This window comes from Triticum urartu, chromosome 6A (genome assembly GCF_056163025.1).
Source record: "Triticum urartu cultivar PI428250 chromosome 6A, HENAU_Tu73, whole genome shotgun sequence".
In the NCBI taxonomy this organism is placed as follows: domain Eukaryota; kingdom Viridiplantae; phylum Streptophyta; class Magnoliopsida; order Poales; family Poaceae; genus Triticum; species Triticum urartu.
Window position 1 is genome coordinate 9696162 of NC_141878.1, and position 71886 is coordinate 9768047.

Sequence of the window (71886 nt, forward strand, 5' to 3'; positions counted from 1 at the left end):
TGCGGTAACGATGCGGCGTCAATATTACTAAATACTCGGAGCGCGATAAAATCATGATTTTTTTTGCACGACGTGGGCACATGTGCTATAGGAACGATGGTATTTTTTCATAATATTTGGTGATGGAGAAGTATCCGAAAAATTCCCTCTACGCGGATTGCCCTTCGCGCGTCTACGGCTGTGGCCGGCGGCCTCCGGGGGCTAGCATGCCGCCAAATCTTGCGCCGGCGGCCTCTCACAAGTCTGGAAGTGTTGTCGCGGTTGCAAACGCCCGGCACGCGTGTCCGGGGTGTGCCCCCCTCACGGACGGCGCTGCCGCCGGCACCTGGAGGGGGGAAACGGACGCGTGGGGTCTACACAGAGGGGATCTTGCTGTGGGTCTGCCCCGGATGTTGCTCCAAAGTGTTCCTATGGGCTGACCTAACACAACCGGGTGGGGAGGTCCACTGGTCAAAGCCCGTCCGTGCAAAGTCAAAGGGGTAGATCCCGTGGTCAAACGCTACAGGGTTAGGCGGGACGGGGGCACTGGGGGTAGCAATGCCACCGGAGCGTCGCACCGGGCCCTGATACATGCGGGGTGGTGTGGTGGCATGTCCGAAGAGGCGGGACGCGTCTCCGGGGCATGGCCCCCCTCACGGACGGCGATGACACGGTAGTAGACGTTCTGCGGTAACGATGCGGCGTCAATATTACTAAATACTCGGAGCGCGATAAAATCATGATTTTTTTTGCATGACGCGGGCACATGTGCTATAGGAACGATGGAATTTTGTCATAATTTTTGGTGATGGAGAAGTATCCGAAAAATTCCCAATACGCGGATTGCCCTTCGCGCGTCTACGGCTGTGGCCGGCAGCCTCCGGGGGCTAGCATGCCGCCAAATCTTGCGCCGGCGGCCTCTCTCAAGTCTGGAAGTGTTGTCGCGGCTGCAAACGCCCGCCACCCGTGTCCGGGGTGTGCCCCCCTCACGGACGGCGCTGCCGCCGGCACCTGGAGGGGGGAAACGGACGCGTGGGGTCTACACGGAGGGGATCTTGCTGTGGGTCTGCCCCGGATGTTGCTCCAAAGTGTTCCTATGGGCTGACTTAACACAACCGGGTGGGGAGGTCCACTGGTCAAAGCCCGTCCGTGCAAAGTCAAAGGGGTAGATCCCGTGGTCAAACGCTACAGGGTTAGGCGGGACGGGGGCACTGGGGGGTAGCAATGCCACCGGAGCGTCGCACCGGTCCCTCATACATGCGGGGTGGTGTGGTGGCATGTCCAAAGAGGCGGGACGCGTGTCCGGGGCGTGGCCCCCCTCACGGATGGCGATGACACGGTAGTAGACGTTCTACGGTAACGATGCGGCGTCAATATTACTAAATACTCGGAGCGCGATAAAATCATGATTTTTTTTGCACGACGTGGGCACATGTGCTATAGGAACGATGGTATTTTTTCATAATATTTGGTGATGGAGAAGTATCCGAAAAATTCCCTCTACGCGGATTGCCCTTCACGCGTCTACGGCTGTGGTCGGCGGCCTCCGGGGGCTAGCATGCCGCCAAATCTTGCGCCGGCGGCCTCTCACAAGTCTGGAAGTGTTGTCGCGGTTGCAAACGCCCGACACGCGTGTCCGGGGTGTGCCCCCCTCACGGACGGCGCTGCCGCCGGCACCTGGAGGGGGGAAACGGACGCGTGGGGTCTACACGGAGGGGATCTTGCTGTGGGTCTGCCCCGGATGTTGCTCCAAAGTGTTCCTATGGGCTGACCTAACACAACCGGGTGGGGAGGTCCACTGGTCAAAGCCCGTCCGTGCAAAGTCAAAGGGGTAGATCCCGTGGTCAAACGCTACAGGGTTAGGCGGGACGGGGGCACTGGGGGTAGCAATGCCACCGGAGCGTCGCACCGGGCCCTGATACATGCGGGGTGGTGTGGTGGCATGTCCGAAGAGGCGGGACGCGTCTCCGGGGCATGGCCCCCCTCACGGATGGCGATGACACGGTAGTAGACGTTCTGCGGTAACGATGCGGCGTCAATATTACTAAATACTCGGAGCGCGATAAAATCATGATTTTTTTTGCATGACGCGGGCACATGTGCTATAGGAACGATGGAATTTTGTCATAATTTTTGGTGATGGAGAAGTATCCGAAAAATTCCCAATACGCGGATTGCCCTTCGCGCGTCTACGGCTGTGGCCGGCAGCCTCCGGGGGCTAGCATGCCGCCAAATCTTGCGCCGGCGGCCTCTCTCAAGTCTGGAAGTGTTGTCGCGGCTGCAAACGCCCGCCACCCGTGTCCGGGGTGTGCCCCCCTCACGGACGGCGCTGCCGCCGGCACCTGGAGGGGGGAAACGGACGCGTGGGGTCTACACGGAGGGGATCTTGCTGTGGGTCTGCCCCGGATGTTGCTCCAAAGTGTTCCTATGGGCTGACTTAACACAACCGGGTGGGGAGGTCCACTGGTCAAAGCCCGTCCGTGCAAAGTCAAAGGGGTAGATCCCGTGGTCAAACGCTACAGGGTTAGGCGGGACGGGGGCACTGGGGGGTAGCAATGCCACCGGAGCGTCGCACCGGTCCCTCATACATGCGGGGTGGTGTGGTGGCATGTCCAAAGAGGCGGGACGCGTGTCCGGGGCGTGGCCCCCCTCACGGATGGCGATGACACGGTAGTAGACGTTCTACGGTAACGATGCGGCGTCAATATTACTAAATACTCGGAGCGCGATAAAATCATGATTTTTTTTGCACGACGTGGGCACATGTGCTATAGGAACGATGGTATTTTTTCATAATATTTGGTGATGGAGAAGTATCCGAAAAATTCCCTCTACGCGGATTGCCCTTCACGCGTCTACGGCTGTGGTCGGCGGCCTCCGGGGGCTAGCATGCCGCCAAATCTTGCGCCGGCGGCCTCTCACAAGTCTGGAAGTGTTGTCGCGGTTGCAAACGCCCGACACGCGTGTCCGGGGTGTGCCCCCCTCACGGACGGCGCTGCCGCCGGCACCTGGAGGGGGGAAACGGACGCGTGGGGTCTACACGGAGGGGATCTTGCTGTGGGTCTGCCCCGGATGTTGCTCCAAAGTGTTCCTATGGGCTGACCTAACACAACCGGGTGGGGAGGTCCACTGGTCAAAGCCCGTCCGTGCAAAGTCAAAGGGGTAGATCCCGTGGTCAAACGCTACAGGGTTAGGCGGGACGGGGGCACTGGGGGTAGCAATGCCACCGGAGCGTCGCACCGGGCCCTGATACATGCGGGGTGGTGTGGTGGCATGTCCGAAGAGGCGGGACGCGTCTCCGGGGCATGGCCCCCCTCACGGATGGCGATGACACGGTAGTAGACGTTCTGCGGTAACGATGCGGCGTCAATATTACTAAATACTCGGAGCGCGATAAAATCATGATTTTTTTTGCATGACGCGGGCACATGTGCTATAGGAACGATGGAATTTTGTCATAATTTTTGGTGATGGAGAAGTATCCGAAAAATTCCCAATACGCGGATTGCCCTTCGCGCGTCTACGGCTGTGGCCGGCAGCCTCCGGGGGCTAGCATGCCGCCAAATCTTGCGCCGGCGGCCTCTCACAAGTCTGGAAGTGTTGTCGCGGCTGCAAACGCCCGCCACCCGTGTCCGGGGTGTGCCCCCCTCACGGACGGCGCTGCCGCCGGCACCTGGAGGGGGGAAACGGACACGTGGGGTCTACACGGAGGGGATCTTGCTGTGGGTCTGCCCCGGATGTTGCTCCAAAGTGTTCCTATGGGCTGACTTAACACAACCGGGTGGGGAGGTCCACTGGTCAAAGCCCGTCCGTGCAAAGTCAAAGGGGTAGATCCCGTGGTCAAACGCTACAGGGTTAGGCGGGACGGGGGCACTGGGGGGTAGCAATGCCACCGGAGCGTCGCACCGGTCCCTCATACATGCGGGGTGGTGTGGTGGCATGTCCAAAGAGGCGGGACGCGTGTCCGGGGCGTGGCCCCCCTCACGGATGGCGATGACACGGTAGTAGACGTTCTACGGTAACGATGCGGCGTCAATATTACTAAATACTCGGAGCGCGATAAAATCATGATTTTTTTTGCACGACGTGGGCACATGTGCTATAGGAACGATGGTATTTTTTCATAATATTTGGTGATGGAGAAGTATCCGAAAAATTCCCTCTACGCGGATTGCCCTTCACGCGTCTACGGCTGTGGTCGGCGGCCTCCGGGGGCTAGCATGCCGCCAAATCTTGCGCCGGCGGCCTCTCACAAGTCTGGAAGTGTTGTCGCGGTTGCAAACGCCCGGCACGCGTGTCCGGGGTGTGCCCCCCTCACGGACGGCGCTGCCGCCGGCACCTGGAGGGGGGAAACGGACGCGTGGGGTCTACACGGAGGGGATCTTGCTGTGGGTCTGCCCCGGATGTTGCTCCAAAGTGTTCCTATGGGCTGACCTAACACAACCGGGTGGGGAGGTCCACTGGTCAAAGCCCGTCCGTGCAAAGTCAAAGGGGTAGATCCCGTGGTCAAACGCTACAGGGTTAGGCGGGACGGGGGCACTGGGGGTAGCAATGCCACCGGAGCGTCGCACCGGGCCCTGATACATGCGGGGTGGTGTGGTGGCATGTCCGAAGAGGCGGGACGCGTCTCCGGGGCGTGGCCCCCCTCACGGACGGCGATGACACGGTAGTAGACGTTCTGCGGTAACGATGCGGCGTCAATATTACTAAATACTCGGAGCGCGATAAAATCATGATTTTTTTTGCACGACGCGGGCACATGTGCTATAGGAACGATGGAATTTTGTCATAATTTTTGGTGATGGAGAAGTATCCGAAAAATTCCCACTACGCGGATTGCCCTTCACGCGTCTACGGCTGTGGCCGGCAGCCTCCGGGGGCTAGCATGCCGCCAAATCTTGTGCCGGCGGCCTCTCACAAGTCTGGAAGTGTTGTCGCGGCTGCAAACGCCCGCCACCCGTGTCCGGGGTGTGCCCCCCTCACGGACGGCGTTGCCGCCGGCACCTGGAGGGGGGAAACGGACGCGTGGGGTCTACACGGAGGGGATCTTGCTGTGGGTCTGCCCCGGATGTTGCTCCAAAGTGTTCCTATGGGCTAACCTAACACAACCGGGTGGGGAGGTCCACTGGTCAAAGCCCGTCCGTGCAAAGTCAAAGGTGTAGATCCCGTGGTCAAACGCTACAGGGTTAGGCGGGACGGGGGCACTGGGGGGTAGCAATGCCACCGGAGCGTCGCACCGGTCCCTCATACATGCGGGGTGGTGTGGTGGCATGTCCGAAGAGGCGGGACGCGTGTCCGGGGCGTGGCCCCCCTCACGGATGGCGATGACACGGTAGTAGACGTTCTGCGGTAACGATGCGGCGTCAATATTACTAAATACTCGGAGCGCGATAAAATCATGATTTTTTTTGCACGACGTGGGCACATGTGCTATAGGAAAGATGGTATTTTTTCATAATTTTTGGTGATGGAGAAGTATCCGAAAAATTCCCTCTACGCAGAGTGCCCTTCGCGCGTCTACGGCTGTGGCCGGCGGCCTCCGGGGGCTAGCATGCCGCCAAATCATGCGCCGGCGGCCTCTCACAAGTCTGGAAGTGTTGTCGTGGTTGCAAACACCCGGCACGCGTGTCCGGGGTGTGCCCCCCTCACGGACGGCGCTGCCGCCGGCACCTGGAGGGGGGAAACGGACGCGTGGGGTCTACACGGAGGGGATCTTGCTGTGGGTCTGCCCCGGATGTTGCTCCAAAGTGTTCCTATGGGCTGACCTAACACAACCGGGTGGGGAGGTCCACTGGTCAAAGCCCGTCCGTGCAAAGTCAAAGGGGTAGATCCCGTGGTCAAACGCTACAGGGTTAGGCGGGACGGGGGCACTAGGGGTAGCAATGCCACCGGAGCGTCGCACCGGGCCCTCATACATGCGGGTTGGTGTGGTGTCATGTTCGAAGGGGCGGGACGCGTCTCCGGGGCATGGCCCCCCTCACGGACGGCGATGACACGGTAGTAGACGTTCTGCGGTAACGATGCGGCATCAATATTACTAAATACTCGGAGCGCGATAAAATCGTGATTTTTTTTGCACGACGTGGCACATGTGCTATAGGAACGATGGTATTTTTTCATAATTTTTGGTGATGGAGAAGTATCCGAAAAATTCCCTCTACGCGGATTGCCCTTCACGCGTCTACGGCTGTGGCCGGCGGCCTCCGGGGGCTAGCATGCCGCCAAATCTTGCGCCGGCGGCCTCTCACAAGTCTGGAAGTGTTGTCGCGGTTGCAAACGCCCGGCACGCGTGTCCGGGGTGTGCCCCCCTCACGGACGGCGCTGCCGCCGGCACCTGGAGGGGGGAAACAGACGCGTGGGGTCTACACGGAGGGGATCTTGCTGTGGGTCTGCTCCGGATGTTGCTCCAAAGTGTTCCTATGGGCTGACCTAACACAACCGGGTGGGGAGGTCCACTGGTCAAAGCCCGTCCGTGCAAAGTCAAAGGGGTAGATCCCGTGGTCAAACGCTACAGGGTTAGGCGGGACGGCGGCACTGGGGGGGTAGCAATGCCACCGGAGCGTCGCACCGGGCCCTCATACATGCGGGGTGGTGTGGTGGCATGTCCGATGAGGCGGGACGCGTCTCCGGGGCGTGGCCCCCCTCACGGACGGCGATGACACGGTAGTAGCCGTTCTGCGGTAACGATGCGGCGTAAATATTACTAAATACTCGGAGCGCGATAAAATCATGATTTTTTTTGCACGACGCGGGCACATGTGCTATAGGAACGATGGAATTTTTTCATAATTTTTGGTGATGGAGAAGTATCCGAAAAATTCCCACTATGCGGATTGCCCTTCACGCGTCTACGGCTGTGGCCGGCGGCCTCCGGGGGCTAGCATGCTGCCAAATCTTGCGCCGGTGGCCTCTCACAAGTTTGGAAGTGTTGTCACGGTTGCAAACGCCCGGCACGCGTTTCCGGGGTGTGCCCCCCTCACGGACGGCGCTGCCGCCGGCACCTGGAGGCGGGAAACGGACGCGTGGGGTCTACACGGAGGGGATCTTGCTGTCGGTCTGCCCCGGATGTTGCTCCAAAGTGTTCCTATGGGCTGACCTAACACAACCGGGTGGGGAGGTCCACTGGTCAAAGCCCGTCCGTGCAAAGTCAAAGGGGTAGATCCCGTGGTCAAACGCTACAGGGTTAGGCGGGACGGGGGCCTAGGGGGTACCAATGCCACTGGAGCGTCGCACCGGGCCCTCATACATGCGGGGTGGTGTGGTGGCATGTCTGAAGAGGCGGGACGCGTGTCCGAGGCGTGGACCCCCTCACGGACGGCGATGACACGGTAGTAGACGTTCTGCGGTAACGATGCGGCGTCAATATTACTAAATACTCAGAGTGCGATAAAATCATGATTTTTTTTGCACGACGTGGGCACATGTGCTATAGGAACAATGTTATTTTTTCATAATATTTGGTGATGGAGAAGTATCCGAAAAATTCCCTCTACGCGGATTGCCCTTCGCGCGTCTACGGCTGTGGCCGGCGGCCTCCGGGGGCTAGCATGCCGCCAAATCTTGCGCCGGCGGCCTCTCACAAGTCTGGAAGTGTTGTCGCGGGTGCAAACGCCCGGCACGCGTGTCCGGGGTGTGCCCCCCTCACGGACGGCGCTGCCGCCGGCACCTGGAGGGGGGAAACGGACGCGTGGGGTCTACATGGAGGGGATCTTGCTGTGGGTCTGCCCCGGATGTTGCTCCAAAGTGTTCCTATGGGCTGACCTAACACAACCGGGTGGGGAGGTCCACTGGTCAAAGCCCGTCCGTGCAAAGTCAAAGGGGTAGATCCCGTGGTCAAACACTACAGGGTTAGGCGGGACGGGGGCACTCGGGGGTAGCAATGCCACCGGTGCGTCGCACCGGGCCCTCATACATGCGGGCTGGTGTGGTGGCATGTCCGAAGAGGCGGGACGCGTCTCCGGGGCGTGGCCCCCCTCACGGACGGCGATGACACGGTAGTAGACGTTCTGCGATAACGATGCGGCGTCAATATTACTAAATACTCGGAGCGCGATAAAATCATAATTTTTTTTGCACGACGCGGGCACATGTGCTATAGGAACGATGGAATTTTGTCATAATTTTTGGTGATGGAGAAGTATCCGAAAAATTCCCAATACGCGGATTGCCCTTCGCGCGTCTACGGCTGTGGCCGGCAGCCTCCGGGGGCTAGCATGCCGCCAAATCTTGCGCCGGCGGCCTCTCACAAGTCTGGAAGTGTTGTCGCGGCTGCAAACGCCCGCCACCCGTGTCCGGGGTGTGCCCCCCTCACGGACGGCGCTGCCGCCGGCACCTGGAGGGGGGAAACGGACGCGTGGGGTCTACACGGAGGGGATCTTGCTGTGGGTCTGCCCCGGATGTTGCTCCAAAGTGTTCCTATGGGCTGACCTAACACAACCGGGTGGGGAGGTCCACTGGTCAAAGCCCGTCCGTGCAAAGTCAAAGGGGTAGATCCCGTGGTCAAACGCTACAGGGTTAGGCGGGACGAGGGCACTGGGGGGTAGCAATGCCACCGGAGCGTCGCACCGGGCCCTCATACATGCAGGGTGGTGTGGTGGCATGTCCGAAGAGGCGGGACGCGTCTCCGGGGCGTGGCCCCCCTCACGGACAGCGATGACACGGTAGTAGACGTTCTGCGGTAACGATGCGGCGTAAATATTACTAAATACTCAGAGCGCGATAAAATCATGATTTTTTTTGCACGACGCGAGCACATGTGCTATAGGAACGATGGAATTTTTTCATAATTTTTGGTGATGGAGAAGTATCCGAAAAATTCCCACTATGCGGATTGCCCTTCACGCGTCTACGGCTGTGGCCGGCGGCCTCCGGGGGCTAGCATGCCGCCAAATCTTGCGCCGGTGGCCTCTCACAAGTTTGGAAGTGTTGTCACGGTTGCAAACGCCCGGCACGCGTTTCCGGGGTGTGCCCCCCTCACGGACGGTGCTGCCGCCGGCACCTGGAGGGGGGAAACGGACGCGTGGGGTCTACACGGAGGGGATCTTGCTGTCGGTCTGCCCCGGATGTTGCTCCAAAGTGTTCCTATGGGCTGACCTAACACAACCGGGTGGGGAGGTCCACTGGTCAAAGCCCGTCGGTGCAAAGTCAAAGGGGTAGATCCCGTGGTCAAACGCTACAGGGTTAGGCGGGACGGGGGCCTAGGGGGTACCAATGCCACCGGAGCGTCGCACCGGGCCCTCATACATGCGGGGTGGTGTGGTGGCATGTCCGAAGAGGCGGGACGCGTGTCCGGGGCGTGGACCCCCTCACGGACGGCGATGACACGGTAGTAGACGTTCTGCGGTAACGATGCGGCGTCAATATTACTAAATACTCGGAGCGCGATAAAATCATGATTTTTTTTGCACGACGTGGGCACATGTGCTATAGGAACGATGGTATTTTTTCATAATATTTGGTGATGGAGAAGTATCCGAAAAATTCCCTCTACGCGGATTGCCCTTCGCGCGTCTACGGCTGTGGCCGGCGGGCTCCGGGGGCTAGCATGCCGCCAAATCTTGCGCCGGCGGCCTCTCACAAGTCTGGAAGTGTTGTCGCGGTTGCAAACGCCCGGCACGCGTGTCCGGGGTGTGCCCCCCTCACGGACGGCGCTGCCGCCGGCACCTGGAGGGGGGAAACGGACGCGTGGGGTCTACACGGAGGGGATCTTGCTGTGGGTCTGCCCCGGATGTTGCTCCAAAGTGTTCCTATGGGCTGACCTAACACAACCGGGTGGGGAGGTCCACTGGTCAAAGACCGTCCGTGCAAAGTCAAAGGGGTAGATCCTGTGGTCAAACGCTACAGGGTTAGGCGGGACGGGGGCACTGGGGGTAGCAATGCCACCGGAGCGTCGCACCGGGCCCTGATACATGCGGGGTGGTGTGGTGGCATGTCCGAAGAGGCGGGACGCGTCTCCGGGGCGTGGCCCCCCTCACGGACGGCGATGACACGGTAGTAGACGTTCTGCGGTAACGATGCGGCGTCAATATTACTAAATACTCGGAGCGCGATAAAATCATGATTTTTTTTTGCATGACGCGGGCACATGTGCTATAGGAACGATGGAATTTTTTCATAATTTTTGGTGATGGAGAAGTATCCGAAAAATTCCCAATACGCGGATTGCCCTTCGCGCGTCTACGGCTGTGGCCGGCAGCCTCCGGGGGCTAGCATGCCGCCAAATCTTGCGCCGGCGGCCTCTCACAAGTCTGGAAGTGTTGTCGCGGCTGCAAACGCCCGCCACCCGTGTCCGGGGTGTGCCCCCCTCACGGACGGCGCTGCCGCCGGCACCTGGAGGGGGGAAACGGACGCGTGGGGTCTACACGAAGGGGATCTTGCTGTGGGTCTGCCCCGGATGTTGCTCCAAAGTGTTCCTATGGGCTGACTTAACACAACCGGGTGGGGAGGTCCACTGGTCAAAGCCCGTCCGTGCAAAGTCAAAGGGGTAGATCCCGTGGTCAAACGCTACAGGGTTAGGCGGGACGGGGGCACTGGGGGGTAGCAATGCCACCGGAGCGTCGCACCGGTCCCTCATACATGCGGGGTGGTGTGGTGGCATGTCCAAAGAGGCGGGACGCGTGTCCGGGGCGTGGCCCCCCTCACGGATGGCGATGACACGGTAGTAGACGTTCTGCGGTAACGATGCGTCGTCAATATTACTAAATACTCGGAGCGCGATAAAATCATGATTTTTTTTGCACGACGTGGGCACATGTGCTATAGGAACGATGGTATTTTTTCATAATATTTGGTGATGGAGAAGTATCCGAAAAATTCCCTCTACGCGGATTGCCCTTCGCGCGTCTACGGCTGTGGCCGGCGGCCTCCGGGGGCTAGCATGCCGCCAAATCTTGCGCCGGCGGCCTCTCACAAGTCTGGAAGTGTTGTCGCGGTTGCAAACGCCCGGCACGCGTGTCCGGGGTGTGCCCCCCTCACGGACGGCGCTGCCGCCGGCACCTGGAGGGGGGAAACGGACGCGTGGGGTCTACACGGAGGGGATCTTGCTGTGGGTCTGCCCCGGATGTTGCTCCAAAGTGTTCCTATGGGCTGACCTAACACAACCGGGTGGGGAGGTCCACTGGTCAAAGCCCGTCCGTGCAAAGTCAAAGGGGTAGATCCCGTGGTCAAACGCTACAGGGTTAGGCGGGATGTCGGCACTGGGGTAGCAATGCCACCGGAGCGTCGCACCGGGCCCTGATACATGCGGGGTGGTGTGGTGGCATGTCCGAAGAGGCGGGACGCGTCTCCGGGGCGTGGCCCCCCTCACGGACGGCGATGACACGGTAGTAGACGTTCTGCGGTAACGATGCGGCGTCAATATTACTAAATACTCGGAGCGCGATAAAATCATGATTTTTTTTGCACGACGCGGGCACATGTGCTATAGGAACGATGGAATTTTGTCATAATTTTTGGTGATGGAGAAGTATCCGAAAAATTCCCACTACGCGGATTGCCCTTCGCGCGTCTACGGCTGTGGCCGGCAGCCTCCGGGGGCTAGCATGCCGCCAAATCTTGCGCCGGCGGCCTCTCACAAGTCTGGAAGTGTTGTCGCGGCTGCAAACGCCCGCTACCCGTGTCTGGGGTGTGCCCCCCTCACGGACGGCGCTGCCGCCGGCACCTGGAGGGGGGAAACGGACGCGTGGGGTCTACACGGAGGGGATCTTGCTGTGGGTCTGCCCCGGATGTTGCTCCAAAGTGTTCCTATGGGCTAACCTAACACAACCGGGTGGGGAGGTCCACTGGTCAAAGCCCGTCCGTGCAAAGTCAAAGGGGTAGATCCCGTGGTCAAACGCTACAGGGTTAGCCGGGACGGGGGCACTGGGGGGTAGCAATGCCACCGGAGCGTCGCACCGGGCCCTGATACATGCGGGGTGGTGTGGTGGCATGTCCGAAGAGGCGGGACGCGTCTCCGGGGCGTGGCCCCCCTCACGGACGGCGATGACACGGTAGTAGACGTTCTGCGGTAACGATGCGGCGTCAATATTACTAAATACTCGGAGCGCGATAAAATCATGATTTTTTTTGCATGACGCGGGCACATGTGCTATAGGAACGATGGAATTTTTTCATAATTTTTGGTGATGGAGAAGTATCCGAAAAATTCCCAATACGCGGATTGCCCTTCGCGCGTCTACGGCTGTGGCCGGCAGCCTCCGGGGGCTAGCATGCCGCCAAATCTTGCGCCGGCGGCCTCTCACAAGTCTGGAAGTGTTGTCGCGGCTGCAAACGCCCGCCACCCGTGTCCGGGGTGTGCCCCCCTCACGGACGGCGCTGCCGCCGGCACCTGGAGGGGGGAAACGGACGCGTGGGGTCTACACGAAGGGGATCTTGCTGTGGGTCTGCCCCGGATGTTGCTCCAAAGTGTTCCTATGGGCTGACTTAACACAACCGGGTGGGGAGGTCCACTGGTCAAAGCCCGTCCGTGCAAAGTCAAAGGGGTAGATCCCGTGGTCAAACGCTACAGGGTTAGGCGGGACGGGGGCACTGGGGGGTAGCAATGCCACCGGAGCGTCGCACCGGTCCCTCATACATGCGGGGTGGTGTGGTGGCATGTCCAAAGAGGCGGGACGCGTGTCCGGGGCGTGGCCCCCCTCACGGATGGCGATGACACGGTAGTAGACGTTCTGCGGTAACGATGCATCGTCAATATTACTAAATACTCGGAGCGCGATAAAATCATGATTTTTTTTGCACGACGTGGGCACATGTGCTATAGGAACGATGGTATTTTTTCATAATATTTGGTGATGGAGAAGTATCCGAAAAATTCCCTCTACGCGGATTGCCCTTCGCGCGTCTACGGCTGTGGCCGGCGGCCTCCGGGGGCTAGCATGCCGCCAAATCTTGCGCCGGCGGCCTCTCACAAGTCTGGAAGTGTTGTCGCGGTTGCAAACGCCCGGCACGCGTGTCCGGGGTGTGCCCCCCTCACGGACGGCGCTGCCGCCGGCACCTGGAGGGGGGAAACGGACGCGTGGGGTCTACACGGAGGGGATCTTGCTGTGGGTCTGCCCCGGATGTTGCTCCAAAGTGTTCCTATGGGCTGACCTAACACAACCGGGTGGGGAGGTCCACTGGTCAAAGCCCGTCCGTGCAAAGTCAAAGGGGTAGATCCCGTGGTCAAACGCTACAGGGTTAGGCGGGATGTCGGCACTGGGGTAGCAATGCCACCGGAGCGTCGCACCGGGCCCTGATACATGCGGGGTGGTGTGGTGGCATGTCCGAAGAGGCGGGACGCGTCTCCGGGGCGTGGCCCCCCTCACGGACGGCGATGACACGGTAGTAGACGTTCTGCGGTAACGATGCGGCGTCAATATTACTAAATACTCGGAGCGCGATAAAATCATGATTTTTTTTGCACGACGCGGGCACATGTGCTATAGGAACGATGGAATTTTGTCATAATTTTTGGTGATGGAGAAGTATCCGAAAAATTCCCACTACGCGGATTGCCCTTCGCGCGTCTACGGCTGTGGCCGGCAGCCTCCGGGGGCTAGCATGCCGCCAAATCTTGCGCCGGCGGCCTCTCACAAGTCTGGAAGTGTTGTCGCGGCTGCAAACGCCCGCTACCCGTGTCTGGGGTGTGCCCCCCTCACGGACGGCGCTGCCGCCGGCACCTGGAGGGGGGAAACGGACGCGTGGGGTCTACACGGAGGGGATCTTGCTGTGGGTCTGCCCCGGATGTTGCTCCAAAGTGTTCCTATGGGCTAACCTAACACAACCGGGTGGGGAGGTCCACTGGTCAAAGCCCGTCCGTGCAAAGTCAAAGGGGTAGATCCCGTGGTCAAACGCTACAGGGTTAGCCGGGACGGGGGCACTGGGGGGTAGCAATGCCACCGGAGCGTCGCACCGGTCCCTCATACATGCGGGGTGGTGTGGTGGCATGTCCGAAGAGGCGGGACGCGTGTCAGGGGCGTGGCCCCCCTCACGGATGGCGATGACACGGTAGTAGACGTTCTGCGGTAACGATGCTGCGTCAATATTACTAAATACTCGGAGCGCGATAAAATCATGATTTTTTTTGCACGACGTGGGCACATGTGCTATAGGAAAGATGGTATTTTTTCATAATTTTTTGTGATGGAGAAGTATCCGAAAAATTCCCTCTACGCGGATTGCCCTTCGCGCGTCTACGGCTGTGGCCGGCGGCCTCCGGGGGCTAGCATGCCGCCAAATCATGCGCCGGCGGCCTCTCACAAGTCTGGAAGTGTTGTCGTGGTTGCAAACGCCCGCCACCCGTGTCCGGGGTGTGCCCCCCTCACGGACGGCGCTGCCGCCGGCACCTGGAGGGGGGAAACGGACGCGTGGGGTCTACACGGAGGGGATCTTGCTGTGGGTCTGCCCCGGATGTTTCTCCAAAGTGTTCCTATGGGCTGACCTAACACAACCGGGTGGGGAGGTACACTGGTCAAAGCCCGTCCGTGCAAAGTCAAAGGGGTAGATCCCGTGGTCAAACGCTACAGGGTTAGGCGGGACGGGGGAACTAGGGGTAGCAATGCCACCGGAGCGTCGCAGCGGGCCCTCATACATGCGGGGTGGTGTGGTGTCATGTTCGAAGGGGCGGGACGCGTCTCCGGGGCATGGCCCCCCTCACGGACGGCGATGACACGGTAGTAGACGTTCTGCGGTAACGATGCGGCATCAATATTACTAAATACTCGGAGCGCGATAAAATCGTGATTTTTTTTGCACGACGCGGGCACATGTGCTATAGGAACGATGGAATTTTGTCATAATTTTTGGTGATGGAGAAGTATCCGAAAAATTCCCAATACGCGGATTGCCCTTCGCGCGTCTACGGCTGTGGCCGGCAGCCTCCAGGGGCTAGCATGCCGCCAAATCTTGCGCCGGCGGCCTCTCACAAGTCTGGAAGTGTTGTCGCGGCTGCAAACGCCCGCCACCCGTGTCCGGGGTGTGCCCCCCTCACGGACGGCGCTGCCGCCGGCACCTGGAGGGGGGAAACGGACGCGTGGGGTCTACACGGAGGGGATCTTGCTGTGGGTCTGCCCCGGATGTTGCTCCAAAGTGTTCCTATGGGCTGACCTAACACAACCGGGTGGGGAGGTCCACTGGTCAAAGCCCGTCCGTGCAAAGTCAAAGGGGTAGATCCCGTGGTCAAACGCTACAGGGTTAGGCGGGACGGGGGCACTGGGGGTAGCAATGCCACCGGAGCGTCGCACCGGGCCCTCATACATGCAGGGTGGTGTGGTGGCATGTCCGAAGAGGCGGGACGCGTCTCCGGGGCGTGGCCCCCCTCACGGACGGCGATGACACGGTAGTAGACGTTCTGCGGTAACGATGCGGCGTAAATATTACTAAATACTCGGAGCGCGATAAAATCATGATTTTTTTTGCACGACGCGGGCACATGTGCTATAGGAACGATGGAATTTTTTCATAATTTTTGGTGATGGAGAAGTATCCGAAAAATTCCCACTATGCGGATTGCCCTTCACGCGTCTACGGCTGTGGCCGGCGGCCTCCGGGGGCTAGCATGCCGCCAAATCTTGCGCCGGTGGCCTCTCACAAGTTTGGAAGTGTTGTCACGGTTGCAAACGCCCGGCACGCGTTTCCGGGGTGTGCCCCCCTCACGGACGGTGCTGCCGCCGGCACCTGGAGGGGGGAAACGGACGCGTGGGGTCTACACGGAGGGGATCTTGCTGTCGGTCTGCCCCGGATGTTGCTCCAAAGTGTTCCTATGGGCTGACCTAACACAACCGGGTGGGGAGGTCCACTGGTCAAAGCCCGTCTGTGCAAAGTCAAAGGGGTAGATCCCGTGGTCAAACGCTACAGGGTTAGGCGGGACGGGGGCCTAGGGGGTACCAATGCCACCGGAGCGTCGCACCGGGCCCTCATACATGCGGGGTGGTGTGGTGGCATGTCCGAAGAGGCGGGACGCGTGTCCGGGGCGTGGACCCCCTCACGGACGGCGATGACACGGTAGTAGACGTTCTGCGGTAACGATGCGGCGTCAATATTACTAAATACTCGGAGCGCGATAAAATCATGATTTTTTTTGCACGACGTGGGCACATGTGCTATAGGAACGATGGTATTTTTTCATAATATTTGGTGATGGAGAAGTATCCGAAAAATTCCCTCTACGCGGATTGCCCTTCGCGCGTCTACGGCTGTGGCCGGCGGCCTCCAGGGGCTAGCATGCCGCCAAATCTTGCGCCGGCGGCCTCTCACAAGTCTGGAAGTGTTGTCGCGGTTGCAAACGCCCGGCACGCGTGTCCGGGGTGTGCCCCCCTCACGGACGGCGCTGCCGCCGGCACCTGGAGGGGGGAAACGGACGCGTGGGGTCTACACGGAGGGGATCTTGCTGTGGGTCTGCCCCGGATGTTGCTCCAAAGTGTTCCTATGGGCTGACCTAACACAACCGGGTGGGGAGGTCCACTGGTCAAAGCCCGTCCGTGCAAAGTCAAAGGGGTAGATCCTGTGGTCAAACGCTACAGGGTTAGGCGGGACGGGGGCACTGGGGGTAGCAATGCCACCGGAGCGTCGCACCGGGCCCTGATACATGCGGGGTGGTGTGGTGGCATGTCCGAAGAGGCGGGACGCGTCTCCGGGGCGTGGCCCCCCTCACGGACGGCGATGACACGGTAGTAGACGTTCTGCGGTAACGATGCGGCGTCAATATTACTAAATACTCGGAGCGCGATAAAATCATGATTTTTTTTGCATGACGCGGGCACATGTGCTATAGGAACGATGGAATTTTGTCATAATTTTTGGTGATGGAGAAGTATCCGAAAAATTCCCAATACGCGGATTGCCCTTCGCGCGTCTACGGCTGTGGCCGGCAGCCTCCGGGGGCTAGCATGCCGCCAAATCTTGCGCCGGCGGCCTCTCACAAGTCTGGAATTGTTGTCGCGGCTGCAAACGCCCGCCACCCGTGTCCGGGGTGTGCCCCCCTCACGGACGGCGCTGCCGCCGGCACCTGGAGGGGGGAAACGGACGCGTGGGGTCTACACGGAGGGGATCTTGCTGTGGGTCTGCCCCGGATGTTGCTCCAAAGTGTTCCTATGGGCTGACTTAACACAACCGGGTGGGGAGGTCCACTGGTCAAAGCCCGTCCGTGCAAAGTCAAAGGGGTAGATCCCGTGGTCAAACGCTACAGGGTTAGGCGGGACGGGGGCACTGGGGGGTAGCAATGCCACCGGAGCGTCGCACCGGTCCCTCATACATGCGGGGTGGTGTGGTGGCATGTCCAAAGAGGCGGGACGCGTGTCCGGGGCGTGGCCCCCCTCACGGATGGCGATGACACGGTAGTAGACGTTCTACGGTAACGATGCGGCGTCAATATTACTAAATACTCGGAGCGCGATAAAATCATGATTTTTTTTGCACGACGTGGGCACATGTGCTATAGGAACGATGGTATTTTTTCATAATATTTGGTGATGGAGAAGTATCCGAAAAATTCCCTCTACGCGGATTGCCCTTCGCGCGTCTACGGTTGTGGCCGGCGGCCTCCGGGGGCTAGCATGCCGCCAAATCTTGCGCCGGCGGCCTCTCACAAGTCTGGAAGTGTTGTCGCGGTTGCAAACGCCCGGCACGCGTGTCCGGGGTGTGCCCCCCTCACGGACGGCGCTGCCACCGGCACCTGGAGGGGGGAAACGGACGCGTGGGGTCTACACGGAGGGGATCTTGCTGTGGGTTTGCCCCGGATGTTGCTCCAAAGTGTTCCTATGGGCTGACCTAACACAACCGGGTGGGGAGGTCCACTGGTCAAAGCCCGTCCGTGCAAAGTCAAAGGGGTAGATCCCGTGGTCAAACGCTACAGGGTTAGGCGGGACGGGGGCACTGGGGGTAGCAATGCCACCGGAGCGTCGCACCAGGCCCTGATACATGCGGGGTGGTGTGGTGGCATGTCCGAAGAGGCGGGACGCGTCTCCGGGGCGTGGCCCCCCTCACGGACGGCGATGACACGGTAGTAGACGTTCTGCGGTAACGATGCGGCGTCAATATTACTAAATACTCGGAGCGCGATAAAATCATGATTTTTTTTGCACGACGCGGGCACATGTGCTATAGGAACGATGGAATTTTGTCATAATTTTTGGTGATGGAGAAGTATCGGAAAAATTCCCACTACGCGGATTGCCCTTCGCGCGTCTACGGCTGTGGCCGGCAGCCTCCGGGGGCTAGCATGCCGCCAAATCTTGCGCTGGCGGCCTCTCACAAGTCTGGAAGTGTTGTCGCGGCTGCAAACGCCCGCTACCCGTGTCCGGGGTGTGCCCCCCTCACGGACGGCGCTGCCGCCGGCACCTGGAGGGGGGAAACGGACGCGTGGGGTCTACACGGAGGGGATCTTGCTGTGGGTCTGCCCCGGATGTTGCTCCAAAGTGTTCCTATGGGCTAACCTAACACAACCGGGTGGGGAGGTCCACTGGTCAAAGCCCGTCCGTGCAAAGTCAAAGGGGTAGATCCCGTGGTCAAACGCTACAGGGTTAGGCGGGACGGGGGCACTGGGGGGTAGCAATGCCACCGGAGCGTCGCACCGGTCCCTCATACATGCGGGGTGGTGTGGTGGCATGTCCGAAGAGGCGGGACGCGTGTCAGGGGCGTGGCCCCCCTCACGGATGGCGATGACACGGTAGTAGACGTTCTGCGGTAACGATGCGGCGTCAATATTACTAAATACTCGGAGCGCGATAAAATCATGATTTTTTTTGCACGACGTGGGCACATGTGCTATAGGAAAGATGGTATTTTTTCATAATTTTTGGTGATGGAGAAGTATCCGAAAAATTCCCTCTACGCGGATTGCCCTTCGCGCGTCTACGGCTGTGGCCGGCGGCCTCCGGGGGCTAGCATGCCGCCAAATCATGCGCCGGCGGCCTCTCACAAGTCTGGAAGTGTTGTCGTGGTTGTAAACGCCCGGCACGCGTGTCCGGGGTGTGCCCCCCTCACGGACGGCGCTGCCGCCGGCACCTGGAGGGGGGAAACGGACGCGTGGGGTCTACACGGAGGGGATCTTGCTGTGGGTCTGCCCCGGATGTTGCTCCAAAGTGTTCCTATGGGCTGACTTAACACAACCGGGTGGGGAGGTCCACTGGTCAAAGCCCGTCCGTGCAAAGTCAAAGGGGTAGATCCTGTGGTCAAACGCTACAGGGTTAGGCGGGACGGGGGCACTGGGGGTAGCAATGCCACCGGAGCGTCGCACCGGGCCCTGATACATGCGGGGTGGTGTGGTGGCATGTCCGAAGAGGCGGGACGCGTCTCCGGGGCGTGGCCCCCCTCACGGACGGCGATGACACGGTAGTAGACGTTCTGCGGTAACGATGCGGCGTCAATATTACTAAATACTCGGAGCGCGATAAAATCATGATTTTTTTTGCATGACGCGGGCACATGTGCTATAGGAACGATGGAATTTTGTCATAATTTTTGGTGATGGAGAAGTATCCGAAAAATTCCCAATACGCGGATTGCCCTTCGCGCGTCTACGGCTGTGGCCGGCAGCCTCCGGGGGCTAGCATGCCGCCAAATCTTGCGCCGGCGGCCTCTCACAAGTCTGGAATTGTTGTCGCGGCTGCAAACGCCCGCCACCCGTGTCCGGGGTGTGCCCCCCTCACGGACGGCGCTGCCGCCGGCACCTGGAGGGGGGAAACGGACGCGTGGGGTCTACACGGAGGGGATCTTGCTGTGGGTCTGCCCCGGATGTTGCTCCAAAGTGTTCCTATGGGCTAACCTAACACAACCGGGTGGGGAGGTCCACTGGTCAAAGCCCGTCCGTGCAAAGTCAAAGGGGTAGATCCCGTGGTCAAACGCTACAGGGTTAGGCGGGACGGGGGCACTGGGGGGTAGCAACGCCACCGGAGCGTCGCACCGGTCCCTCATACATGCGGGGTGGTGTGGTGGCATGTCCAAAGAGGCGGGACGCGTGTCCGGGGCGTGGCCCCCCTCACGGATGGCGATGACACGGTAGTAGACGTTCTGCGGTAACGATGCGGCGTCAATATTACTAAATACTCGGAGCGCGATAAAATCATGATTTTTTTTGCACGACGTGGGCACATGTGCTATAGGAACGATGGTATTTTTTCATAATATTTGGTGATGGAGAAGTATCCGAAAAATTCCCTCTACGCGGATTGCCCTTCGCGCGTCTACGGCTGTGGCCGGCGGCCTCCGGGGGCTAGCATGCCGCCAAATCTTGCGCCGGCGGCCTCTCACAAGTCTGGAAGTGTTGTCGCGGCTGCAAACGCCCGCTACCCGTGTCCGGGGTGTGCCCCCCTCACGGACGGCGCTGCCGCCGGCACCTGGAGGGGGGAAACGGACGCGTGGGGTCTACACGGAGGGGATCTTGCTGTGGGTTTGCCCCGGATGTTGCTCCAAAGTGTTCCTATGGGCTGACCTAACACAACCGGGTGGGGAGGTCCACTGGTCAAAGCCCGTCCGTGCAAAGTCAAAGGGGTAGATCCCGTGGTCAAACGCTACAGGGTTAGGCGGGACGGGGGCACTGGGGGTAGCAATGCCACCGGAGCGTCGCACCGGGCCCTGATACATGCGGGGTGGTGTGGTGGCATGTCCGAAGAGGCGGGACGCGTCTCCGGGGCGTGGCCCCCCTCACGGACGGCGATGACACGGTAGTAGACGTTCTGCGGTAACGATGCGGCGTCAATATTACTAAATACTCGGAGCGCGATAAAATCATGATTTTTTTTGCACGACGCGGGCACATGTGCTATAGGAACGATGGAATTTTGTCATAATTTTTGGTGATGGAGAAGTATCCGAAAAATTCCCAATACGCGGATTGCCCTTCGCACGTCTACGGCTGTGGCCGGCAGCCTCCAGGGGCTAGCATGCCGCCAAATCTTGCGCCGGCGGCCTCTCACAAGTCTGGAAGTGTTGTCGCGGCTGCAAACGCCCGCCACCCGTGTCCGGGGTGTGCCCCCCTCACGGACGGCGCTGCCGCCGGCACCTGGAGGGGGGAAACGGACGCGTGGGGTCTACACGGAGGGGATCTTGCTGTGGGTCTGCCCCGGATGTTGCTCCAAAGTGTTCCTATGGGCTGACCTAACACAACTGGGTGGGGAGGTCCACTGGTCAAAGCCCGTCCGTGCAAAGTCAAAGGGGTAGATCCCGTGGTCAAACGCTACAGGGTTAGGCGGGACGGGGGCACTGGGGGGTAGCAATGCCACCGGAGCGTCGCACCGGGCCCTCATACATGCAGGGTGGTGTGGTGGCATGTCCGAAGAGGCGGGACGCGTCTCCGGGGCGTGGCCCCCCTCACGGACGGCGATGACACGGTAGTAGACGTTCTGCGGTAACGATGCGGCGTAAATATTACTAAATACTCGGAGCGCGATAAAATCATGATTTTTTTTGCACGACGCGGGCACATGTGCTATAGGAACGATGGAATTTTTTCATAATTTTTGGTGATGGAGAAGTATCCGAAAAATTCCCACTATGCGGATTGCCCTTCACGCGTCTACGGCTGTGGCCGGCGGCCTCCGGGGGCTAGCATGCCGCCAAATCTTGCGCCGGTGGCCTCTCACAAGTTTGGAAGTGTTGTCACGGTTGCAAACGCCCGGCACGCGTTTCCGGGGTGTGCCCCCCTCACGGACGGTGCTGCCGCCGGCACCTGGAGGGGGGAAACGGACGCGTGGGGTCTACACGGAGGGGATCTTGCTGTCGGTCTGCCCCGGATGTTGCTCCAAAGTGTTCCTATGGGCTGACCTAACACAACCGGGTGGGGAGGTCCACTGGTCAAAGCCCGTCTGTGCAAAGTCAAAGGGGTAGATCCCGTAGTCAAACGCTACAGGGTTAGGCGGGACGGGGGCCTAGGGGGTACCAATGCCACCGGAGCGTCGCACCGGGCCCTCATACATGCGGGGTGGTGTGGTGGCATGTCCGAAGAGGCGGGACGCGTGTCCGGGGCGTGGACCCCCTCACGGACGGCGATGACACGGTAGTAGACGTTCTGCGGTAACGATGCGGCGTCAATATTACTAAATACTCGGAGCGCGATAAAATCATGATTTTTTTTGCACGACGTGGGCACATGTGCTATAGGAACGATGGTATTTTTTCATAATATTTGGTGATGGAGAAGTATCCGAAAAATTCCCTCTACGCGGATTGCCCTTCGCGCGTCTACGGCTGTGGCCGGCGGCCTCCGGGGGCTAGCATGCCGCCAAATCTTGCGCCGGCGGCCTCTCACAAGTCTGGAAGTGTTGTCGCGGTTGCAAACGCCCGGCACGCGTGTCCGGGGTGTGCCCCCCTCACGGACGGCGCTGCCGCCGGCACCTGGAGGGGGGAAACGGACGCGTGGGGTCTACACGGAGGGGATCTTGCTGTGGGTCTGCCCCGGATGTTGCTCCAAAGTGTTCCTATGGGCTGACCTAACACAACCGGGTGGGGAGGTCCACTGGTCAAAGCCCGTCCGTGCAAAGTCAAAGGGGTAGATCCTGTGGTCAAACGCTACAGGGTTAGGCGGGACGGGGGCACTGGGGGTAGCAATGCCACCGGAGCGTCGCACCGGGCCCTGATACATGCGGGGTGGTGTGGTGGCATGTCCGAAGAGGCGGGACGCGTCTCCGGGGCGTGGCCCCCCTCACGGACGGCGATGACACGGTAGTAGACGTTCTGCGGTAACGATGCGGCGTCAATATTACTAAATACTCGGAGCGCGATAAAATCATGATTTTTTTTGCATGACGCGGGCACATGTGCTATAGGAACGATGGAATTTTGTCATAATTTTTGGTGATGGAGAAGTATCCGAAAAATTCCCAATACGCGGATTGCCCTTCGCGCGTCTACGGCTGTGGCCGGCAGCCTCCGGGGGCTAGCATGCCGCCAAATCTTGCGCCGGCGGCCTCTCACAAGTCTGGAAGTGTTGTCGCGGCTGCAAACGCCCGCCACCCGTGTCCGGGGTGTGCCCCCCTCACGGACGGCGCTGCCGCCGGCACCTGGAGGGGGGAAACGGACGCGTGGGGTCTACACGGAGGGGATCTTGCTGTGGGTCTGCCCCGGATGTTGCTCCAAAGTGTTCCTATGGGCTGACTTAACACAGCCGGGTGGGGAGGTCCACTGGTCAAAGCCCGTCCGTGCAAAGTCAAAGGGGTAGATCCCGTGGTCAAACGCTACAGGGTTAGGCGGGACGGGGGCACTGGGGGGTAGCAATGCCACCGGAGCGTCGCACCGGTCCCTCATACATGCGGGGTGGTGTGGTGGCATGTCCAAAGAGGCGGGACGCGTGTCCGGGGCGTGGCCCCCCTCACGGATGGCGATGACACGGTAGTAGACGTTCTGCGGTAACGATGCGGCGTCAATATTACTAAATACTCGGAGCGCGATAAAATCATGATTTTTTTTGCACGACGTGGGCACATGTGCTATAGGAACAATGGTATTTTTTCATAATATTTGGTGATGGAGAAGTATCCGAAAAATTCCCTCTACGCGGATTGCCCTTCGCGCGTCTACGGCTGTGGCCGGCGGCCTCCGGGGGCTAGCATGCCGCCAAATCTTGCGCCGGCGGCCTCTCACAAGTCTGGAAGTGTTGTCGCGGCTGCAAACGCCCGCCACCCGTGTCCGGGGTGTGCCCCCCTCACGGACGGCGCTGCCGCCGGCACCTGGAGGGGGGAAACGGACGCGTGGGGTCTACACGGAGGGGATCTTGCTATGGGTCTGCCCCGGATGTTGCTCCAAAGTGTTCCTATGGGCTGACCTAACACAACCGGGTGGGGAGGTCCACTGGTCAAAGCCCGTCCGTGCAAAGTCAAAGGGGTAGATCCCGTGGTCAAACGCTACAGGGTTAGGCGGGACGGGGGCACTGGGGGGTAGCAATGCAACCGGAGCGTCGCACCGGTCCCTCATACATGCGGGGTGGTGTGGTGGCATGTCCGAAGAGGCGGGACGCGTGTCCGGGGCGTGGCCCCCCTCACGGATGGCGATGACACGGTAGTAGACGTTCTGCGGTAACGATGCGGCGTCAATATTACTAAATACTCGGAGCGCGATAAAATCATGATTTTTTTGCACGACGTGGGCACATGTGCTATAGGAAAGATGGTATTTTTTCATAATTTTTGGTGATGGAGAAGTATCCGAAAAATTCCCTCTACGCGGATTGCCCTTCGCGCGTCTACGGCTGTGGCCGGCGGCCTCCGGGGGCTAGCATGCCGCCAAATCATGCGCCGGCGGCCTCTCACAAGTCTGGAAGTGTTGTCGTGGTTGCAAACGCCCGGCACGCGTGTCCGGGGTGTGCCCCCCTCACGGACGGCGCTGCCGCCGGCACCTGGAGGGGGGAAACGGACGCGTGGGGTCTACACGGAGGGGATCTTGCTGTGGGTCTGCCCCGGATGTTGCTCCAAAGTGTTCCTATGGGCTGACCTAACACAACTGGGTGGGGAGGTCCACTGGTCAAAGCCCGTCCGTGCAAAGTCAAAGGGGTAGGTCCCGTGGTCAAACGCTACAGGGTTAGGCGGGACGGGGGCACTAGGGGTAGCAATGCCACCGGAGCGTCGCACCGGGCCCTCATACATGCGGGGTGGTGTGGTGGCATGTTCGAAGGGGCGGGACGCGTCTCCGGGGCGTGGCCCCCCTCACGGACGGCGATGACACGGTAGTAGACGTTCTGCGGTAACGATGCGGCGTCAATATTACTAAATACTCGGAGCGCGATAAAATCATGATTTTTTTTGCACGACGCGGGCACATGTGCTATAGGAACGATGGAATTTTGTCATAATTTTTGGTGATGGAGAAGTATCCGAAAAATTCCCACTACGCGGATTGCCCTTCGCGCGTCTACGCCTGTGGCCGGCAGCCTCCGGGGGCGAGCATGCCGCCAAATCTTGCGCCGGCGGCCTCTCACAAGTCTGGAAGTGTTGTCGCGGCTGCAAACGCCCGCCACCCGTGTCCGGGGTGTGCCCCCCTCACGGACGACGCTGCCGCCGGCACCTGGAGGGGGGAAACGGACGCGTGGGGTCTAAACGGAGGGGATCTTGCTGTGGGTCTGCCCCGGATGTTGCTCCAAAGTGTTCCTATGGGCTGACCTAACACAACCGGGTGGGGAGGTCCACTGGTCAAAGCCCGTCCGTGCAAAGTCAAAGGGGTAGATCCCGTGGTCAAACGCTACAGGGTTAGGCGGGACGGGGGCACTGGGGGGTAGCAATGCCACCGGAGCGTCGCACCGGGCCCTCATACATGCGGGGTGGTGTGGTGGCATGTCCGAAGAGGCCGGACGCGTCTCCGGGGCGTGGCCCCCCTCACGGACGGCGATGACACGGTAGTAGATGTTCTGCGGTAACGATGCGGCGTCAATATTACTAAATACTCGGAGCGCGATAAAATCATGATTTTTTTTGCACGACGCGGGCACATGTGCTATAGGAATGATGGAATTTTTTCAAATTTTTTGGTGATGGAGAAGTATCCGAAAAATTCCCAATACACGGATTGCCCTTCGCGCGTCTACGGCTGTGGCCGGCGGCCTCCGGGGGCTAGCATGCCGCCAAATCTTGCGCCGGCGGCCTCCGACAAGTCTGGAAGTGTTGTCGCGGCTGCAAACGCCCGCCACCCGTGTCCGGGGTGTGCCCCCCTCACGGACGGCGCTCCCGCCGGCACCTGGAGGGGGGAAACGGACGCATGGGGTCTACACGGAGGGGATCTTGCTGTGTGTCTTCCCCGGATGTTGCTCCAAAGTGTTCCTATGGGCTGACCTAACACAACCGGGTGGGGAGGTCCACTGGTCAAAGCCCGTCCATGCAAAGTCAAAGGGGTAGATCCCGTGGTCAAACGCTACAGGGTTAGGCGGGACGGGGGCACTGGGGGGTAGCAATGCCACCGGAGCGTCGCACCGGGCCATCATACATGCGGGGTGGTGTGGTGGCATGTCCGAAGAGGCCGGACGCGTCTCCGGGGCGTGGCCCCCCTCACGGACGGCGATGACACGGTAGTAGACGTTCTGCGGTAACGATGCGGCGTCAATATTACTAAATACTCGGAGCGCGATAAAATCATGATTTTTTTTGCACGATGCGGGCACATGTGCTGTAGGAACGATGGAATTTTGTCATAATTTTTGGTGATGGAGAAGTATCTGAAAAATTCCCACTACGCGGATTGCCCTTCGCGCGTCTACGGCTGTGGCCGGCGGCCTCCGGGGGCTAGCATGCCGCCAAATCTTGCGCCGGCGGCCTCTCACAAGTCTGGAAGTGTTGTCGCGGCTGCAAACGCCCGCCACCCGTGTCCGGGGTGTGCCCCCCTCACGGACGGCGCTGCCGCCGGCACCTGGAGGGGGGAAACGGACGCGTGGGGTCTACACGGAGGGGATCTTGCTGTGGGTCTGCCCCGGATGTTGCTCCAAAGTGTTCCTATGGGCTGACCTAACCAAACCGGGTGGGGAGGTCCACTGGTCAAAGCCCGTCCGTGCAAAGTCAAAGGGGTAGATCCCGTGGTCAAACGCTACAGGGTTTGGCGGGACGGGGGCACTGGGGTAGCAATGCCACTGGAGCGTCGCACTGGGCCCTGATACATGCGGGGTGGTGTGGTGGCATGTCCGAAGAGGCGGGACGCGTCTCCGGGGCATGGCCCCCATCACGGACGGCGATGACACGGTAGTAGACGTTCTGCGGTAACGATGCGGCGTCAATATTACTAAATACTCGGAGCGCGATAAAATCATGATTTTTTTTGCACGACGCGGGCACATGTGCTATAGGAACGATGGAATTTTGTCATAATTTTTGGTGATGGAGAAGTATCTGAAAAATTCCCACTACGCGGATTGCCCTTCGCGCGTCTACGGCTGTGGCCGGCGGCCTCCGGGGGCTAGCATGCCGCCAAATCTTGCGCCGGCGGCCTCTCACAAGTCTGGAAGTGTTGTCGCGGCTGCAAACGCCCGCCACCCGTGTCCGGGGTGTGCCCCCCTCACGGACGGCGCTGCCGCCGGCACCTGGAGGGGGGAAACGGACGCGTGGGGTCTACACGGAGGGGATCTTGCTGTGTGTCTGCCCCGGATGTTGCTCCAAAGTGTTCCTATGGGCTGACCTAACACAACCGGGTGGGGAGGTCCACTGGTCAAAGCCCGTCCATGCAAAGTCAAAGGGGTAGATCCCGTGGTCAAACGCTACAGGGTTAGGCGGGACGGGGGCACTGGGGGGTAGCAATGCCACCGGAGCGTCGCACCGGGCCCTCATACATGCGGGGTGGTGTGGTGGCATGTCCGAAGAGGCGGGACGCGTCTCCTGGGCGTGGCCCCCCTCACGGACGGCGATGACACGGTAGTAGACGTTCTGCGGTAACGATGCGGCGTCAATATTACTAAATACTCAGAGTGCGATAAAATCATGATTTTTTTTGCACGACGTGGGCACATGTGCTATAGGAACAATGGTATTTTTTCATAATATTTGGTGATGGAGAAGTATCCGAAAAATTCACTCTACGCGGATTGCCCTTCGCGCGTCTACGGCTGTGGCCGGCGGCCTCCGGGGGCTAGCATGCCGCCAAATCTTGCGCCGGCGGCCTCCGACAAGTCTGGAAGTGTTGTCGCGGTTGCAAACGCCCGGCACGCGTGTCCGGGGTGTGCCCCCCTCACGGACGGCGCTCCCGCCGGCACCTGGAGGGGGGAAACGGACGCATGGGGTCTACACGGAGGGGATCTTGCTGTGTGTCTTCCCCGGATGTTGCTCCAAAGTGTTCCTATGGGCTGACCTAACACAACCGGGTGGGGAGGTCCACTGGTCAAAGCCCGTCCATGCAAAGTCAAAGGGGTAGATCCCGTGGTCAAACGCTACAGGGTTAGGCGGGACGGGGGCACTGGGGGGTAGCAATGCCACCGGAGCGTCGCACCGGGCCCTCATACATGCGGGTTGGTGTGGTGGCATGTCCGAAGAGGCGGGACGCGTCTCCTGGGCGTGGCCCCCCTCACGGACGGCGATGACACGGTAGTAGACGTTCTGCGGTAACGATGCGGCGTCAATATTACTAAATACTCGGAGCGCGATAAAATCATGATTTTTTTTGCACGACGCGGGCACATGTGCTGTAGGAACGATGGAATTTTGTCATAATTTTTGGTGATGGAGAAGTATCCGAAAAATTCCCACTACGCGGATTGCCCTTCGCGCGTCTACGGCTGTGGCCGGCAGCCTCCGGGGGCTAGCATGCCGCCAAATCTTGCGCCGGCGGCCTCTCACAAGTCTGGAAGTGTTGTCGCGGCTGCAAACGCCCGCCACCCGTGTCTTGGGTGTGCCCCCCTCACGGACGGCGCTGCCGCCGGCACCTGGAGGGGGGAAACGGACGCGTGGGGTCTACACGGAGGGGATCTTGCTGTGGGTCTGCCCCGGATGTTGCTCCAAAGTGTTCCTATGGGCTGACCTAACCAAACCGGGTGGGGAGGTCCACTGGTCAAAGCCCGTCCGTGCAAAGTCAAAGGGGTAGATCCCGTGGTCAAACGCTACAGGGTTTGGCGGGACGGGGGCACTGGGGGTAGCAATGCCACCGGAGCGTCGCACCGGGCCCTGATACATGCGGGGTGGTGTGGTGGCATGTGCGAAGAGGCGGGACGCGTCTCCGGGGCATGGCCCCCCTCACGGACGGCGATGACACGGTAGTAGACGTTCTGCGGTAACGATGCGGCGTCAATATTACTAAATACTCGGAGCGCGATAAAATCATGATTTTTTTTGCACGACGCGGGCACATGTGCTATAGGAACAATGGAATTTTGTCATAATTTTTGGTGATGGAGAAGTATCCGAAAAATTCCCACTACGCGGATTGCCCTTCGCGCGTCTACGGCTGTGGCCGGCAGCCTCCGGGGGCTAGCATGCCGACAAATCTTGCGCCGGCGGCCTCTCACAAGTCTGGAAGTGTTGTCGCGGCTACAAACGCCCGCCACCCGTGTCCGGGGTGTGCCCCCCTCACGGACGACGCTGCCGCCGGCACCTGGAGGGGGGAAACGGACGCATGGGGTCTACACGGAGGGGATCTTGCAGTGGGTCTGCCCCGGATGTTGCTCCAAAGTCTTCCTCTGGGCTGACCTAACACAACCGGGTGGGGAGGTCCACTGGTCAAAGCCCGTCCGTGCAAAGTCAAAGGGGTAGATCCCGTGGTCAAACGCTACAGGGTTAGGCGGGACGGGGGCACTGGGGGGTAGCAATGCAACCGGAGCGTCGCACCGGTCCCTCATACATGCGGGGTGGTGTGGTGGCATGTCCGAAGAGGCGGGACGCGTGTCCGGGGCGTGGCCCCCCTCACGGATGGCGATGACACGGTAGTAGACGTTCTGCGGTAACGATGCGGCGTCAATATTACTAAATACTCGGAGCGCGATAAAATCATGATTTTTTTGCACGACGTGGGCACATGTGCTATAGGAACAATGGTATTTTTTCATAATTTTTGGTGATGGAGAAGTATCCGAAAAATTCCCTCTACGCGGATTGCCCTTCGCGCGTCTACGGCTGTGGCCGGCGGCCTCCGGGGGCTAGCATGCCGCCAAATCATGCGCCGGCGGCCTCTCACAAGTCTGGAAGTGTTGTCGCGGCTGCAAACGCCCGGCACGCGTGTCCGGGGTGTGCCCCCCTCACGGACGGCGCTGCCGCCGGCACCTGGAGGGGGGAAACGGACGCGTGGGGTCTACACGGAGGGGATCTTGCTGTGGGTCTGCCCCGGATGTTGCTCCAAAGTGTTCCTATGGGCTGACCTAACACAACCGGGTGGGGAGGTCCACTGGTCAAAGCCCGTCCGTGCAAAGTCAAAGGGGTAGGTCCCGTGGTCAAACGCTACAGGGTTAGGCGGGACGGGGGCACTAGGGGTAGCAATGCCACCGGAGCGTCGCACCGGGCCCTCATACATGCGGGGTGGTGTGGTGGCATGTCCGAAGAGGCGGGACGCGTGTCCGGGGCGTGGCCCCCCTCACGGATGGCGATGACACGGTAGTAGACGTTCTGCGGTAACGATGCGGCGTCAATATTACTAAATACTCGGAGCGCGATAAAATCATGATTTTTTTGCACGACGTGGGCACATGTGCTATAGGAAAGATGGTATTTTTTCATAATATTTGGTGATGGAGAAGTATCCGAAAAATTCCCTCTACGCGGATTGCCCTTCGCGCGTCTACGGCTGTGGCCGGCGGCCTCCGGGGGCTAGCATGCCGCCAAATCTTGCGCCGGCGGCCTCTCACAAGTCTGGAAGTGTTGTCGTGGTTGCAAACGCCCGCCACCCGTGTCCGGGGTGTGCCCCCCTCACGGACGGCGCTGCCGCCGGCACCTGGAGGGGGGAAACGGACGCGTGGGGTCTACACGGAGGGGATCTTGCTGTGGGTCTGCCCCGGATGTTGCTCCAAAGTGTTCCTATGGGCTGACCTAACACAACTGGGTGGGGAGGTCCACTGGTCAAAGCCCGTCCGTGCAAAGTCAAAGGGGTAGGTCCCGTGGTCAAACGCTACAGGGTTAGGCGGGACGGGGGCACTAGGGGTAGCAATGCCACCGGAGCGTCGCACCGGGCCCTCATACATGCGGGGTGGTGTGGTGGCATGTTCGAAGGGGCGGGACGCGTCTCCGGGGCGTGGCCCCCCTCACGGACGGCGATGACACGGTAGTAGACGTTCTGCGGTAACGATGCGGCGTCAATATTACTAAATACTCGGAGCGCGATAAAATCATGATTTTTTTTGCACGACGCGGGCACATGTGCTATAGGAACGATGGAATTTTGTCATAATTTTTGGTGATGGAGAAGTATCCGAAAAATTCCCACTACGCGGATTGCCCTTCGCGCGTCTACGCCTGTGGCCGGCAGCCTCCGGGGGCGAGCATGCCGCCAAATCTTGCGCCGGCGGCCTCTCACAAGTCTGGAAGTGTTGTCGCGGCTGCAAACGCCCGCCACCCGTGTCCGGGGTGTGCCCCCCTCACGGACGACGCTGCCGCCGGCACCTGGAGGGGGGAAACGGACGCGTGGGGTCTAAACGGAGGGGATCTTGCTGTGGGTCTGCCCCGGATGTTGCTCCAAAGTGTTCCTATGGGCTGACCTAACACAACCGGGTGGGGAGGTCCACTGGTCAAAGCCCGTCCGTGCAAAGTCAAAGGGGTAGATCCCGTGGTCAAACGCTACAGGGTTAGGCGGGACGGGGGCACTGGGGGGTAGCAATGCCACCGGAGCGTCGCACCGGGCCCTCATACATGCGGGGTGGTGTGGTGGCATGTCCGAAGAGGCCGGACGCGTCTCCGGGGCGTGGCCCCCCTCACGGACGGCGATGACACGGTAGTAGATGTTCTGCGGTAACGATGCGGCGTCAATATTACTAAATACTCGGAGCGCGATAAAATCATGATTTTTTTTGCACGACGCGGGCACATGTGCTATAGGAATGATGGAATTTTTTCAAATTTTTTGGTGATGGAGAAGTATCCGAAAAATTCCCAATACACGGATTGCCCTTCGCGCGTCTACGGCTGTGGCCGGCGGCCTCCGGGGGCTAGCATGCCGCCAAATCTTGCGCCGGCGGCCTCCGACAAGTCTGGAAGTGTTGTCGCGGCTGCAAACGCCCGCCACCCGTGTCCGGGGTGTGCCCCCCTCACGGACGGCGCTCCCGCCGGCACCTGGAGGGGGGAAACGGACGCATGGGGTCTACACGGAGGGGATCTTGCTGTGTGTCTTCCCCGGATGTTGCTCCAAAGTGTTCCTATGGGCTGACCTAACACAACCGGGTGGGGAGGTCCACTGGTCAAAGCCCGTCCATGCAAAGTCAAAGGGGTAGATCCCGTGGTCAAACGCTACAGGGTTAGGCGGGACGGGGGCACTGGGGGGTAGCAATGCCACCGGAGCGTCGCACCGGGCCATCATACATGCGGGGTGGTGTGGTGGCATGTCCGAAGAGGCCGGACGCGTCTCCGGGGCGTGGCCCCCCTCACGGACGGCGATGACACGGTAGTAGACGTTCTGCGGTAACGATGCGGCGTCAATATTACTAAATACTCGGAGCGCGATAAAATCATGATTTTTTTTGCACGATGCGGGCACATGTGCTGTAGGAACGATGGAATTTTGTCATAATTTTTGGTGATGGAGAAGTATCTGAAAAATTCCCACTACGCGGATTGCCCTTCGCGCGTCTACGGCTGTGGCCGGCGGCCTCCGGGGGCTAGCATGCCGCCAAATCTTGCGCCGGCGGCCTCTCACAAGTCTGGAAGTGTTGTCGCGGCTGCAAACGCCCGCCACCCGTGTCCGGGGTGTGCCCCCCTCACGGACGGCGCTGCCGCCGGCACCTGGAGGGGGGAAACGGACGCGTGGGGTCTACACGGAGGGGATCTTGCTGTGGGTCTGCCCCGGATGTTGCTCCAAAGTGTTCCTATGGGCTGACCTAACCAAACCGGGTGGGGAGGTCCACTGGTCAAAGCCCGTCCGTGCAAAGTCAAAGGGGTAGATCCCGTGGTCAAACGCTACAGGGTTTGGCGGGACGGGGGCACTGGGGTAGCAATGCCACTGGAGCGTCGCACTGGGCCCTGATACATGCGGGGTGGTGTGGTGGCATGTCCGAAGAGGCGGGACGCGTCTCCGGGGCATGGCCCCCATCACGGACGGCGATGACACGGTAGTAGACGTTCTGCGGTAACGATGCGGCGTCAATATTACTAAATACTCGGAGCGCGATAAAATCATGATTTTTTTTGCACGACGCGGGCACATGTGCTATAGGAACGATGGAATTTTGTCATAATTTTTGGTGATGGAGAAGTATCCGAAAAATTCCCACTACGCGGATTGCCCTTCGCGCGTCTACGGCTGTGGCCGGCAGCCTCCGGGGGCTAGCATGCCGACAAATCTTGCGCCGGCGGCCTCTCACAAGTCTGGAAGTGTTGTCGCGGCTGCAAATGCCCGCCACCCGTGTCCGGGGTGTGCCCCCCTCACGGACGACGCTGCCGCCGGCACCTGGAGGGGGGAAACGGACGCATGGGGTCTACACGGAGGGGATCTTGCTGTGGGTCTGCCCCGGATGTTGCTCCAAAGTGTTCCTATGGGCTGACCTAACACAACCGGGTGGGGAGGTCCACTGGTCAAAGCCCGTCCGTGCAAAGTCAAAGGGGTAGATCCCGTGGTCAAACGCTACAGGGTTAGGCGGGACGGGGGCACTGGGGGGTAGCAATGCAACCGGAGCGTCGCACCGGTCCCTCATACATGCGGGGTGGTGTGGTGGCATGTCCGAAGAGGCGGGACGCGTGTCCGGGGCGTGGCCCCCCTCACGGATGGCGATGACACGGTAGTAGACGTTCTGCGGTAACGATGCGGCGTCAATATTACTAAATACTCGGAGCGCGATAAAATCATGATTTTTTTGCACGACGTGGGCACATGTGCTATAGGAAAGATGGTATTTTTTCATAATTTTTGGTGATGGAGAAGTATCCGAAAAATTCCCTCTACGCGGATTGCCCTTCGCGCGTCTACGGCTGTGGCCGGCGGCCTCCGGGGGCTAGCATGCCGCCAAATCATGCGCCGGCGGCCTCTCACAAGTCTGGAAGTGTTGTCGCGGCTGCAAACGCCCGCCACCCGTGTCCGGGGTGTGCCCCCCTCACGGACGACGCTGCCGCCGGCACCTGGAGGGGGGAAACGGACGCGTGGGGTCTACACGGAGGGGATCTTGCTGTGGGTCTGCCCCGGATGTTGCTCCAAAGTGTTCCTATGGGCTGACCTAACACAACCGGGTGGGGAGGTCCACTGGTCAAAGCCCGTCCGTGCAAAGTCAAAGGGGTAGATCCCGTGGTCAAACGCTACAGGGTTAGGCGGGACGGGGGCACTGGGGGGTAGCAATGCCACCGGAGCGTCGCACCGGGCCCTCATACATGCGGGGTGGTGTGGTGGCATGTCCGAAGAGGCCGGACGCGTCTCCGGGGCGTGGCCCCCCTCACGGACGGCGATGACACGGTAGTAGATGTTCTGCGGTAACGATGCGGCGTCAATATTACTAAATACTCGGAGCGCGATAAAATCATGATTTTTTTTGCACGATGCGGGCACATGTGCTATAGGAACGATGGAATTTTTTCATAATTTTTGGTGATGGAGAAGTATCCGAAAAATTCCCACTACGCGGATTGCCCTTCGCGCGTCTACGGCTGTGGCCGGCGGCCTCCGGGGGCTAGCATGCCGCCAAATCTTGCGCCGGCGGCCTCCGACAAGTCTGGAAGTGTTGTCACGGTTGCAAACGCCCGGCACGCGTTTCCGGGGTGTGCCCCCCTCACGGACGGCGCTCCCGCCGGCACCTGGAGGGGGGAAACGGACGCATGGGGTCTACACGGAGGGGATCTTGCTGTGTGTCTGCCCCGGATGTTGCTCCAAAGTGTTCCTATGGGCTGACCTAACACAACCGGGTGGGGAGGTCCACTGGTCAAAGCCCGTCCATGCAAAGTCAAAGGGGTAGATCCCGTGGTCAAACGCTACAGGGTTAGGCGGGACGGGGGCACTGGGGGGTAGCAATGCCACCGGAGCGTCGCACCGGGCCCTCATACATGCGGGGTGGTGTGGTGGCATGTCCGAAGAGGCGGGACGCGTCTCCTGGGCGTGGCCCCCCTCACGGACGGCGATGACACGGTAGTAGACGTTCTGCGGTAACGATGCGGCGTCAATATTACTAAATACTCAGAGTGCGATAAAATCATGATTTTTTTTGCACGACGTGGGCACATGTGCTATAGGAACAATGGTATTTTTTCATAATATTTGGTGATGGAGAAGTATCCGAAAAATTCACTCTACGCGGATTGCCCTTCGCGCGTCTACGGCTGTGGCCGGCGGCCTCCGGGGGCTAGCATGCCGCCAAATCTTGCGCCGGCGGCCTCCGACAAGTCTGGAAGTGTTGTCGCGGTTGCAAACGCCCGGCACGCGTGTCCGGGGTGTGCCCCCCTCACGGACGGCGCTCCCGCCGGCACCTGGAGGGGGGAAACGGACGCATGGGGTCTACACGGAGGGGATCTTGCTGTGTGTCTTCCCCGGATGTTGCTCCAAAGTGTTCCTATGGGCTGACCTAACACAACCGGGTGGGGAGGTCCACTGGTCAAAGCCCGTCCATGCAAAGTCAAAGGGGTAGATCCCGTGGTCAAACGCTACAGGGTTAGGCGGGACGGGGGCACTGGGGGGTAGCAATGCCACCGGAGCGTCGCACCGGGCCCTCATACATGCGGGTTGGTGTGGTGGCATGTCCGAAGAGGCGGGACGCGTCTCCTGGGCGTGGCCCCCCTCACGGACGGCGATGACACGGTAGTAGACGTTCTGCGGTAACGATGCGGCGTCAATATTACTAAATACTCGGAGCGCGATAAAATCATGATTTTTTTTGCACGACGCGGGCACATGTGCTGTAGGAACGATGGAATTTTGTCATAATTTTTGGTGATGGAGAAGTATCCGAAAAATTCCCACTACGCGGATTGCCCTTCGCGCGTCTACGGCTGTGGCCGGCAGCCTCCGGGGGCTAGCATGCCGCCAAATCTTGCGCCGGCGGCCTCTCACAAGTCTGGAAGTGTTGTCGCGGCTGCAAACGCCCGCCACCCGTGTCTTGGGTGTGCCCCCCTCACGGACGGCGCTGCCGCCGGCACCTGGAGGGGGGAAACGGACGCGTGGGGTCTACACGGAGGGGATCTTGCTGTGGGTCTGCCCCGGATGTTGCTCCAAAGTGTTCCTATGGGCTGACCTAACCAAACCGGGTGGGGAGGTCCACTGGTCAAAGCCCGTCCGTGCAAAGTCAAAGGGGTAGATCCCGTGGTCAAACGCTACAGGGTTTGGCGGGACGGGGGCACTGGGGGTAGCAATGCCACCGGAGCGTCGCACCGGGCCCTGATACATGCGGGGTGGTGTGGTGGCATGTGCGAAGAGGCGGGACGCGTCTCCGGGGCATGGCCCCCCTCACGGACGGCGATGACACGGTAGTAGACGTTCTGCGGTAACGATGCGGCGTCAATATTACTAAATACTCGGAGCGCGATAAAATCATGATTTTTTTTGCACGACGCGGGCACATGTGCTATAGGAACAATGGAATTTTGTCATAATTTTTGGTGATGGAGAAGTATCCGAAAAATTCCCACTACGCGGATTGCCCTTCGCGCGTCTACGGCTGTGGCCGGCAGCCTCCGGGGGCTAGCATGCCGACAAATCTTGCGCCGGCGGCCTCTCACAAGTCTGGAAGTGTTGTCGCGGCTACAAACGCCCGCCACCCGTGTCCGGGGTGTGCCCCCCTCACGGACGACGCTGCCGCCGGCACCTGGAGGGGGGAAACGGACGCATGGGGTCTACACGGAGGGGATCTTGCAGTGGGTCTGCCCCGGATGTTGCTCCAAAGTCTTCCTCTGGGCTGACCTAACACAACCGGGTGGGGAGGTCCACTGGTCAAAGCCCGTCCGTGCAAAGTCAAAGGGGTAGATCCCGTGGTCAAACGCTACAGGGTTAGGCGGGACGGGGGCACTGGGGGGTAGCAATGCAACCGGAGCGTCGCACCGGTCCCTCATACATGCGGGGTGGTGTGGTGGCATGTCCGAAGAGGCGGGACGCGTGTCCGGGGCGTGGCCCCCCTCACGGATGGCGATGACACGGTAGTAGACGTTCTGCGGTAACGATGCGGCGTCAATATTACTAAATACTCGGAGCGCGATAAAATCATGATTTTTTTGCACGACGTGGGCACATGTGCTCTAGGAAAGATGGTATTTTTTCATAATTTTTGGTGATGGAGAAGTATCCGAAAAATTCCCTCTACGCGGATTGCCCTTCGCGCGTCTACGGCTGTGGCCGGCGGCCTCCGGGGGCTAGCATGCCGCCAAATCATGCGCCGGCGGCCTCTCACAAGTCTGGAAGTGTTGTCGTGGTTGCAAACGCCCGGCACGCGTGTCCGGGGTGTGCCCCCCTCACGGACGGCGCTGCCGCCGGCACCTGGAGGGGGGAAACGGACGCGTGGGGTCTACACGGAGGGGATCTTGCTGTGGGTCTGCCCCGGATGTTGCTCCAAAGTGTTCCTATGGGCTGACCTAACACAACCGGGTGGGGAGGTCCACTGGTCAAAGCCCGTCCGTGCAAAGTCAAAGGGGTAGGTCCCGTGGTCAAACGCTACAGGGTTAGGCGGGACGGGGGCACTAGGGGTAGCAATGCCACCGGAGCGTCGCACCGGGCCCTCATACATGCGGGGTGGTGTGGTGGCATGTTCGAAGGGGCGGGACGCGTCTCCGGGGCGTGGCCCCCCTCACGGACGGCGATGACACGGTAGTAGACGTTCTGCGGTAACGATGCGGCGTCAATATTACTAAATACTCGGAGCGCGATAAAATCATGATTTTTTTTGCACGACGCGGGCACATGTGCTATAGGAACGATGGAATTTTGTCATAATTTTTGGTGATGGAGAAGTATCCGAAAAATTCCCACTACGCGGATTGCCCTTCGCGCGTCTACGACTGTGGCCGGCAGCCTCCGGGGGCGAGCATGCCGCCAAATCTTGCGCCGGCGGCCTCTCACAAGTCTGGAAGTGTTGTCGCGGCTGCAAACGCCCGCCACCGGCGTCCGGGGTGTGCCCCCCTCACAGACGACGCTGCCGCTGGCACCTGGAGGGGGGAAACGGACGCGTGGGGTCTACACGGAGGGGATCTTGCTGTGGGTCTGCCCCGGATGTTGCTCCAAAGTGTTCCTATGGGCTGACCTAACACAACCGGGTGGGGAGGTCCACTGGTCAAAGCCCGTCCGTGCAAAGTCAAAGGGGTAGATCCCGTGGTCAAACGCTACAGGGTTAGGCGGGACGGGGGCACTGGGGGGGAGCAATGCCACCGGAGCGTCGCACCGGGCCCTCATACATGCGGGGTGGTGTGGTGGCATGTCCGAAGAGGCCGGACGCGTCTCCGGGGCGTGGCCCCCCTCACGGACGGCGATGACACGGTAGTAGATGTTCTGCGGTAACGATGCGGCGTCAATATTACTAAATACTCGGAGCGCGATAAAATCATGATTTTTTTTGCACGACGCGGGCACATGTGCTATAGGAACGATGGAATTTTTTCAAAATTTTTGGTGATGGAGAAGTATCCGAAAAATTCCCACTACGCGGATTGCCCTTCGCGCGTCTACGGCTGTGGCCGGCGGCCTCCGGGGGCTAGCATGCCGCCAAATCTTGCGCCGGCGGCCTCCGACAAGTCTGGAAGTGTTGTCGCGGTTGCAAACGCCCGGCACGCGTGTCCGGGGTGTGCCCCCCTCACGGACGGCGCTTCCGCCGGCACCTGGAGGGGGGAAACGGACGCATGGGGTCTACACGGAGGGGATCTTGCTGTGTGTCTTCCCCGGATGTTGCTCCAAAGTGTTCCTATGGGCTGACCTAACACAACCGGGTGGGGAGGTCCACTGGTCAAAGCCCGTCCATGCAAAGTCAAAGGGGTAGATCCCGTGGTCAAACGCTACAGGGTTAGGCGGGACGGGGGCACTGGGGGGTAGCAATGCCACCGGAGCGTCGCACCGGGCCCTCATACATGCGGGGTGGTGTGGTGGCATGTCCGAAGAGGCGGGACGCGTCTCCTGGGCGTGGCCCCCCTCACGGACGGCGATGACACGGTAGTAGACGTTCTGCGGTAACGATGCGGCGTCAATATTACTAAATACTCGGAGCGCGATAAAATCATGATTTTTTTTGCACGACGCGGGCACATGTGCTATAGGAACGATGGAATTTTGTCATAATTTTTGGTGATGGAGAAGTATCCGACAAATTCCCACTACGCGGATTGCCCTTCGCGCGTCTACGGCTGTGGCCGGCAGCCTCCGGGGGCTAGCATGCCGAATCTTGCGCCGGCGGCCTCTCACAAGTCTGGAAGTGTTGTCGCGGCTGCAAACGCCCGCCACCCGTGTCCGGGGTGTGCCCCCCTCACGGACGGCGCTGCCGCCGGCACCTAGAGGGGGGAAACGGACGCGTGGGGTCTACACGGAGGGGATCTTGCTGTGGGTCTGCCCCGGATGTTGCTCCAAAGTGTTCCTATGGGCTGACCTAACCAAACCGGGTGGGGAGGTCCACTGGTCAAAGCCCGTCCGTGCAAAGTCAAAGGGGTAGATCCCGTGGTCAAACGCTACAGGGTTTGGCGGGACGGGGGCACTGGGGTAGCAATGCCACCGGAGCGTCGCACCGGGCCCTGATACATGCGGGGTGGTGTGGTGGCATGTCCGAAGAGGCGGGACGCGTCTCCGGGGCATGGCCCCCCTCACGGACGGCGATGACACGGTAGTAGACGTTCTGCGGTAACGATGCGGCGTCAATATTACTAAATACTCGGAGCGCGATAAAATCATGATTTTTTTTGCACGACGCGGGCACATGTGCTATAGGAACGATGGAATTTTGTCATAATTTTTGGTGATGGAGAAGTATCCGAAAAATTCCCACTACGCGGATTGCCCTTCGCGCGTCTACGGCTGTGGCCGGCAGCCTCCGGGGGCTAGCATGCCGACAAATCTTGCGCCGGCGGCCTCTCACAAGTCTGGAAGTGTTGTCGCGGCTGCAAACGCCCGCCACCCGTGTCCGGGGTGTGCCCCCCTCACGGACGACGCTGCCGCCGGCACCTGGAGGGGGGAAACGGACGCATGGGGTCTACACGGAGGGGATCTTGCTGTGGGTCTGCCCCGGATGTTGCTCCAAAGTGTTCCTATGGGCTGACCTAACACAACCGGGTGGGGAGGTCCACTGGTCAAAGCCCGTCCGTGCAAAGTCAAAGGGGTAGATCCCGTGGTCAAACGCTACAGGGTTAGGCGGGACGGGGGCACTGGGGGGTAGCAATGCAACCGGAGCGTCGCACCGGTCCCTCATACATGCGGGGTGGTGTGGTGGCATGTCCGAAGAGGCGGGACGCGTGTCCGGGGCGTGGCCCCCCTCACGGATGGCGATGACACGGTAGTAGACGTTCTGCGGTAACGATGCGGCGTCAATATTACTAAATACTCGGAGCGCGATAAAATCATGATTTTTTTTGCACGACGTGGGCACATGTGCTATAGGAAAGATGGTATTTTTTCATAATTTTTGGTGATGGAGAAGTATCCGAAAAATTCCCTCTACGCGGATTGCCCTTCGCGCGTCTACGGCTGTGGCCGGCGGCCTCCGGGGGCTAGCATGCCGCCAAATCATGCGCCGGCGGCCTCTCACAAGTCTGGAAGTGTTGTCGTGGTTGCAAACGCCCGGCACGCGTGTCCGGGGTGTGCCCCCCTCACGGACGGCGCTGCCGCCGGCACCTGGAGGGGGGAAACGGACGCGTGGGGTCTACACGGAGGGGATCTTGCTGTGGGTCTGCCCCGGATGTTGCTCCAAAGTGTTCCTATGGGCTGACCTAACACAACCGGGTGGGGAGGTCCACTGGTCAAATCCCGTCCGTGCAAAGTCAAAGGGGTAGGTCCCGTGGTCAAACGCTACAGGGTTAGGCGGGACGGGGGCACTAGGGGTAGCAATGCCACCGGAGCGTCGCACCGGGCCCTCATACATGCGGGGTGGTGTGGTGGCATGTTCGAAGGGGCGGGACGCGTCTCCGGGGCGTGGCCCCCCTCACGGACGGCGATGACACGGTAGTAGACGTTCTGCGGTAACGATGCGGCGTCAATATTACTAAATACTCGGAGCGCGATAAAATCATGATTTTTTTGCACGACGCGGGCACATGTGCTATAGGAACGATGGAATTTTGTCATAATTTTTGGTGATGGAGAAGTATCCGAAAAATTCCCACTACGCGGATTGCCCTTCGCGCGTCTACGACTGTGGCCGGCAGCCTCCGGGGGCGAGCATGCCGCCAAATCTTGCGCCGGCGGCCTCTCACAAGTCTGGAAGTGTTGTCGTGGCTGCAAACGCCCGCCACCCGTGTCCGGGGTGTGCCCCCCTCACGGACGACGCTGCCGCCGGCACCTGGAGGGGGGAAACGGACGCGTGGGGTCTACACGGAGGGGATATTGCTGTGGGTCTGCCCCGGATGTTGCTCCAAAGTGTTCCTATGGGCTGACCTAACACAACCGGGTGGAGAGGTCCACTGGTCAAAGCCCGTCCGTGCAAAGTCAAAGGGGTAGATCCCGTGGTCAAACGCTATAGGGTTAAGCGGGACGGGGGCACTGGGGGGTAGCAATGCCACCGGAGCGTCGCACCGGGCCCTCATACATGCGGGGTGGTGTGGTGGCATGTCCGAAGAGGCCGGACGCGTCTCCGGGGCGTGGCCCCCCTCACGGACGGCGATGACACGGTAGTAGATGTTCTGCGCTAACGATGCGGCGTCAATATTACTAAATACTCGGAGCGCGATAAAATCATGATTTTTTTTGCACGACGCGGGCACATGTGCTATAGGAACGATGGAATTTTTTCAAAATTTTTGGTGATGGAGAAGTATCCGAAAAATTCCCACTACGCGGATTGCCCTTCGCGCGTCTACGGCTGTGGCCGGCGGCCTCCGGGGGCTAGCATGCCGCCAAATCTTGCGCCGGCGGCCTCCGACAAGTCTGGAAGTGTTGTCGCGGTTGCAAACGCCCGGCACGCGTGTCCGGGGTGTGCCCCCCTCACGGACGGCGCTCCCGCCGGCACCTGGAGGGGGGAAACGGACGCATGGGGTCTACACGGAGGGGATCTTGCTGTGTGTCTTCCCCGGATGTTGCTCCAAAGTGTTCCTATGGGCTGACCTAACACAACCGGGTGGGGAGGTCCACTGGTCAAAGCCCGTCCATGCAAAGTCAAAGGGGTAGATCCCGTGGTCAAACGCTACAGGGTTAGGCGGGACGGGGGCACTGGGGGGTAGCAATGCCACCGGAGCGTCGCACCGGGCCCTCATACATGCGGGGTGGTGTGGTGGCATGTCCGAAGAGGCGGGACGCGTCTCCTGGGCGTGGCCCCCCTCACGGACGGCGATGACACGGTAGTAGACGTTCTGCGGTAACGATGCGGCGTCAATATTACTAAATACTCGGAGCGCGATAAAATCATGATTTTTTTTGCACGACGCGGGCACATGTGCTATAGGAACGATGGAATTTTGTCATAATTTTTGGTGATGGAGAAGTATCCGAAAAATTCCCACTACGCGGATTGCCCTTCGCGCGTCTACGGCTGTGGCCGGCAGCCTCCGGGGGCTAGCATGCCGAATCTTGCGCCGGCGGCCTCTCACAAGTCTGGAAGTGTTGTCGCGGCTGCAAACGCCCGCCACCCGTGTCCGGGGTGTGCCCCCCTCACGGACGGCGCTGCCGCCGGCACCTAGAGGGGGGAAACGGACGCGTGGGGTCTACACGGAGGGGATCTTGCTGTGGGTCTGCCCCGGATGTTGCTCCAAAGTGTTCCTATGGGCTGACCTAACCAAACCGGGTGGGGAGGTCCACTGGTCAAAGCCCGTCCGTGCAAAGTCAAAGGGGTAGATCCCGTGGTCAAACGCTACAGGGTTTGGCGGGACGGGGGCACTGGGGTAGCAATGCCACCGGAGCGTCGCACCGGGCCCTGATACATGCGGGGTGGTGTGGTGGCATGTCCGAAGAGGCGGGACGCGTCTCCGGGGCATGGCCCCCCTCACGGACGGCGATGACACGGTAGTAGACGTTCTGCGGTAACGATGCGGCGTCAATATTACTAAATACTCGGAGCGCGATAAAATCATGATTTTTTTTGCACGACGCGGGCACATGTGCTATAGGAACGATGGAATTTTGTCATAATTTTTGGTGATGGAGAAGTATCCGAAAAATTCCCACTACGCGGATTGCCCTTCGCGCGTCTACGGCTGTGGCCGGCAGCCTCCGGGGGCTAGCATGCCGACAAATCTTGCGCCGGCGGCCTCTCACAAGTCTGGAAGTGTTGTCGCGGCTGCAAACGCCCGCCACCCGTGTCCGGGGTGTGCCCCCCTCACGGACGACGCTGCCGCCGGCACCTGGAGGGGGGAAACGGACGCATGGGGTCTACACGGAGGGGATCTTGCTGTGGGTCTGCCCCGGATGTTGCTCCAAAGTGTTCCTATGGGCTGACCTAACACAACCGGGTGGGGAGGTCCACTGGTCAAAGCCCGTCCGTGCAAAGTCAAAGGGGTAGATCCCGTGGTCAAACGCTACAGGGTTAGGCGGGACGGGGGCACTGGGGGGTAGCAATGCAACCGGAGCGTCGCACCGGTCCCTCATACATGCGGGGTGGTGTGGTGGCATGTCCGAAGAGGCGGGACGCGTGTCCGGGGCGTGGCCCCCCTCACGGATGGCGATGACACGGTAGTAGACGTTCTGCGGTAACGATGCGGCGTCAATATTACTAAATACTCGGAGCGCGATAAAATCATGATTTTTTTTGCACGACGTGGGCACATGTGCTATAGGAAAGATGGTATTTTTTCATAATTTTTGGTGATGGAGAAGTATCCGAAAAATTCCCTCTACGCGGATTGCCCTTCGCGCGTCTACGGCTGTGGCCGGCGGCCTCCGGGGGCTAGCATGCCGCCAAATCATGCGCCGGCGGCCTCTCACAAGTCTGGAAGTGTTGTCGTGGTTGCAAACGCCCGGCACGCGTGTCCGGGGTGTGCCCCCCTCACGGACGGCGCTGCCGCCGGCACCTGGAGGGGGGAAACGGACGCGTGGGGTCTACACGGAGGGGATCTTGCTGTGGGTCTGCCCCGGATGTTGCTCCAAAGTGTTCCTATGGGCTGACCTAACACAACCGGGTGGGGAGGTCCACTGGTCAAATCCCGTCCGTGCAAAGTCAAAGGGGTAGGTCCCGTGGTCAAACGCTACAGGGTTAGGCGGGACGGGGGCACTAGGGGTAGCAATGCCACCGGAGCGTCGCACCGGGCCCTCATACATGCGGGGTGGTGTGGTGGCATGTTCGAAGGGGCGGGACGCGTCTCCGGGGCGTGGCCCCCCTCACGGACGGCGATGACACGGTAGTAGACGTTCTGCGGTAACGATGCGGCGTCAATATTACTAAATACTCGGAGCGCGATAAAATCATGATTTTTTTGCACGACGCGGGCACATGTGCTATAGGAACGATGGAATTTTGTCATAATTTTTGGTGATGGAGAAGTATCCGAAAAATTCCCACTACGCGGATTGCCCTTCGCGCGTCTACGACTGTGGCCGGCAGCCTCCGGGGGCGAGCATGCCGCCAAATCTTGCGCCGGCGGCCTCTCACAAGTCTGGAAGTGTTGTCGTGGCTGCAAACGCCCGCCACCCGTGTCCGGGGTGTGCCCCCCTCACGGACGACGCTGCCGCCGGCACCTGGAGGGGGGAAACGGACGCGTGGGGTCTACACGGAGGGGATATTGCTGTGGGTCTGCCCCGGATGTTGCTCCAAAGTGTTCCTATGGGCTGACCTAACACAACCGGGTGGAGAGGTCCACTGGTCAAAGCCCGTCCGTGCAAAGTCAAAGGGGTAGATCCCGTGGTCAAACGCTATAGTGTTAAGCGGGACGGGGGCACTGGGGGGTAGCAATGCCACCGGAGCGTCGCACCGGGCCCTCATACATGCGGGGTGGTGTGGTGGCATGTCCGAAGAGGCCGGACGCGTCTCCGGGGCGTGGCCCCCCTCACGGACGGCGATGACACGGTAGTAGATGTTCTGCGCTAACGATGCGGCGTCAATATTACTAAATACTCGGAGCGCGATAAAATCATGATTTTTTTTGCACGACGCGGGCACATGTGCTATAGGAACGATGGAATTTTTTCAAAATTTTTGGTGATGGAGAAGTATCCGAAAAATTCCCACTACGCGGATTGCCCTTCGCGCGTCTACGGCTGTGGCCGGCGGCCTCCGGGGGCTAGCATGCCGCCAAATCTTGCGCCGGCGGCCTCCGACAAGTCTGGAAGTGTTGTCGCGGTTGCAAACGCCCGGCACGCGTGTCCGGGGTGTGCCCCCCTCACGGACGGCGCTCCCGCCGGCACCTGGAGGGGGGAAACGGACGCATGGGGTCTACACGGAGGGGATCTTGCTGTGTGTCTTCCCCGGATGTTGCTCCAAAGTGTTCCTATGGGCTGACCTAACACAACCGGGTGGGGAGGTCCACTGGTCAAAGCCCGTCCATGCAAAGTCAAAGGGGTAGATCCCGTGGTCAAACGCTACAGGGTTAGGCGGGACGGGGGCACTGGGGGGTAGCAATGCCACCGAAGCGTCGCACCGGGCCCTCATACATGCGGGGTGGTGTGGTGGCATGTCCGAAGAGGCGGGACGCGTCTCCGGGGCGTGGCCCCCCTCACGGACGGCGATGACACGGTAGTAGACGTTCTGCGGTAACGATGCGGCGTCTATATTACTAAATACTCGGAGCGCGATAAAATCATGATTTTTTTTGCACGACGCGGGCACATGTGCTATAGGAACGATGGAAATTTTTCATAATTTTTGGTGATGGAGAAGTATCCGAAAAATTCCCACTACGCGGATTGCCCTTCGCGCGTCTATGGCTGTGGCCGGCGGCCTCCGGGGGCTAGCATGGCGCCAAGTCTTGCGCCGGCGGCCTCTCACAAGTCTGGAAGTGTTGTCGCGGTTGCAAACGCCCGGCACGCGTGTCCGGGGTGTGCCCCCCTCACGGACGGCGCTCCCGCCGGCACCTGGAGGGGGGAAACGGACGCGTGGGGTCTACACGGAGGGGATCTTGCTGTGTGTCTGCCCCGGATGTTGCTCCAAAGTGTTCCTATGGGCTGACCTAACACAACCGGGTGGGGTGGTCCACTGGTCAAAGCCTGTCCGTGCAAAGTCAAAGGGGTAGATCCCGTGGTCAAACGCTACAGGGTTAGGCGGGACGGGGGCACTAGGGGTAGCAATGCCACCGGAGTGTCACACCGGGCCCTCATACATGCGGGGTGGTGTGGTGGCATGTTCGAAGGGGCGGGACGCGTCTCCGGGGCGTGGCCCCCCTCACGGACGGCGATAACACGGTAGTAGACGTTCTGCGGTAACGATGCGGCGTCAATATTACTAAATACTCGGAGCGCGATAAAATCGTGATTTTTTTTGCACGACGTGGCACATGTGCTATAGGAACAATGGTATTTTTTCATAATTTTTGGTGATGGAGAAGTATCCGAAAAATTCCCACTACGCGGATTGCCCTTCACGCGTCTACGGCTGTGGCCGGCGGCCTCCGGGGGCTAGCATGCCGCTAAATCTTGCGCCGGCGGCCTCTCACAAGTCTGGAAGTGTTGTCGCGGCTGCAAACGCCCGCCACCCGTGTCCGGGGTGTGCCCCCCTCACGGACGACGCTGCCGCCGGCACCTGGAGGGGGGAAACGGACGCGTGGGGTCTACACGGAGGGGATCTTGCTGTGGGTCTGCCCCGGATGTTGCTCCAAAGTGTTCCTATGGGCTGACCTAACACAACCGGGTGGGGAGGTCCACTGGTCAAAGCCCGTCCGTGCAAAGTCAAAGGGGTAGATCCCGTGGTCAAACGCTACAAGGTTAGGCGGGACGGGGGCACTGGGGGGTAGCAATGCCACCGGAGCGTCGCACCGGTCCCTCATACATGCGGGGTGGTGTGGTGGCATGTCCGAAGAGGCGGGACGCGTGTCCGGGGCGTGGCCCCCCTCACGGATGGCGATGACACGGTAGTAGACGTTCTGCGGTAACGATGCGGCGTCAATATTACTAAATACTCGGAGCGCGATAAAATCATGATTTTTTTTGCACGACGTGGGCACATGTGCTATAGGAAAGATGGTATTTTTTCATAATTTTTGGTGATGGAGAAGTATCCGAAAAATTCCCTCTACGCGGATTGCCCTTCGCGCGTCTACGGCTGTGGCCGGCGGCCTCCGGGGGCTAGCATGCCGCCAAATCATGCGCCGGAGGCCTCTCACAAGTCTGGAAGTGTTGTCGTGGTTGCAAACGCCCGGCACGCGTGTCCGGGGTGTGCCCCCCTCACGGACGGCGCTGCCGCCGGCACCTGGAGGGGGGAAACGGACGCGTGGGGTCTACACGGAGGGGATCTTGCTGTGGGTCTGCCCCGGATGTTGCTCCAAAGTGTTCCTATGGGCTGACCTAACACAACCGGGTGGGGAGGTCCACTGGTCAAAGCCCGTCCATGCAAAGTCAAAGGGGTAGATCCCGTGGTCAAACGCTACAGGGTTAGGCGGGACGGGGGCACTGGGGGGGTAGCAATGCCACCGGAGCGTCGCACCGGGCCCTCATACATGCGGGGTGGTGTGGTGGCATGTCCGAAGAGGCGGGACGCATCTCCGGGGCGTGGCCCCCCTCACGGACGGCGATGACACGGTAGTAGACGTTCTGCGGTAACGATGCGGCGTCTATATTACTAAATACTCGGAGAGCGATAAAATCATGATTTTTTTTGCACGACGCGGGCACATGTGCTATAGGAACGATGGAATTTTTTCATAATTTTTGGTGATGGAGAAGTATCCGAAAAATTCCCACTACGCGGATTGCCCTTCGCGCGTCTATGGCTGTGGCCGGCGGCCTCCGGGGGCTAGCATGCCGCCAAGTCTTGCGCCGGCGGCCTCTCACAAGTCTGGAAGTGTTGTCGCGGTTGCAAACGCCCGGCACGCGTGTCCGGGTTGTGCCCCCCTCACGGACGGCGCTCCCGCCGGCACCTGGAGGGGGGAAACGGACGCGTGGGGTCTACACGGAGGGGATCTTGCTGTGTGTCTGCCCCGGATGTTGCTCCAAAGTGTTCCTATGGGCTGACCTAACACAACCGGGTGGGGTGGTCCACTGGTCAAAGCCTGTCCGTGCAAAGTCAAAGGGGTAGATCCCGTGGTCAAACGCTACAGGGTTAGGCGGGACGGGGGCACTAGGGGTAGCAATGCCACCGGAGTGTCACACCGGGCCCTCATACATGCGGGGTGGTGTGGTGGCATGTTCGAAGGGGCGGGACGCGTCTCCGGGGCGTGGCCCCCCTCACGGACGGCGATAACACGGTAGTAGACGTTCTGCGGTAACGATGCGGCGTCAATATTACTAAATACTCGGAGCGCGATAAAATCGTGATTTTTTTTGCACGACGTGGCACATGTGCTATAGGAACAATGGTATTTTTTCATAATTTTTGGTGATGGAGAAGTATCCGAAAAATTCCCACTACGCGGATTGCCCTTCACGCGTCTACGGCTGTGGCCGGCGGCCTCCGGGGGCTAGCATGCCGCTAAATCTTGCGCCGGCGGCCTCTCACAAGTCTGGAAGTGTTGTCGCGGCTGCAAACGCCCGCCACCCGTGTCCGGGGTGTGCCCCCCTCACGGACGACGCTGCCGCCGGCACCTGGAGGGGGGAAACGGACGCGTGGGGTCTACACGGAGGGGATCTTGCTGTGGGTCTGCCCCGGATGTTGCTCCAAAGTGTTCCTATGGGCTGACCTAACACAACCGGGTGGGGAGGTCCACTGGTCAAAGCCCGTCCGTGCAAAGTCAAAGGGGTAGATCCCGTGGTCAAACGCTACAAGGTTAGGCGGGACGGGGGCACTGGGGGGTAGCAATGCCACCGGAGCGTCGCACCGGTCCCTCATACATGCGGGGTGGTGTGGTGGCATGTCCGAAGAGGCGGGACGCGTGTCCGGGGCGTGGCCCCCCTCACGGATGGCGATGACACGGTAGTAGACGTTCTGCGGTAACGATGCGGCGTCAATATTACTAAATACTCGGAGCGCGATAAAATCATGATTTTTTTTGCACGACGTGGGCACATGTGCTATAGGAAAGATGGTATTTTTTCATAATTTTTGGTGATGGAGAAGTATCCGAAAAATTCCCTCTACGCGGATTGCCCTTCGCGCGTCTACGGCTGTGGCCGGCGGCCTCCGGGGGCTAGCATGCCGCCAAATCATGCGCCGGAGGCCTCTCACAAGTCTGGAAGTGTTGTCGTGGTTGCAAACGCCCGGCACGCGTGTCCGGGGTGTGCCCCCCTCACGGACGGCGCTGCCGCCGGCACCTGGAGGGGGGAAACGGACGCGTGGGGTCTACACGGAGGGGATCTTGCTGTGGGTCTGCCCCGGATGTTGCTCCAAAGTGTTCCTATGGGCTGACCTAACACAACCGGGTGGGGAGGTCCACTGGTCAAAGCCCGTCCATGCAAAGTCAAAGGGGTAGATCCCGTGGTCAAACGCTACAGGGTTAGGCGGGACGGGGGCACTGGGGGGGTAGCAATGCCACCGGAGCGTCGCACCGGGCCCTCATACATGCGGGGTGGTGTGGTGGCATGTCCGAAGAGGCGGGACGCATCTCCGGGGCGTGGCCCCCCTCACGGACGGCGATGACACGGTAGTAGACGTTCTGCGGTAACGATGCGGCGTCTATATTACTAAATACTCGGAGAGCGATAAAATCATGATTTTTTTTGCACGACGCGGGCACATGTGCTATAGGAACGATGGAATTTTTTCATAATTTTTGGTGATGGAGAAGTATCCGAAAAATTCCCACTACGCGGATTGCCCTTCGCGCGTCTATGGCTGTGGCCGGCGGCCTCCGGGGGCTAGCATGCCGCCAAGTCTTGCGCCGGCGGCCTCTCACAAGTCTGGAAGTGTTGTCGCGGTTGCAAACGCCCGGCACGCGTGTCCGGGTTGTGCCCCCCTCACGGACGGCGCTCCCGCCGGCACCTGGAGGGGGGAAACGGACGCGTGGGGTCTACACGGAGGGGATCTTGCTGTGTGTCTGCCCCGGATGTTGCTCCAAAGTGTTCCTATGGGCTGACCTAACACAACCGGGTGGGGAGGTCCACTGGTCAAAGCCCGTCCGTGCAAAGTCAAAGGGGTAGATCCCATGGTCAAACGCTACAGGGTTAGGCGGGACGGGGGCACTGGGGGGTAGCAATGCCACCGGAGCGTCGCACCGGGCCCTCATACATGCGGGGTATTGTGGTGGCATGTCCGGCCGGACGCGTCTCCGGGGCGTGGCCCCCCTCACGGACGGCGATGACACGGTAGTAGACGTTCTGTGGTAACGATGCGGCGTCAATATTACTAAATACTCGGAGCGCGATAAAATCATGATTTTTTTTGCACGACGCGGGCACATGTGCTATAGGAACGATGGAATTTTTTCAAAATTTTTGGTGATGGAGAAGTATCCGAAAAATTCCCACTACGCGGATTGCCCTTCGCGCGTCTACGGCTGTGGCCGGCGGCCTCCGGGGGCTAGCATGCCGCCAAATCTTGCGCCGGCGGCCTCCCACAAGTCTGGAAGTGTTGTCGCGGTTGCAAACGCCCGGCACGCGTGTCCGGGTTGTGCCCCCCTCACGGACGGCGCTCCCGCCGGCACCTGGAGGGGGGAAACGGACGCGTGGGGTCTACACGGAGGGGATCTTGCTGTGTGTCTGCCCCGGATGTTGCTCCAAAGTGTTCCTATGGGCTGACCTAACACAACCGGGTGGGGAGGTCCACTGGTCAAAGCCTGTCCGTGCAAAGTGAAAGGGGTAGATCCCGTGGTCAAACGCTACAGGGTTAGGCGGGACGGGGGCACTGGGGGTACATATGCCACCAGAGCGTCTCGCCGGGCCCTCATACATGCGGGGTATTGTGGTGGCATGTCCTGCCGGACGCGTCTCCGGGGCGTGGCCCCCCTCACGGACGGCGATGACACGGTAGTAGACGTTCTGCGGTAACGATGCGGCGTCAATATTACTAAATACTCGGAGCGCGATAAAATCATGATTTTTTTTGCACGACGCGGGCACATGTGCTATAGGAACGATGGAATTTTTTCAAAATTTTTGGTGATGGAGAAGTATCCGAAAAATTCCCACTACGCGGATTGCCCTTCGCGCGTCTACGGCTGTGGCCGGCGGCCTCCGGGGGCTAGCATGCCGCCAAATCTTGCGCCGGCGGCCTCCCACAAGTCTGGAAGTGTTGTCGCGGTTGCAAACGCCCGGCACGCGTGTCCGGGGTGTGCCCCCCTCACGGACGGCGCTCCCGCTGGCACCTGGAGGGGGGAAACGGACGCATGGGGTCTACACGGAGGGGATCTTGCTGTGTGTCTTCCCCGGATGTTGCTCCAAAGTGTTCCTATGGGCTGACCTAACACAACCGGGTGGGGAGGTCCACTGGTCAAAGCCCGTCCATGCAAAGTCAAAGGGGTAGATCCCGTGGTCAAACGCTACAGGGTTAGGCGGGACGGGGGCACTGGGGGGTAGCAATGCCACCGGAGCGTCGCACCGGGCCCTCATACATGCGGGGTGGTGTGGTGGCATGTCCGAAGAGGCGGGACGCGTCTCCGGGGCGTGGCCCCCCTCACGGACGGCGATGACACGGTAGTAGACGTTCTGCGGTAACGATGCGGCGTCTATATTACTAAATACTCGGAGCGCGATAAAATCATGATTTTTTTTGCACGACGCGGGCACATGTGCTATAGGAACGATGGAATTTTTTCATAATTTTTGGTGATGGAGAAGTATCCGAAAAATTCCCACTACGCGGATTGCCCTTCGCGCGTCTATGCCTGTGGCCGGCGGCCTCCGGGGGCTAGCATGCCGCCAAGTCTTGCGCCGGCGGCTTCTCACAAGTCTGGAAGTGTTGTCGCGGTTGCAAACGCCCGGCACGCGTGTCCGGGTTGTGCCCCCCTCACGGACGGCGCTCCCGCCGGCACCTGGAGGGGGGAAACGGACGCGTGGGGTCTACACAGAGGGGATCTTGCTGTGTGTCTGCCCCGGATGTTGCTCCAAAGTGTTCCTATGGGCTGACCTAACACAACCGGGTGGGGAGGTCCACTGGTCAAAGCCTGTCCGTGCAAAGTGAAAGGGGTAGATCCCGTGGTCAAACGCTACAGGGTTAGGCGGGACGGGGGCACTGGGGGTACATATGCCACCAGAGCATCTCACCGGGCCCTCATACATGCGGGGTATTGTGGTGGCATGTCCGGCCGGACGCGTCTCCGGGGCGTGGCCCCCCTCACGGACGGCGATGACACGGTAGTAGACGTTCTGCGGTAACGATGCGGCGTCAATATTACTAAATACTCGGAGCGCGATAAAATCATGATTTTTTTTGCACGACGCGGGCACATGTGCTATAGGAACGATGGAATTTTTTCAAAATTTTTGGTGTTGGAGAAGTATCCGAAAAATTCCCACTACGCGGATTGCCCTTCGCGCGTCTACGGCTGTGGCCGGCGGCCTCCGGGGGCTAGCATGCCGCCAAATCTTGCGCCAGCGGCCTCCCACAAGTCTGGAAGTGTTGTCGCGGTTGCAAACGCCCGGCACGCGTGTCCGGGGTGTGCCCCCCTCACGGACGGCGCTCCCGCCGGCACCTGGAGGGGGGAAACGGACGCATGGGGTCTACACGGAGGGGATCTTGCTGTGTGTCTTCCCCGGATGTTGCTCCAAAGTGTTCCTATGGGCTGACCTAACACAACCGGGTGGGGAGGTCCACTGGTCAAAGCCCGTCCATGCAAAGTCAAAGGGGTAGATCCCGTGGTCAAACGCTACAGGGTTAGGCGGGACGGGGGCACTGGGGGGGTAGCAATGCCACCGGAGCGTCGCACCGGGCCCTCATACATGTGGGGTGGTGTGGTGGCATGTCCGAAGAGGCGGGACGCGTCTCCGGGGCGTGGCCCCCCTCACGGACGGCGATGACACGGTAGTAGACGTTCTGCGGTAACGATGCGGCGTCTATATTACTAAATACTCGGAGCGCGATAAAATCATGATTTTTTTTGCACGACGCGGGCACATGTGCTATAGGAACGATGGAATTTTTTCATAATTTTTGGTGATGGAGAAGTATCCAAAAAATTCCCACTACGCGGATTTCCCTTCGCGCGTCTATGGCTGTGGCCGGCGGCCTTCGGGGGCTAGCATGCCGCCAAGTCTTGCGCCGGCGGCCTCTCACAAGTCTGGAAGTGTTGTCGCGGTTGCAAACGCCCGGCACGCGTGTCCGGGGTGTGCCCCCCTCACGGACGGCGCTGCCGCCGGCACCAGGAGGGGGGAATCGGACGCGTGGGGTCTACACGGAGGGGATCTTGCTGTGGGTCTGCCCCGGATGTTGCTCCAAAGTGTTCCTATGGGCTAACCTAACACAACCGGGTGGGGAGGTCCACTGGTCAAAGCCCGTCCGTGCAAAGTCAAAGGGGTAGATCCCGTGGTCAAACGCTACAGCGTTAGGCGGGACGGGGGCACTGGGGGTAGCAATGCCACCAGAGCGTCGCACCGGGCCCTCATACATGCGGGGTGGTGTGGTGGCATGTCCGAAGAGGCGGGACGCGTCTCCGGGGCGTGGCCCCTCTCACAGACGGCGATGACACGCTAGTAGACGTTCTGTGGTAACGATGCGGCGTCAATATTACTAAATACTCGGAGCACGATAAAATCGTGATTTTATTTGCACGACGCGGGCACATGTGCTATAGGAACGATGGAATTTTTTCAAAATTTTTGGTGATGGAGAAGTATCCGAAAAATTCCCACTACGCGGATTGCCCTTCGCGCGTCTACGGCTGTGGCCGGCGGCCTCCGGGGGCTAGCATGCCGCCAAATCTTGCGCCGGCGGCCTCCCACAAGTCTGGAAGTGTTGTCGCGGTTGCAAACGCCCGGCACGCGTGTCCGGGGTGTGCCCCCCTCACGGACGGCGCTCCCGCCGGCACCTGGAGGGGGGAAACGGACGCATGGGGTCTACACGGAGGGGATCTTGCTGTGTGTCTTCCCCGGATGTTGCTCCAAAGTGTTCCTATGGGCTGACCTAACACAACCGGGTGGGGAGGTCCACTGGTCAAAGCCCGTCCATGCAAACTCAAAGGGGTAGATCCCGTGGTCAAACGCTACAGGGTTAGGCGGGATGGGGGCACTGGGGGTGTAGCAATGCCACCGGAGCGTCGCACCGGGCCCTCATACATGTGGGGTGGTGTGGTGGCATGTCCGAAGAGGCGGGACGCGTCTCTGGGGCGTGGCCCCCCTCACGGACGGCGATGACACGGTAGTAGACGTTCTGCGGTAACGATGCGGCGTCAATATTACTAAATACTCGGAGCGCGATAAAATCATGATTTTTTTTGCACGACGCGGGCACATGTGCTATAGGAACGATGGTATTTGTTCATAATTTTTGGTGATGGAGAAGTATCCGAAAAATTCCCACTACACGGATTGCCCTTCGCGCGTCTACGGCTGTGGCCGGCGGCCTCCGGGGGCTAGCATGCCGCCAAATCTTGCGCCGGCGGCCTCTCACAAGTCTGGAAGTGTTGTCGCGGTTGCAAACGCCCGGCACGCGTGTCCGGGGTGTGCCCCCCTCACGGACGGCGCTGCCGCCGGCACCTGGAGGGGGGAAACGGACGCGTGCGGTCTACACGGAGGGGATCTTGCTGTGTGTCTGCCCCAGATGTTGCTCCAAAGTGTTCCTATGGGCTGACCTAACACAACCAGGTGGGGAGGTCCACTGGTCAAAGCCCGTCCATGCAAAGTCAAAGGGGTAGATCCCGTGGTCAAACGCTACAGCGTTAGGCGGGACGGGGGCACTGGGGGTAGCAATGCCACCGGAGCGTCGCACCGGGCCCTCATACATGCAGGATGGTGTGGTGGCATGTCCGAAGAGGCGGGACGAGTCTCCGGGGCGTGGCCCCCCTCACGGACGGCGATGACACGGTAGTAGACGTTCTGCGGTAACGATGCGGCGTCAATGTTACTAAATACTCGGAGCGTGATAAAATCATGATTTTTTTGCACGACGCGGGCACATGTGCTATAGGAACGATGGTATTTTTTCATAATTTTTGGTGATGGAGAAGTATCCAAAAAAATTCCCACTACGCGGATTGCCCTTCGCGCGTCTACGACTCTGGCCGGCGGCCTCCGGGGGCTAGCATGCCGCCAAATCTTGCGCCGGCGGCCTCTCATAAGTCTGGAAGTGTTGTCGCGGTTGCAAACGCCCGGCACGCGTGTCCGGGGAGTGCCCCCCTCACGGACGGCGCTGCCGCCGGCACCTGGAGGGGGGAAACGGACGCGTGGGGTCTACACGGAGGGGATCTTGCTGTGTGTCTGCCCCGGATGTTGCTCCAAAGTGTTCCTATGGGCTGACCTAACACAACCGGGTGGGGAGGTCCACTGGTCAAAGCCCGTCCATGCAAAGTCAAAGGGGTAGATCCCGTGGTCAAACGCTACAGGGTTAGGCAGGACGGGGGCACTAGGGGGGTAGCAATGCCACCGGAGCGTCGCACCGGGCCCTCATACATGCGGGGTGGTGTGGTGGCATGTCCGAAGAGGCGGGACGCGTCTCTGGGGCGTGGCCCCCCTCACGGACGGCGATGACACGGTAGTAGACGTTCTGCGGTAACGATGCGGCGTCAATATTACTAAATACTCGGAGCGCGATAAAATCATGATTTTTTTTGCACGACGCGGGCACATGTGCTATAGGAACGATGGTATTTGTTCATAATTTTTGGTGATGGAGAAGTATCCGAAAAATTCCCACTACACGGATTGCCCTTCGCGCGTCTACGGCTGTGGCCGGCGGCCTCCGGGGGCTAGCATGCCGCCAAATCTTGCGCAGGCGGCCTCTCACAAGTCTGGAAGTGTTGTCGCGGTTGCAAACGCCCGGCACGCGTGTCCGGGGTGTGCCCCCGTCACGAACGGCGCTGCCGCCGGCACCTGGAGGGGGGAAACGGACGCGTGGGGTCTACACGGAGGGGATCTTGCTGTGTGTCTGCCCCGGATGTTGCTCCAAAGTGTTCCTATGGGCTGACCTAACACAACCGGGTGGGGAGGTCCACTGGTCAAAGCCCGTCCGTGCAAAGTCAAAGGGGTAGATCCCGTGGTCAAACGCTACAGGGTTGGCGGGACGGGGGCACTGGGGGTAGCAATGCCACCGGAGCGTCGCACCGGGCCCTGATACATGCGGGGTGGTGTGGTGGCATGTCCGAAGAGGCGGGACGCGTCTCCGGGGCATGGCCCCCCTCACGGACGGCGATGACACGGTAGTAGACGTTCTGCGGTAACGATGCGGCGTCAATATTACTAAATAATCGGAGCGCGATAAAATCATGATTTTTTTGCACAACGTGGGCACATGTGCTATAGGAAAGATGGTATTTTTTCATAATTTTTGGTGATGGAGAAGTATCCGAAAAATTCCCTCTACGCGGATTGCCCTTCGCGCGTCTACGGCTGTGGCCGGCGGCCTCCGGGGGCTAGCATGCCGCCAAATCATGCGCCGGCGGCCTCTCACAAGTCTGGAAGTGTTGTCGTGGTTGCAAACGCCCGGCACGCGTGTCCGGGGTGTGCCCCCCTCACGGACGGCGCTGCCGCCGGCACCTGGAGGGGGGAAACGGACGCGTGGGGTCTACACGGAGGGGATCTTGCTGTGGGTCTGCCCCGGATGTTGCTCCAAAGTGTTCCTATGGGCTGACCTAACACAACCGGGTGGGGAGGTCCACTGGTCAAAGCCCGTCCATGCAAAGTCAAAGGGGTAGATCCCGTGGTCAAACGCTACAGGGTTAGGCGGGACGGGGGCACTGGGGGGGTAGCAATGCCACCGGAGCGTCGCACCGGGCCCTCATACATGCGGGGTGGTGTGGTGGCATGTCCGAAGAGGCGGGACGCGTCTCCGGGGCGTGGCCCCCCTCACGGACGGCGATGACACGGTAGTAGACGTTCTGCGGTAACGATGCGGCGTCTATATTACTAAATACTCGGAGCGCGATAAAATCATGATTTTTTTTGCACGACGCGGGCACATGTGCTATAGGAACGATGGAATTTTTTCATAATTTTTGGTGATGGAGAAGTATCCGAAAAATTCCCACTACGCGGATTGCCCTTCGCGCGTCTATGGCTGTGGCCGGCGGCCTCCGGGGGCTAGCATGCCGCCAAGTCTTGCGCCGGCGGCCTCTCACAAGTCTGGAAGTGTTGTCGCGGTTGCAAACGCCCGGCACGCGTGTCCGGGTTGTGCCCCCCTCACGGACGGCGCTCCCGCCGGCACCTGGAGGGGGGAAACGGACGCGTGGGGTCTACACGGAGGGGATCTTGCTGTGTGTCTTCCCCGGATGTTGCTCCAAAGTGTTCCTATGGGCTGACCTAACACAACCGGGTGGGGAGGTCCACTGGTCAAAGCCCGTCCATGCAAAGTCAAAGGGGTAGATCCCGTGGTCAAACGCTACAGGGTTAGGCGGGACGGGGGCACTGGGGGGTAGCAATGCCACCGGAGCGTCGCACCGGGCCCTCATACATGCGGGGTGGTGTGGTGGCATGTCCGAAGAGGCGGGACGCGTCTCTTGGGCGTGGCCCCCCTCACGGACGGCGATGACACGGTAGTAGACGTTCTGCGGTAACGATGCGGCGTCAATATTACTAAATACTCGGAGCGCGATAAAATCATGATTTTTTTTGCACGACGCGGGCACATGTGCTATAGGAACGATGGAATTTTGTCATAATTTTTGGTGATGGAGAAGTATCCGAAAAATTCCCACTACGCGGATTACCCTTCGCGCGTCTACGGCTGTGGCCGGCAGCCTCCGGGGGCTAGCATGCCGCCAAATCTTGCGCCGGCGGCCTCTCACAAGTCTGGAAGTGTTGTCGCGGCTGCAAACGCCCGCCACCCGTGTCCGGGGTGTGCCCCCCTCACGGACGGCGCTGCCGCCGGCACCTGGAGGGGGGAAACGGACGCGTGGGGTCTACACGGAGGGGATCTTGCTGTGGGTCTGCCCCGGATGTTGCTCCAAAGTGTTCCTATGGGCTGACCTAACCAAACCGGGTGGGGAGGTCCACTGGTCAAAGCCCGTCCGTGCAAAGTCAAAGGGGTAGATCCCGTGGTCAAACGCTACAGGGTTTGGCGGGACGGGGGCACTGGGGGTAGCAATGCCACCGGAGCGTCGGACCGGGCCCTGATACATGCGGGGTGGTGTGGTGGCATGTCCGAAGAGGCGGGACGCGTCTCCGGGGCATGGCCCCCCTCACGGACGGCGATGACACGGTAGTAGACGTTCTGCGGTAACGATGCGGCGTCAATATTACTAAATACTCGGAGCGCGATAAAATCATGATTTTTTTGCACAACGTGGGCACATGTGCTATAGGAAAGATGGTATTTTTTCATAATTTTTGGTGATGGAGAAGTATCCGAAAAATTCCCTCTACGCGGATTGCCCTTCGCGCGTCTACGGCTGTGGCCGGCGGCCTCCGGGGGCTAGCATGCCGCCAAATCATGCGCCGGCGGCCTCTCACAAGTCTGGAAGTGTTGTCGTGGTTGCAAACGCCCGGCACGCGTGTCCGGGGTGTGCCCCCCTCACGGACGGCGCTGCCGCCGGCACCTGGAGGGGGGAAACGGACGCGTGGGGTCTACACGGAGGGGATCTTGCTGTGGGTCTGCCCCGGATGTTGCTCCAAAGTGTTCCTATGGGCTGACCTAACACAACCGGGTGGGGAGGTCCACTGGTCAAAGCCCGTCCATGCAAAGTCAAAGGGGTAGATCCCGTGGTCAAACGCTACAGGGTTAGGCGGGACGGGGGCACTGGGGGGGTAGCAATGCCACCGGAGCGTCGCACCGGGCCCTCATACATGCGGGGTGGTGTGGTGGCATGTCCGAAGAGGCGGGACGCGTCTCCGGGGCGTGGCCCCCCTCACGGATGGCGATGACACGGTAGTAGACGTTCTGCGGTAACGATGCGGCGTCAATATTACTAAATACTCGGAGCGCGATAAAATCATGATTTTTTTTGCACGACGTGGGCACATGTGCTATAGGAAAGATGGTATTTTTTCATAATTTTTGGTGATGGAGAAGTATCCGAAAAATTCCCTCTACGCGGATTGCCCTTCGCGCGTCTACGGCTGTGGCCGGCGGCCTCCGGGGGCTAGCATGCCGCCAAATCATGCGCCGGCGGCCTCTCACAAGTCTGGAAGTGTTGTCGTGGTTGCAAACGCCCGGCACGCGTGTCCGGGGTGTGCCCCCCTCACGGACGGCGCTGCCGCCGGCACCTGGAGGGGGGAAACGGACGCGTGGGGTCTACACGGAGGGGATCTTGCTGTGGGTCTGCCCCGGATGTTGCTCCAAAGTGTTCCTATGGGCTGACCTAACACAACCGGGTGGGGAGGTCCACTGGTCAAAGCCCGTCCATGCAAAGTCAAAGGGGTAGATCCCGTGGTCAAACGCTACAGGGTTAGGCGGGACGGGGGCACTGGGGGGGTAGCAATGCCACCGGAGCGTCGCACCGGGCCCTCATACATGCGGGGTGGTGTGGTGGCATGTCCGAAGAGGCGGGACGCGTCTCCGGGGCGTGGCCCCCCTCACGGACGGCGATGACACGGTAGTAGACGTTCTGCGGTAACGATGCAGCGTCTATATTACTAAATACTCGGAGCGCGATAAAATCATGATTTTTTTTGCACGACGCGGGCACATGTGCTATAGGAACGATGGAATTTTTTCATAATTTTTGGTGATGGAGAAGTATCCGAAAAATTCCCACTACGCGGATTGCCCTTCGCGCGTCTATGGCTGTGGCCGGCGGCCTCCGGGGGCTAGCATGCCGCCAAGTCTTGCGCCGGCGGCCTCTCACAAGTCTGGAAGTGTTGTCGCGGTTGCAAACGCCCGGCACGCGTGTCCGGGTTGTGCCCCCCTCACGGACGGCGCTCCCGCCGGCACCTGGAGGGGGGAAACGGACGCGTGGGGTCTACACGGAGGGGATCTTGCTGTGTGTCTGCCCCGGATGTTGCTCCAAAGTGTTCCTATGGGCTGACCTAACACAACCGGGTGGGGAGGTCCACTGGTCAAAGCCCGTCCGTGCAAAGTCAAAGGGGTAGATCCCATGGTCAAACGCTACAGGGTTAGGCGGGACGGGGGCACTGGGGGGTAGCTATGCCACCGGAGCGTCGCACCGGGCCCTCATACATGCGGGGTATTGTGGTGGCATGTCCGGCCGGACGCGTCTCCGGGGCGTGGCCCCCCTCACGGACGGCGATGACACGGTAGTAGACGTTCTGCGGTAACGATGCGGCGTCAATATTACTAAATACTCGGAGCGCGATAAAATCATGATTTTTTTTGCACGACGCGGGCACATGTGCTATAGGAACGATGGAATTTTTTCAAAATTTTTGGTGATGGAGAAGTATCCGAAAAATTCCCACTACGCGGATTGCCCTTCGCGCGTCTACGGCTGTGGCCGGCGGCCTCCGGGGGCTAGCATGCCGCCAAATCTTGCGCCGGCGGCCTCCCACAAGTCTGGAAGTGTTGTCGCGGTTGCAAACGCCCGGCACGCGTGTCCGGGGTGTGCCCCCCTCACGGACGGCGCTCCCGCCGGCACCTGGAGGGGGGAAACGGACGCATGGGGTCTACACGGAGGGGATCTTGCTGTGTGTCTTCCCCGGATGTTGCTCCAAAGTGTTCCTATGGGCTGACCTAACACAACCGGGTGGGGAGGTCCACTGGTCAAAGCCCGTCCATGCAAAGTCAAAGGGGTAGATCCCGTGGTCAAACGCTACAGGGTTAGGCGGGACGGGGGCACTGGGGGTAGCAATGCCACCGGAGCGTCGCACCGGGCCCTCATACATGCGGGGTGGTGTGGTGGCATGTCCGAAGAGGCGGGACGCGTCTCCGGGGCGTGGCCCCCCTCACGGACGGCGATGACACGGTAGTAGACGTTCTGCGGTAACGATGCGGCGTCTATATTACTAAATACTCGGAGCGCGATAAAATCATGATTTTTTTTGCAAGACGCGGGCACATGTGCTATAGGAACGATGGAATTTTTTTATAATTTTTGGTGATGGAGAAGTATCCGAAAAATTCCCACTACGCGGATTGCCCTTCGCGCGTCTATGGCTGTGGCCGGCGGCCTCCGGGGGCTAGCATGCCGCCAAGTCTTGCGCCGGCGGCCTCTCACAAGTCTGGAAGTGTTGTCGCGGTTGCAAACGCCCGGCACGCGTGTCCGGGTTGTGCCCCCCTCACGGACGGCGCTCCCGCCGGCACCTGGAGGGGGGAAACGGACGCGTGGGGTCTACACGGAGGGGATCTTGCTGTGTGTCTGCCCCGGATGTTGCTCCAAAGTGTTCCTATGGGCTGACCTAACACAACCGGGTGGGGAGGTCCACTGGTCAAAGCCGGTCCGTGCAAAGTCAAAGTGGTAGATCCCGTGGTCAAACGCTACAGGGTTAGGCGGGACGGGGGCACTGGGGGTACATATGCCACCAGAGCGTCTCACTGGGCCCTCATACATGCGGGGTATTGTGGTGGCATGTCCGGCCGGACGCGTCTCCGGGGCGTGGCCCCCCTCACGGACGGCGATGACACGGTAGTAGACGTTCTGCGGTAACGATGCGGCGTCAATATTACTAAATACTCGTAGCGCGATAAAATCATGATTTTTTTTGCACGACGCGGGCACATGTGCTATAGGAACGATGGAATTTTTTCAAAATTTTTGGTGATGGAGAAGTATCCGAAAAATTCCCACTACGCGGATTGCCCTTCGCGCGTCTACGGCTGTGGCCGGCGGCCTCCGGGGGCTAGCATGCCGCCAAATCTTGCGCCGGCGGCCTCCCACAAGTCTGGAAGTGTTGTCGCGGTTGCAAACGCCCGGCACGCGTGTCCGGGGTGTGCCCCCCTCACGGACGGCGCTCCCGCCGGCACCTGGAGGGGGGAAACGGACGCATGGGGTCTACACGGAGGGGATCTTGCTGTGTGTCTTCCCCGGATGTTGCTCCAAAGTGTTCCTATGGGCTGACCTAACACAACCGGGTGGGGAGGTCCACTGGTCAAAGCCCGTCCATGCAAAGTCAAAGGGGTAGATCCCGTGGTCAAACGCTACAGGGTTAGGCGGGACGGGGGCACTGGGGGGGTAGCAATGCCACCGGAGCGTCGCACCGGGCCCTCATACATGCGGGGTGGTGTGGTGGCATGTCCGAAGAGGCGGGACGCGTCTCCGGTGCGTGGCCCCCCTCACGGACGGCGATGACACGGTAGTAGACGTTCTGCGGTAACGATGCGGCGTCTATATTACTAAATACTCGGAGCGCGATAAAATCATGATTTTTTTTGCATGACGCGGGCACATGTGCTATAGGAACGATGGAATTTTTTCATAATTTTTGGTGATGGAGAAGTATCCGAAAAATTCCCACTACGCGGATTGCCCTTCGCGCGTCTACGGCTGTGGCCGGCGGCCTCCGGGGGCTAGCATGCCGCCAAATCTTGCGCCGGCGGCCTCCCACAAGTCTGGAAGTGTTGTCGCGGTTGCAAACGCCCGGCACGCGTGTCCGGGGTGTGCCCCCCTCACGGACGGCGCTCCCGCCGGCACCTGGAGGGGGGAAACGGACGCATGGGGTCTACACGGAGGGGATCTTGCTGTGTGTCTTCCCCGGATGTTGCTCCAAAGTGTTCCTATGGGCTGACCTAACACAACCGGGTGGGGAGGTCCACTGGTCAAAGCCCGTCCATGCAAAGTCAAAGGGGTAGATCCCGTGGTCAAACGCTACAGGGTTAGGCGGGATGGGGGCACTGGGGGGGTAGCAATGCCACCGGAGCGTCGCATCGGGCCCTCATACATGTGGGGTGGTGTGGTGGCATGTCCGAAGAGGCGGGACGCGTCTCTGGGGCGTGGCCCCCCTCACGGACGGCGATGACACGGTAGTAGACGTTCTGCGGTAACGATGCGGCGTCAATATTACTAAATACTCGGAGCGCGATAAAATCATGATTTTTTTTGCACGACGCGGGCACATGTGCTATAGGAACAATGGTATTTGTTCATAATTTTTGGTGATGGAGAAGTATCCGAAAAATTCCCACTACACGGATTGCCCTTTGCGCGTCTACGGCTGTGGCCGGCGGCCTCCGGGGGCTAGCATGCCGCCAAATCTTGCGCCGGCGGCCTCTCACAAGTCTGGAAGTGTTGTCGCGGTTGCAAACGCCCGGCACGCGTGTCCGGGGTGTGCCCCCCTCACGGACGGCGCTGCCGCCGGCACCTGGAGGGGGGAAACGGACGCGTGCGGTCTACACGGAGGGGATCTTGCTGTGTGTCTGCCCCAGATGTTGCTCCAAAGTGTTCCTATGGGCTGACCTAACACAACCGGGTGGGGAGGTCCACTGGTCAAAGCCCGTCCATGCAAAGTCAAAGGGGTAGATCCCGTGGTCAAACGCTACAGCGTTAGGCGGGACGGGGGCACTGGGGGTAGCAATGCCACCGGAGCGTCGCACCGGGCCCTCATACATGCAGGATGGTGTGGTGGCATGTCCGAAGAGGCGGGACGAGTCTCCGGGGCGTGGCCCCCCTCACGGACGGCGATGACACGGTAGTAGACGTTCTGCGGTAACGATGCGGCGTCAATGTTACTAAATACTCGGAGCGTGATAAAATCATGATTTTTTTGCACGACGCGGGCACATGTGCTATAGGAACGATGGTATTTTTTCATAATTTTTGGTGATGGAGAAGTATCCAAAAAAATTCCCACTACGCGGATTGCCCTTCGCGCGTCTACGACTCTGGCCGGCGGCCTCCGGCGGCTAGCATGCCGCCAAATCTTGCGCCGGCGGCCTCTCATAAGTCTGGAAGTGTTGTCGCGGTTGCAAACGCCCGGCACGCGTGTCCGGGGAGTGCCCCCCTCACGGACGGCGCTGCCGCCGGCACCTGGAAGGGGGAAACGGACGCGTGGGGTCTACACGGAGGGGATCTTGCTGTGTGTCTGCCCCGGATGTTGCTCCAAAGTGTTCCTATGGGCTGACCTAACACAACCGGGTGGGGAGGTCCACTGGTCAAAGCCCGTCCATGCAAAGTCAAAGGGGTAGATCCCGTGGTCAAACGCTACAGGGTTAGGCAGGACGGGGGCACTAGGGGGGTAGCAATGCCACCGGAGCGTCGCACCGGGCCCTCATACAAGCGGGGTGGTGTGGTGGCATGTTCGAAGAGGCGGGACGCGTCTCTGGGGCGTGGCCCCCCTCACGGACGGCGATGACACGGTAGTAGACGTTCTGCGGTAACGATGCGGCGTCAATATTACTAAATACTCGGAGCGCGATAAAATCATGATTTTTTTTGCACGATGCGGGCACATGTGCTATAGGAACGATGGTATTTGTTCATAATTTTTGGTGATGGAGAAGTATCCGAAAAATTCCCACTACACGGATTGCCCTTCGCGCGTCTACGGCTGTGGCCGGCGGCCTCCGGGGGCTAGCATGCCGCCAAATCTTGCGCCGGCGGCCTCTCACAAGTCTGGAAGTGTTGTCGCGGTTGCAAACGCCCGGCACGCGTGTCCGGGGTGTGCCCCCGTCACGAACGGCGCTGCCGCCGGCACCTGGAGGGGGGAAACGGACGCGTGGGGTCTACACGGAGGGGATCTTGCTGTGTGTCTGCCCCGGATGTTGCTCCAAAGTGTTCCTATGGGCTGACCTAACACAACCGGGTGGGGAGGTCCACTGGTCAAAGCCCGTCCGTGCAAAGTCAAAGGGGTAGATCCCGTGGTCAAACGCTACAGGGTTGGCGGGACGGGGGCACTGGGGGTAGCAATGCCACCGGAGCGTCGCACCGGGCCCTGATACATGCGGGGTGGTGTGGTGGCATGTCCGAAGAGGCGGGACGCGTCTCCGGGGCATGGCCCCCCTCACGGACGGCGATGACACGGTAGTAGACGTTCTGCGGTAACGATGCGGCGTCAATATTACTAAATACTCGGAGCGCGATAAAATCATGATTTTTTTGCACGACGTGGGCACATGTGCTATAGGAAAGATGGTATTTTTTCATAATTTTTGGTGATGGAGAAGTATCCGAAAAATTCCCTCTACGCGGATTGCCCTTCGCGCGTCTACGGCTGTGGCCGGCGGCCTCCGGGGGCTAGCATGCCGCCAAATCATGCGCCGGCGGCCTCTCACAAGTCTGGAAGTGTTGTCGTGGTTGCAAACGCCCGGCACGCGTGTCCGGGGTGTGCCCCCCTCACGGACGGCGCTGCCGCCGGCACCTGGAGGGGGGAAACGGACGCGTGGGGTCTACACGGAGGGGATCTTGCTGTGGGTCTGCCCCGGATGTTGCTCCAAAGTGTTCCTATGGGCTGACCTAACACAACCGGGTGGGGAGGTCCACTGGTCAAAGCCCGTCCATGCAAAGTCAAAGGGGTAGATCCCGTGGTCAAACGCTACAGGGTTAGGCGGGACGGGGGCACTGGGGGGGTAGCAATGCCACCGGAGCGTCGCACCGGGCCCTCATACATGCGGGGTGGTGTGGTGGCATGTCCGAAGAGGCGGGACGCGTCTCCGGGGCGTGGCCCCCCTCACGGACGGCGATGACACGGTAGTAGACGTTCTGCGGTAACGATGCGGCGTCTATATTACTAAATACTCGGAGCGCGATAAAATCATGATTTTTTTTGCACGACGCGGGCACATGTGCTATAGGAACGATGGAATTTTTTCATAATTTTTGGTGATGGAGAAGTATCCGAAAAATTCCCACTACGCGGATTGCCCTTCGCGCGTCTATGGCTGTGGCCGGCGGCCTCCGGGGGCTAGCATGCCGCCAAGTCTTGCGCCGGCGGCCTCTCACAAGTCTGGAAGTGTTGTCGCGGTTGCAAACGCCCGGCACGCGTGTCCGGGTTGTGCCCCCCTCACGGACGGCGCTCCCGCCGGCACCTGGAGGGGGGAAACGGACGCGTGGGGTCTACACGGAGGGGATCTTGCTGTGTGTCTTCCCCGGATGTTGCTCCAAAGTGTTCCTATGGGCTGACCTAACACAACCGGGTGGGGAGGTCCACTGGTCAAAGCCCGTCCATGCAAAGTCAAAGGGGTAGATCCCGTGGTCAAACGCTACAGGGTTAGGCGGGACGGGGGCACTGGGGGGTAGCAATGCCACCGGAGCGTCGCACCGGGCCCTCATACATGCGGGGTGGTGTGGTGGCATGTCCGAAGAGGCGGGACGCGTCTCCTGGGCGTGGCCCCCCTCACGGACGGCGATGACACGGTAGTAGACGTTCTGCGGTAACGATGCGGCGTCAATATTACTAAATACTCGGAGCGCGATAAAATCATGATTTTTTTTTGCACGACGCGGGCACATGTGCTATAGGAACGATGGAATTTTGTCATAATTTTTGGTGATGGAGAAGTATCCGAAAAATTCCCACTACGCGGATTGCCCTTCGCGCGTCTACGGCTGTGGCCGGCAGCCTCCGGGGGCTAGCATGCCGCCAAATCTTGCGCCGGCGGCCTCTCACAAGTCTGGAAGTGTTGTCGCGGCTGCAAACGCCCGCCACCCGTGTCCGGGGTGTGCCCCCCTCACGGACGGCGCTGCCGCCGGCACCTGGAGGGGGGAAACGGACGCGTGGGGTCTACACGGAGGGGATCTTGCTGTGGGTCTGCCCTGGATGTTGCTCCAAAGTGTTCCTATGGGCTGACCTAACCAAACCGGGTGGGGAGGTCCACTGGTCAAAGCCCGTCCGTGCAAAGTCAAAGGGGTAGATCCCGTGGTCAAACGCTACAGGGTTTGGCGGGACGGGGGCACTGGGGGTAGCAATGCCACCGGAGCGTCGGACCGGGCCCTGATACATGCGGGGTGGTGTGGTGGCATGTCCGAAGAGGCGGGACGCGTCTCCGGGGCATGGCCCCCCTCACGGACGGCGATGACACGGTAGTAGACGTTCTGCGGTAACGATGCGGCGTCAATATTACTAAATACTCGGAGCGCGATAAAATCATGATTTTTTTTGCACGACGCGGGCACATATGCTATAGGAACGATGGAATTTTGTCATAATTTTTGGTGATGGAGAAGTATCCGAAAAATTCCCACTACGCGGATTGCCCTTCGCGCGTCTACGGCTGTGGCCGGCAGCCTCCGGGGGCTAGCATGCCGACAAATCTTGCGCCGGCGGCCTCTCACAAGTCTGGAAGTGTTGTCGCGGCTGCAAACGCCCGCCACCCGTGTCCGGGGTGTGCCCCCCTCACGGACGACGCTGCCGCCGGCACCTGGAGGGGGGAAACGGACGCATGGGGTCTACACGGAGGGGATCTTGCTGTGGGTCTGCCCCGGATGTTGCTCCAAAGTGTTCCTATGGGCTGACCTAACACAACCGGGTGGGGAGGTCCACTGGTCAAAGCCCGTCCGTGCAAAGTCAAAGGGGTAGATCCCGTGGTCAAACGCTACAGGGTTAGGCGGGACGGGGGCACTGGGGGGTAGCAATGCAACCGGAGCGTCGCACCGGTCCCTCATACATGCGGGGTGGTGTGGTGGCATGTCCGAAGAGGCGGGACGCGTGTCCGGGGCGTGGCCCCCCTCACGGATGGCGATGACACGGTAGTAGACGTTCTGCGGTAACGATGCGGCGTCAATATTACTAAATACTCGGAGCGCGATAAAATCATGATTTTTTTTGCACGACGTGGGCACATGTGCTATAGGAAAGATGGTATTTTTTCATAATTTTTGGTGATGGAGAAGTATCCGAAAAATTCCCTCTACGCGGATTGCCCTTCGCGCGTCTACGGCTGTGGCCGGCGGCCTCCGGGGGCTAGCATGCCGCCAAATCATGCGCCGGCGGCCTCTCACAAGTCTGGAAGTGTTGTCGTGGTTGCAAACGCCCGGCACGCGTGTCCGGGGTGTGCCCCCCTCACGGACGGCGCTGCCGCCGGCACCTGGAGGGGGGAAACGGACGCGTGGGGTCTACACGGAGGGGATCTTGCTGTGGGTCTGCCCCGGATGTTGCTCCAAAGTGTTCCTATGGGCTGACCTAACACAACCGGGTGGGGAGGTCCACTGGTCAAAGCCCGTCCATGCAAAGTCAAAGGGGTAGATCCCGTGGTCAAACGCTACAGGGTTAGGCGGGACGGGGGCACTGGGGGGGTAGCAATGCCACCGGAGCGTCGCACCGGGCCCTCATACATGCGGGGTGGTGTGGTGGCATGTCCGAAGAGGCGGGACGCGTCTCCGGGGCGTGGCCCCCCTCACGGACGGCGATGACACGGTAGTAGACGTTCTGCGGTAACGATGCGGCGTCTATATTACTAAATACTCGGAGCGCGATAAAATCATGATTTTTTTTGCACGACGCGGGCACATGTGCTATAGGAACGATGGAATTTTTTCATAATTTTTGGTGATGGAGAAGTATCCGAAAAATTCCCACTACGCGGATTGCCCTTCGCGCGTCTATGGCTGTGGCCGGCGGCCTCCGGGGGCTAGCATGCCGCCAAGTCTTGCGCCGGCGGCCTCTCACAAGTCTGGAAGTGTTGTCGCGGTTGCAAACGCCCGGCACGCGTGTCCGGGTTGTGCCCCCCTCACGGACGGCGCTCCCGCCGGCACCTGGAGGGGGGAAACGGACGCGTGGGGTCTACACGGAGGGGATCTTGCTGTGTGTCTGCCCCGGATGTTGCTCCAAAGTGTTCCTATGGGCTGACCTAACACAACCGGGTGGGGAGGTCCACTGGTCAAAGCCCGTCCGTGCAAAGTCAAAGGGGTAGATCCCATGGTCAAACGCTACAGGGTTAGGCGGGACGGGGGCACTGGGGGGTAGCAATGCCACCGGAGCGTCGCACCGGGCCCTCATACATGCGGGGTATTGTGGTGGCATGTCCGGCCGGACGCGTCTCCGGGGCGTGGCCCCCCTCACGGACGGCGATGACACGGTAGTAGACGTTCTGCGGTAACGATGCGGCGTCAATATTACTAAATACTCGGAGCGCGATAAAATCATGATTTTTTTTGCACGACGCGGGCACATGTGCTATAGGAACGATGGAATTTTTTCAAAATTTTTGGTGATGGAGAAGTATCCGAAAAATTCCCACCACGCGGATTGCCCTTCGCGCGTCTACGGCTGTGGCCGGCGGCCTCCGGGGGCTAGCATGCCGCCAAATCTTGCGCCGGCGGCCTCCCACAAGTCTGGAAGTGTTGTCGCGGTTGCAAACGCCCGGCACGCGTGTCCGGGGTGTGCCCCCCTCACGGACGGCGCTCCCGCCGGCACCTGGAGGGGGGAAACGGACGCATGGGGTCTACACGGAGGGGATCTTGCTGTGTGTCTTCCCCGGATGTTGCTCCAAAGTGTTCCTATGGGCTGACCTAACACAACCGGGTGGGGAGGTCCACTGGTCAAAGCCCGTCCATGCAAAGTCAAAGGGGTAGATCCCGTGGTCAAACGCTACAGGGTTAGGCGGGACGGGGGCACTGGGGGGTAGCAATGCCACCGGAGCGTCGCACCGGGCCCTCATACATGCGGGGTGGTGTGGTGGCATGTCCGAAGAGGCGGGACGCGTCTCCGGGGCGTGGCCCCCCTCACGGACGGCGATGACACGGTAGTAGACGTTCTGCGGTAACGATGCGGCGTCTATATTACTAAATACTCGGAGCGCGATAAAATCATGATTTTTTTTGCACGACGCGGGCACATGTGCTATAGGAACGATGGAATTTTTTCATAATTTTTGGTGATGGAGAAGTATCCGAAAAATTCCCACTACGCGGATTGCCCTTCGCGCGTCTATGGCTGTGGCCGGCGGCCTCCGGGGGCTAGCATGCCGCCAAGTCTTGCGCCGGCGGCCTCTCACAAGTCTGGAAGTGTTGTCGCGGTTGCAAACGCCCGGCACGCGTGTCCGGGTTGTGCCCCCCTCACGGACGGCGCTCCCGCCGGCACCTGGAGGGGGGAAACGGACGCGTGGGGTCTACACGGAGGGGATCTTGCTGTGTGTCTGCCCCGGATGTTGCTCCAAAGTGTTCCTATGGGCTGACCTAACACAACCGGGTGGGGAGGTCCACTGGTCAAAGCCGGTCCGTGCAAAGTCAAAGGGGTAGATCCCGTGGTCAAACGCTACAGGGTTAGGCAGGACGGGGGCACTGGGGGTACATATGCCACCAGAGCGTCTCACCGGGCCCTCATACATGCGGGGTATTGTGGTGGCATGTCCGGCCGGACGCGTCTCCGGGGCGTGGCCCCCCTCACGGACGGCGATGACACGGTAGTAGACGTTCTGCGGTAACGATGCGGCGTCAATATTACTAAATACTCGGAGCGCGATAAAATCATGATTTTTTTTGCACGACGCGGGCACATGTGCTATAGGAACGATGGAATTTTTTCAAAATTTTTGGTGTTGGAGAAGTATCCGAAAAATTCCCACTACGCGGATTGCCCTTCGCGCGTCTACGGCTGTGGCCGGCGGCCTCCGGGGGCTAGCATGCCGCCAAATCTTGCGCCGGCGGCCTCCCACAAGTCTGGAAGTGTTGTCGCGGTTGCAAACGCCCGGCACGCGTGTCCGGGGTGTGCCCCCCTCACGGACGGCGCTCCCGCCGGCACCTGGAGGGGGGAAACGGACGCATGGGGTCTACACGGAGGGGATCTTGCTGTGTGTCTTCCCCGGATGTTGCTCCAAAGTGTTCCTATGGGCTGACCTAACACAACCAGGTGGGGAGGTCCACTGGTCAAAGCCCGTCCATGCAAAGTCAAAGGGGTAGATCCCGTGGTCAAACGCTACAGGGTTAGGCGGGACGGGGGCACTGGGGGGGGTAGCAATGCCACCGGAGCGTCGCACCGGGCCCTCATACATGTGGGGTGGTGTGGTGGCATGTCCGAAGAGGCGGGACGCGTCTCCGGGGCGTGGCCCCCCTCACGGACGGCGATGACACGGTAGTAGACGTTCTGCGGTAACGATGCGGCGTCTATATTACTAAATACTCGGAGCGCGATAAAATCATGATTTTTTTTGCACGACGCGGGCACATGTGCTATAGGAACGATGGAATTTTTTCATAATTTTTGGTGATGGAGAAGTATCCAAAAAATTCCCACTACGCGGATTTCCCTTCGCGCGTCTATGGCTGTGGCCGGCGGCCTTCGGGGGCTAGCATGCCGCCAAGTCTTGCGCCGGCGGCCTCTCACAAGTCTGGAAGTGTTGTCGCGGCTGCAAACGCCCGCCACCCGTGTCCGGGGTGTGCCCCCCTCACGGACGGCGCTGCCGCCGGCACCTGGAGGGGGGAAACGGACGCGTGGGGTCTACACGGAGGGGATCTTGCTGTGGGTCTGCCCCGGATGTTGCTCCAAAGTGTTCCTATGGGCTGACCTAACCAAACCGGGTGGGGAGGTCCACTGGTCAAAGCCCGTCCGTGCAAAGTCAAAGGGGTAGATCCCGTGGTCAAACGCTACAGGGTTTGGCGGGACGGGGGCACTGGGGGTAGCAATGCCACCGGAGCGTCGGACCGGGCCCTGATACATGCGGGGTGGTGTGGTGGCATGTCCGAAGAGGCGGGACGCGTCTCCGGGGCATGGCCCCCCTCACGGACGGCGATGACACGGTAGTAGACGTTCTGCGGTAACGATGCGGCGTCAATATTACTAAATACTCGGAGCGCGATAAAATCATGATTTTTTTTGCACGACGCGGGCACATGTGCTATAGGAACGATGGAATTTTGTCATAATTTTTGGTGATGGAGAAGTATCCGAAAAATTCCCACTACGCGGATTGCCCTTCGCGCGTCTACGGCTGTGGCCGGCAGCCTCCGGGGGCTAGCATGCCGACAAATCTTGCGCCGGCGGCCTCTCACAAGTCTGGAAGTGTTGTCGCGGCTGCAAACGCCCGCCACCCGTGTCCGGGGTGTGCCCTCCTCACGGACGACGCTGCCGCCGGCACCTGGAGGGGGGAAACGGACGCATGGGGTCTACACGGAGGGGATCTTGCTGTGGGTCTGCCCCGGATGTTGCTCCAAAGTGTTCCTATGGGCTGACCTAACACAACCGGGTGGGGAGGTCCACTGGTCAAAGCCCGTCCGTGCAAAGTCAAAGGGGTAGATCCCGTGGTCAAACGCTACAGGGTTAGGCGGGACGGGGGCACTGGGGGGTAGCAATGCAACCGGAGCGTCGCACCGGTCCCTCATACATGCGGGGTGGTGTGGTGGCATGTCCGAAGAGGCGGGACGCGTGTCCGGGGCGTGGCCCCCCTCACGGATGGCGATGACACGGTAGTAGACGTTCTGCGGTAACGATGCGGCGTCAATATTACTAAATACTCGGAGCGCGATA